Source organism: Saccopteryx leptura, chromosome 1, assembly GCF_036850995.1.
Source record: "Saccopteryx leptura isolate mSacLep1 chromosome 1, mSacLep1_pri_phased_curated, whole genome shotgun sequence".
Lineage (NCBI taxonomy): Eukaryota > Metazoa > Chordata > Mammalia > Chiroptera > Emballonuridae > Saccopteryx > Saccopteryx leptura.
Genome location: NC_089503.1, coordinates 272,236,064 through 272,307,556, shown reverse-complemented (window position 1 = coordinate 272,307,556; position 71,493 = coordinate 272,236,064). Strand labels below are relative to the sequence as shown.

General features: G+C 45.8%; 2 protein-coding genes across 4 annotated transcripts; both read left to right on the top strand.

The window, feature by feature from the left end:
• Window positions 1–21,272: 21,272 nt before the first annotated feature.
• On the top strand, window positions 21,273–23,979 carry ANKRD33 (ankyrin repeat domain 33). The gene is given in 7 exon segments (XM_066360243.1): window positions 21,273–21,413; window positions 21,415–21,513; window positions 21,758–21,776; window positions 21,779–21,886; window positions 22,061–22,171; window positions 23,253–23,651; window positions 23,654–23,979. Coding segments are annotated over 7 exon segments (1,203 nt in total).
• Window positions 23,980–43,071: 19,092 nt separating this feature from the next.
• Window positions 43,072–60,174, top strand: ACVRL1 (activin A receptor like type 1). 3 transcript variants are annotated; one of them, XM_066353779.1, is made up of 10 exons: window positions 43,072–43,456; window positions 48,777–48,880; window positions 49,414–49,665; window positions 49,851–50,059; window positions 50,301–50,400; window positions 50,757–50,903; window positions 51,174–51,449; window positions 52,133–52,330; window positions 55,567–55,697; window positions 57,883–60,174. In XM_066353779.1, exons 2-10 carry the CDS (start codon window positions 48,817–48,819, stop codon window positions 58,015–58,017), a joined length of 1,512 nt encoding a protein of 503 aa, XP_066209876.1. In that variant the 5' UTR covers window positions 43,072–43,456; window positions 48,777–48,816; the 3' UTR covers window positions 58,018–60,174. The 3 variants fall into 3 exon arrangements, with proteins under 3 accessions (XP_066209876.1, XP_066209865.1, XP_066209870.1); XM_066353768.1 differs by having other exon boundaries at window positions 43,314–43,446; window positions 48,813–48,880; XM_066353773.1 differs by having other exon boundaries at window positions 43,326–43,456; window positions 48,813–48,880.
• Window positions 60,175–71,493: the final 11,319 nt, after the last annotated feature.

The window sequence follows — 71,493 nt, the reverse complement described above, 5'->3', positions numbered from 1 at the left end:
ATTTCAGGATTTTAAGAACAAAGCAGATATTCTAAAAAAATTAAAGAGTTACCATTATCTGCTAAAATAGTGAAAGATAAAACAGTTAAAATGTCTTCGAATATAACCAACCAGCAAGTCAAAGATCTTAAATTGGTTTCAGCTTTATCAATAGCAGTTGATGAGTCTTGTGACATAAACGATACAGCGCAAGTTTCACTTTTTGTACGATTTATTTCATCTACAGGTCCTAAAGAAGAACTTTGAGGATTATTGTCACTCAAAGATCAAACATGTGGAGAGGATATAGCAAGTGCTGTAATTGAGTGCATGGAAAAACAACATATTCCACTCGATAAAATTGTCTCAATTTCAACAGACGGGGCAAAAAGTATGACTGGCGTAAGAAACAGGTTTGTTGCTATTTTGAAGAAAAAAAACAATCACGAGATACTTACTTACCATTACATCATTGATCAATAAGTGCTTTGTGCGCAGACATTTCCAGAAGAAATTTGCAAAGTTATGGAATTGGTGATTAAGATTACCAACTCCATTATAGCTAAAGCTCTTAGTCATCACCAATTTAAAGAATTTTTAGTTGAAATGGAGAGTGAGTACGCAGATCTTCTGCTGCCTAACAAGGTAGGTTGGTTATCAAGAGGAAATGTTTTGAAACGTTTCGCTTCCTTATTAACAGAAATTAAAGCATTTCTTCTTGAGAAGGGTGTTTACTATCCAGAACTAATGAATGATCAGTGGATCCAAAAATTTTATTTCATGGTAGATGTTATGTCTCATCTAAATCAGCGTAATCGTAAACTACAAAGGAAAGAAAACACAATATTTTCAATGTTAGAAGAAGTTATTTCATTTGAAAACTGTCTCTTTTTGTTCAAGATTTTGAAAGAGAAACTTTGATTCACTTTCCAAGCCTGTTGAAACATCACCAAAAAAATAATTCTGATATTGACATTTGCTATTTCAAAACAGCACTTTTATTTATTTATTTTTCCCTTTATTATTAATTTTAATGGAGTGACATTGATAATTACGGTGCATAGATTCAGAGAAAACACCTCCAGGTTATTTTGACATTTGATTATGTTGCATACCCATCACCCAAAGTCAAATTGTCTTTTGTCACCTTCTATCTGGTTTTCTTTGTACCCCTTCCCCTTCTTTCTCCTCCCCCCTCCCCTAACCACCACACTCTTGTCTGTGTTTCTGAGTCTCGTTTTTATGTCCCGCCTATGTATGGAATCATATATTTCTTAGTTTTTCCTGATTTATTTATTTCACTCAGTATAATGTTATCAAGGTCCATCCATGTTGTTATAAATGATCTGATGTCATCATTTCTTATGGCTGAGTAGTATTTCATAGTATATATGTACCATATCTTCTTTATCCATTCATCTATTGAAGGGCTTTTTGGTTGTTTCCATGTCTTGGCCACTAAAACAATACTTTTAAATATGAGGGAAGCTTTTCTCAACAGGTTTCAGGAATTCAGAAACAGCAAAGTGATGTTAACCTTTGTTAAAAAACCTTGAGAAGACAAGATGGCGCTGGAGTAGGCGGATGTACCAACTCCCACCTCCCAGAACCAAGTGGATTACAAACTAATTTTAAGAACTATCATCTGGAGCAACCAATTTTGGACTAAACTAAGAGGACTCTTCAACCAAGGAACACTGAAGAAGCCACACTGAGACTGATAGGAAAAGTGGAAACGCGGAGAGGGCTGCCCAGCTCCCCAAAGTGAATGGCAGCCAGGAGAGACTCGTGTGGCAGGAAGTGAGTTTAGCAGAGAGGGGAGGATCCTGAATCCCAGGAACAAAGCCCCAACCTGCAGCCCCAGAGCCCAGAAGAGGCGTATGGACAGTATTTAGCTGGAAACAAGTCAGGATACTGTTTGTGAGAAAAAGACTGATTTCTCAGACCCAGGATTCTTCTTAAAGGGACTGCGTAGAAAACCTATTTCACATCCACTCACCCGGGGCTCCGGGGAACGGGGACAGAGGAGAGGACCGGAGTAGCAGGAAGACAGTAGTGAGTCTTATGGTCTGAGCTGCAGCACCCTCACCCACATGGCTGAGGGCTTCCCGGAGGGCAGGTGGCGGTGGGATGTGGAAGTGCGGTTCTGTCGGCAAGGGCGGAAGCTGGCTGGCCACCACTGGGCCCAGGTGTGAGCTCAGTCTTGCCCGGCTGGGGAGGAGGGGAGCGTACAAAAGTGGTCAAGCCCAGCTGCGGGCCACCTATAACCCAGCCTGCGGGAGAAGGGAGGGATCCCCAGAAGGGGTGGAGACCAGCCCTTGAGCAAGGGCACAAGAGCACAGCCTTGCCCCTCCCAGGGAACTGAGGCTTGTGGCCTGACTTGGGGGCTGGCTCCTCCCACAGGGGTGGAGCCAAAAGCCCAGAACGAGCGGGCTCCCCCTGCAAGGGCAGGGTGAAAGCACAGAAACAGGTGGAGACCTGCAGTTGAGCAAAGGTGCTTGCCACTGTCCTCAGGGCCGAGCATAACGCCACCCATGGGGGCGGGGCAAAGACCAAGGCCACCAAGGCTTGTATACCCAAGCACGTGATCACAGCCATCCCGTGAAGGAAACGCAGAAACCACAGCAACAGCCCCAGTGGGAAGGCACCGGCAATGCCTATACCCAAACGCCCTAGACAACAACAACAACAGAGGGGGTGGCAGGCCTGCAGACATACCACACCTAGGGAACAGAGGCCACACCCAGTGGACTCCAGTGGCCAAGACCTTCTTTTACACAGAGAAGATGAGAAGGCAGAAAAATGCAACACAAATGAGTCAAGAGAAATCCCCAGAAAAGGACCTGCATGAATCAGATACAACCAAATTACCAGATGCAGAGTTTAAAATAACAATTATTAGGATACTCAAAGATATTAGAACAACAATAGATGGGATGGTCATTATGAACACCTAAAAAGATAGCAGATATAAAAACGGACATTGAAATAATAAAAAAGAATCAGTCAGAAATGACAAATACAATATCAGAAATGAAGAACAAAATGGAAGGAATTAAAAGCAGGATGGATGAAGCAGAGAATCGAATCAGCGAGTTAGAGGACACGATAAATAAAGGCACGGAAGCAGAGCAGGAAAAAGAAAAGAGACTCAAAAAGTCTGAGGAAATTCTAAGAGAGCTCTGTGACAACATGAAGAGAAATAACATCTGCATCATAGGGGTTCCTGAAGAAGAAGAGAAAGAACAAGGGATAAAGACTTTGTTCAAACATATCATAGCTGAAAACTTCTCTCAATTAAGGAAGGAAAACATCTTACGTGTTCAAGAAGCACAGAGAACTCCATTAAAGAGAAACCCAAAGAATTCAACACCAAGACACATCATAATTAAAATACCAAAGCTAAGTGATAAAGAGAAAATATTAAAAGCTGCTAGAGATAAAAAGACTATCACCTACAAAGGAGCCCCCATAAGGATGACTTCCTACTTCTCAACAGAAACACTTGAGGCCAGAAGAGAATGGCAAGAAATATTCAAAGTAACGCAGAACAAGAGCCTACAACCAAGACTACTTTATCCAGCAAGGCTATCATTTAAAATTGAAGGAGAAATAAAAAGCTTTCCAGACAAAAAAAACTCAAGGAATTCACTACACCCAAACCAAGGCTGCAAGAAATGCTAAGGGGCCTGTTGTAAACAGATCAAAGGAGAAAAAGAATATAGCAAAAGAGGAATACAATTTTAAAAAATAAAATGGCAATAAACAATTACATATCAATAATAACCTTAAATGCAAATGGATTAAATGATCCAATCAAAAGACATAGGGTAGCTGCGTGGATAAGAAAACAGGACCCATACATATGCTATCTACAACAGACACACCTTAAAAAAAAGATGCACATAGACTGAAGATAAATGGATGGAAAAAAATATTTCAAGCAAATGGAAATGAAAAAAAAGCTGAAAAATACTTATATCAGACAAAATGGACTTTAAAACAAAGACTATAGTAAGAGATAAAGAAGGTCACTACATAATGATAAAGGGAGCAATCCAACAGGAAGATATAACCATTATAAATATCTATGTACCTAATATAGGAGCACCTAAATATATAAAGCAGACTTTGATGGATTTAAAGGGAGAGATCAACAGCAATACTATAATAGTAGGGGATTTCAATACCCCACTAACATCACTAGATAGATCCTCAAGAAAGAAAATTAACAAAGAAACAGCAGACTTAAAGGACATACTAGAACAATTCGATTTAATAGATATCTTTAGAACCTTTCACCTTAAAGCAGCAAAATATACATTCTTTTCAAGTGCTCATGGTACATTCTCTAGAATAGACCACATGTTAGGGCACAAAAGTGGTCTCAACAAATTTAAGAAGATTGAAATCATATCGAGCACTTTCTCTGATCACAATGGCATAAAACTAGAAATCAACCACAACAGAAAAACTGAAAAATACTCAAACACTTGGAAACTAAATAGCACGTTATTAAATAATGAATGGATAAACAATGAGATCAAAGAAGAAATTTTAAAAATTTCTAGAAATGAGCTGTAATGAGCATACATCAACTCAAAATTTATGGGACACAGCAAAAGCAGTCTTGAGAGGGAAGTTCATAGCATTACAAGCATACCTCAAGAAGCTAGAAAAAGCTCAAATAAACAACTTAACCCTGCATCTAAAAGAACTAGAAAAGGAACAGCAAGTAAAGCCCAGAGCTAGTATAAGGAAGGAAATAATAAAGATCAGAGCAGAAATAAATAACATTGAGGCTAAAGAAACAATACAGAGGATCAATGAAACCAGGAGCTGATTCTTTGAAAAGGTAAACAAGATCGATGAACCTTTAACCAGACTCACCAAGAAAAAAAGAGAGAGGACTCAAATAAATAAAATTAGAAACGAGAGTGGAGAAATAACAACTGACACAACAGAAATACAAAATATTGTAAGAAAATACTATGAAGAACTGTACGCCAAAAAACTAGACAACCTAGATGAAATGGACAGATTCCTTGAAATATACAATCTTCCAAAAATCAATCTGGAAGAATCAGAAAACGTAAACAGACCAATTACAACAAATGAGATTGAAACAGTTATCAAAAACCTCCCAGCCCTGGCCAGTTGGCTCAGCGGTAGAGCGTCGGCCTGGCGTGCGGGGGACCCGGGTTCAATTCCTGGCCAGGGCACATAGGAGAAGCGCCCATTTGCTTCTCCACCCCCCTCCTTCCTCTCTGTCTCTCTCTTCCCCTCCCACAGCCAAGGCTCCATTGGAGCAAAGATGGCCCAGGCGCTGGGGATGGCTCCTTGGCCTCTGCCCCAGGCGCTAAATTGGCTCTGGTCACGGCAGAGCGACGCCCCGGAGGGGCAGAGCATCACCCCTTGGTGGGCAGAGCATCGCTCCTGGTGGGCGTGCCGGGTGGATCCCAGTTGGGCGCATGCGGGAGTCTGTCTGACTGTCTCTCCCCGTTTCCAGCTTCAGAAAAATACAAAAAAATAAAAAAAAGAAAAGCTCCCAAAAAAGAAAAGTCCTCGGCCTGATGGCTTCACAAGTGAATTCTACCAAATATTCAAAGAAGAACTAACTCCTATCCTTCTCAAGCTATTTCAAAAAATTCAAGAGGAAGGAAGACTTCCAAGCTCCTTTTATGAGGCGAGCATAATTATGATTCCAAAACCAGGCAAAGACAACACAAAGAAAGAAAATTATAGGCCAATATCCCTGATGAATTTAGATGCTAAAATCCTCAACAAAATATTAACAAACCGGATCCAGCAATATATGAAAAAAAATCATACACCATGACCAAGTGGGATTCATTCTTGGGAGGCAAGGCTGGTACAATATTCGCAAATCAATCAATGTGATTCATCACATAAACAAAAGGAAGGAGAAAAATCACATGATAATTTCAATAGATGCAGAAAAAGCATTTGATAAAATCCAGCACCCATTCATGATCAAAACTCTCAGCAAAGTGGGAATACAGGGAACATACCTCAACATGATAAAAGCCATCTATGACAAACCCACAGCCAACATCATACTCAATGGGCAAAAGTTAAAAGCAATCCTCTTAAGATCAGGAACAAGGGAGGGGTGCCCCCTTTCGCCACTCTTATTCAACATAGTTCTGGAAGTCCTAGCCACAGCAATCAGACAAGAAAAAGAAATAAAAGGCATCCAAATTGGAAAAGAAGAAGTAAAACTATCATTATTTGCAGATATATGATATTGTATATAGAAAACCCTAAAGTTGCAGTAAAAAAACTACTAGACCTGATAAATGAATTCAGCAAGGTGGCAAGATATAAAATTAATCCTTAGAAATCAGAGACATTTTTATACACTAACAATGAACTGTCAGAAAGAGAAATTAAGGAATCAATCCCCTTTACCACTGCAACCAAAAAAATAAAGTACCTAGGAATAAATTTAACCAGGGAGATTAAAGACTTGTACTTGGAAAATTATAAAACATTAAAAAAAGAAATCACGAAAGATACAAACAAGTGGAAGCATATACCGTGCTCATGGTTAGGAAGAATAAACATCATTAAAATGTCTGTATTACCCAAAGCAATTTATAAATTCAATGCAATACCAATTAAAATACCAATGACTTACTTCAAAGATATAGAACACATATTCCAAAAACTTATATGAAACCAAAAGAGAACACAAATAACCTCAGCAATCTTGAAAAGGAAGAATAGAGTGGGACGTATCACACTTCCAGATATCAAGTTATACTATAAGGCCATTGTACTCAAAACAGCCTGGTACTGGCATAAGAACAGGCATTTAGATCAATGGAACAGAACTGAGAACCCAGAAATAAACCCACACCTTTATGGACAACTGATATTTGACAAAGGAGGTAAGAGCATACATTGGAGTAAAGACAGCCTCCTCAACAAATGGTGTTGGGAAAATTGGAAAGCTACCTGCAAAAAATGAAACTAGACCACCACCTTACACCATTCACAAAAATAAACTCAAAATGGATAAAAGACTTAAATGTAAGCCATGAAACCATAAGCATCTTAGAAGAAAACATAGGCAGTAAGCTCTCTGACATTTCTCACAGCAATCTATTTGCCGATTTGTTTCCACAGGCAAGTGAAATAAAAGACAGGATAAACAAATGGGACTATATCAAACTAAAAAGCTTCTGCACAGCTAAAGACAATAAGAACAGAATAAAAAGACAAACTACACAATGGGAGAACATATTTGACAATGCGTCTGATAAGGGGTTAATAACCAAAATTTATAAAGAACTTGTAAAACTTAATACCAGGAAGACAAGCAATCCAATCCAAAAATGGGGGAAAAAAATGAATAGACACTTCTCCAAAGAGGACATAAAGATGGCCAATAGGCATATGAAAAAATGCTCAACATCACTAATCATTAGAGAAATGCAAATTAAAACCACAATGAGATATTACCTCACACCAGTCAGAATGGCGCTCATCAACAAAACAACACAGAATAAGTGCTGGAGAGGATGTGGAGAAAAGGGAACCCTCCTTCACTGCTGGTGGGAATGCAGACTGGTGCAGCCACTGTGGAAAACAGTATGGAGATTCCTCAAGAAATTAAAAATCAAACTGCCTTTTGACCCAGCTATCCCACTGTTAGGAATATACCCCAAGAACACCATAGCATTGTATGAAAGGAAGAAATGCACCCTCATGTTTATGGCAGCATTGTTCACAATAGCGAAGATCTGGAAACAGCCCAAGTGTCCGTCAGAGGACGAGTGGATTAAAAAGCTTTGGTACATATATACTATGGAATACTACTCAGCCATAAGAAATGATGACATCGGATCATTTACAACATGGATGAACCTTGGTAACATTATACTGAGTGAAATAAGTAAATCAGAAAAAACTAAGAACTATATGATTCCATACATAGATGGGACATAAAAATGAGACTCAGAGACATGGACAAGAGTGTGGGGGTTACAGGGTGGGGGGGAGGAGAGGGAGGGAGATGGGGGAGGGGAGGGGCACAAAGAAAACCAGTTAGAAGGTGACGAAAAACAATTAGACTTTGGGTGATGGGAATGTAGCATAATCAAATGTCAAAATAACCTAGAGATGTTTTCTCTGAACATATGTACCCTGATTTATCAATGTCACCCCATTAAAATTAATTTTAAAAAATGTATTAAAAAAATATGTGCTGCAGCTAAAGACAAAACAATAGGCAATGACCATATTAGGGAAAAGTAGTTAGACATTTCATTAATCAGTGCTCAATCTGTATTCCTGTAATTAAAAGGGCAAACAATTTTCAGGTTAAGCAAAACCATTTCCCTTTATTAAAGGTATAAATATTTGAGAATATTAACTAAACTTGAGTCACTGCTATTAAATTCCTGTGAACATTCAAAGTTTTTTAAAAATTATTTTTATTTATTTATTCATTTTAGAGAAGAGAGAGAGAGAGAGAGGGAGAGAGAGAGAGAGAGGGAGGGAGGAGAAACAGGAAGCATCAACTCCCCATATGTGCCTTGACCGGGCAAGCCCAGGGTTTTGAACCGGTGACCTCAGCGTTCCAGGTCAACACTTTATCCACTGCGCCACGACAGACCAGGCTCAAAGTTTTTTTTTTGGTTTTTTTTTTTTAATAATTTTATTTTTAAAGGGGTGACATCAATAAATCAGGATACATATATTCAAAGATAACAAGTCCAGGTTATCTTGTCGTTCACTTATGTTGCATACCCATCACCCAAAGTCAGATTGTCCTCTGTCACCTTCTATCTAGTTTTCTTTGTGCCCCTCCCCCTCCCGCTTTCCCTCTCCCTCTACCCCCTCCCCCCGTAACCACCACACTCTTATCAATGTTTCTTAGTTTCACTTTTATGTCCCACCTACGTATGGAATAATGCAGTTCCTGTTTTTTTCTGATTTACTTATTTCACTTCGTATAATGTTATCAAGATCCCACCATTTTGCTGTAAATGATCTGATGTCATAATTTCTTATGGCTGAGTAGTATTCTATAGTGTATATGTGCCACATCTTCTTTATCCAGTCATCTATTGATGGGCTTTTTGGTTGTTTCCATGTCCTGGCCACTGTGAACAAGGCTGCAATGAACATGGGGCTGCATGTGTCTTTACGTATCAATGTTTCTGAGTTTTGGGGGTATATACCCAGTAGAGGGATTGCTGGGTCATAAGGTAGTTCTATTTTCAGTTTTTTGAGGAACCACCATACTTTCTTCCATAATGGTTGTACTACTTTACATTCCCACCAACAGTGTATGAGGGTTCCTTTTTCTCCACAGCCTCTCCAACATTTGCTATTACCTGTCTTGTTAATAATAGCTAATCTAACAGGTGTGAGGTGGTATCTCATTGCAGTTTTGATTTGCATTTCTCTAATAACTAAAGAAGATGAGCATCTTTTCATATATCTGTTGGCTATTTGTATTTCTTCCTGGGAGAAGTGTCTGTTCACGTCCTCTTCTCATTTTTTTATTGGATTGTTTGTTTGTTGTTGAGTTTTATGAGTTCTTTGTATATTTTGGATATTAGGCCCTTATCTGAGCTGTTGTTTGAAAATATCATTTTCCATTTAGTTGGCTGTCTGTTTATTTTGTTATCAGTTTCTCTTGCTGAGCAAAAACTTCTTAGTCTGATGTAGTCCCATTCATTAATTTTTGCCTTCACTTCTCTTGCCTTTGGAGTCAAATTCATAAAATGCTCTTTAAAACCTAGGTCCATGAGTTTAGTACCTATGTCTTCTTCTATGTACTTAATTGTTTCAGGTCTTATGTTTAGATCTTTGATCCATTTTGAGTTAATTTTAGTACAGGGGGACAAACTGTAGTCCAGTTTCATTCTTTTGCATGTGGCTTTCCAGTTTTCCCAGCACCATTTATTGAAGAGGCTTTCTTTTCTCCATTGTGTGTTGTTGGCCCCTTTATCAAAAATTATTTGACTATATATATGTGGTTTTATTTCTGGGTTTTCTATTCTGTTCCATTGGTCTGAGTGTCTATTTTTCTGCCAATACCATGCTGTTTTGATTGTCATGGCCCTATAATAGAGTTTGAAGTCAGGTATTGTAATGCCCCCAGCTTCATTCTTTTTCTTTAGGATGGCTTTGGCTATTCGGGGGTTTTTATAGTTCCATATAAATCTGATGATTTTTTGCTCCATTTCTTTAAAAAATGTCATTGGCATTTTGATGGGAATTGCATTAAATTTGTATATCGCTTTGGGTAATATGGCCATCTTGATTATATTTATTCTTCCTAACCAAGAACAAGGTATATTCTTCCATCTCATTATATCTTTTTCGATTTCCCTTAACAATGGTTTATAGTTTTCATTATATAAGTCCTTTACATTCTCTGTTATGTTTATTCTTAAGTATTTTATTTATTTTTTGTTGCAATGGTGAAGGGGATTATTCTTTTGAGTTCGTTCTCAAATGTTTCATTGTTGGCATATAGAAAGGCTATTGACTTCTGTATGTTAATTTTGTATCCTGCGACCTTACTGTATTGGCTTATTGTTTCTAGTAGTCTTTTTGTGGATTCTTTGGGGTTTTCGATGTATAGGATCATATCATCTGCAAAAAGTGATACCTTTACTTCTTCTTTTCTGATATGGATACCTTTTATTTCTTTGTCTTGTCTGATTGCTCTGGCTAGAACCTCTAGTACCACATTAAATAAGAGTGGAGAGAGTGGACAACCCTGTCTTGTTCCTGATTTAAGGGGGAAAGCCTTCAGTTTAGTGCCATTTAATATGATGTTAGCTGATGGTTTATCATATATGGCCTTTATCATGTTGAGATATTTTCCTTCTATACCCATTTTGTTGAGAATCTTAAACATAAAATTGTGTTGTATTTTATCGAAAGCCTTTTCTGCGTCTATTGATAAGATCATGTGGTTTTTGTTCTTTGTTTTGTTGATATGGTGTATTACGTTAACCGTTTTATGTATGTTGAACCGTCCTTGAGATTCTGGGATGAATCCCACTTGATCATGATGTATTATTTTTTTAATATGTTGTAGTATTCGATTTGCTAGTATTTTGTTTAGTATTTTAGTATCTGTATTCATTAGAGATATTGGTCTGTAGTTTTCTTTTTTTGTGCCATCCTTGCCTGGTTTTGGTATGAGGGTTATGTTGGCCTCATAAAATGTGTTTGGAAGTATTGCTTCTTCTTCAATTTTTTGGAAGACTTTCAGTAGAATAGGAACCAAGTCTTCTTTGAATGTTTGATAAAATTCGCTGGTATAGCCGTCAGGGCCTGGACTTTTATTTTGGGGGAGGTTTTTAATGGTTTTTTCTATTTCTTCTCTACTAATAGGTCTGTTTAGGCTTTCTGCTTCTTCTTGACTCAGTCTAGGAAGGTTGTATTGTTCTAGGAATTTATCCATTTCTTCTAGGTTGTTGAATTTAGTGGCATAAAGTTTTTCATAGTATTCTACAATAATTCTTTGTATATCTACGGTGTCCATGGTGATTTCTCCTCTTTCATTTTGGATTTTGTTTATGAGTTCTTTCTCTTTTTTCCTTGGTAAGTCTTGCCAAGGGTTTGTCAATTTTGTTGATCTTTTCAAAGAACCAGCTCCTTGTTCTATTAATTTTTTCTATAGTTTTTCTGTTCTCTATTTCATTTATTTCTGCTCTGATTTTTATTATCTCCTTTCTTCGGCTGGTTTTGGGTTGTCTTTGTTCTTCTTTTTCTAGTTCCTTAAGGTGTGAAGTTAAGTGGTTCACTTGGGCTCTCTCTTGTTTGTTCATATATGCCTGAAGTGATATGAACTTCCCTCTTATCACTGCTTTTGCTGCATCCCATAGATTCTGATATGTTGTACTGTCATTTTCATTAGTCTGTATATATCTTTTGATCTCTGCACTTATTTCTTCTTTGACCCATTCATTTTTTAAAAGTATGTTGTTTAGTTTCCACATTTTTGTGGGATTTTTTTCCTCTTTTTTGCAGTTGAATTCTAGTTTCAAGGCTTTATGATCAGAAAATATGCTTGATACAACTTCAATTTTTCTGAATTTGCTGATGTTGTTTTTGTGGCCCAACATATAGTCAATTCTTGAGAATGATCCATGTACACTGGAGAAAAATGTATACTCAGTCACTTTGGGATGTAATGTCCTGTAGATGTCTATCATATCCAGGTGCTCTAGTGTTTTGTTTAAGGCCACTATATCTTTGTTGATTCTCTGTTTGGATGACTGATCTAGAGCCATCAGCGGTGTATTGAGGTCTCCAAGTATGATTGTATTTTTGTCAGTTTTTGTTTTAAGGTCAATAAGTAGCTGTCTTATATATTTTGGTGCTCCTTGGTTTGGTGCATATATATTAAGAATTGTTATGTCTTCTTGATTCAGTGTCCCCTTAGCCATTATGAAATGGCCATTTTTGTCTCTGAGTACTTTTGCTGTCTTGTAGTCAGCATTATCAGATATGTGTATTGCTACGCCTGCTTTTTTTTGGATGTTGTTTGCTTGGCGTATTGTTTTCCAGCCTTTCACTTTGAATTTGTTTTTATCCTTGTTACTTAGATGAGTTTCTTGTAGGCAGCATACAGTTGGATTTTCTTTTTTAATCCATTCTGCTACTCTGTGCCTTTTTATTGGTGAGTTTAATCTGTTTACATTTAGTGTAATTATTGACACTTGTGAGTTCCCTATTGCCATTTTATAGATTGCTTTCTGTTAGTTTTGTGTCTTGTTTGATCCTTCTCTTTCGTTTTTCTATCTTTTGTTTTTATTTGGTTGTATTCTATACATCTTTCCTCTGTTGCTATCTTTTTTATCTCATGTGCTTCTGTGGTGGTTTTTTCAATGGTGGTTACCTTTAAGTAATGAAAAGGGTTCCTACCCTGTTCATTGTAGTGCACTATTTTGTGAGTACTTTTGCACTCCATCATCCTTTGCTACTGTTAATCTCCATCCTCTCCCCCCCTTTCTTTTTGTTGTTGTCACAGTTTAGATTTGGTTTTATTGTGTTCTTGGAGCTTTTACTTGTGGCTTTAGTTTTTTTTTTTTTCTTTGTATCTGATTGGAGAACCCCCTTTAGTAATTCCTGGAGTGGGGGTTTTCTGATGATAAATTTCCTCGTCTTTTCTGTATCTGTGAATGTTTTTATTTCTCCTTCATATTTAAAGGATAGCTTTGATGGGTATAGTATTCGTGGCTGAAAGTTCCTCTCTTTCAGGACTTTAAATATTGGGGTCCACTCTCTTCTAGCTTGTAGAGTTTCTGCTGAGAAATCTGATGATAATCTAATGGGCCTTCCTTTATATGTTGTATTCTTCTTTTCCCTGGCTGCCTTGAGAATTTTTTCTTTGCCGTTGGTTTGTGCCAATTTCATTATGATGTGCCTTGGAGTAGGTTTGTTGGGGTTAAGAAAACTCGGAGTGCCTGACCTGTGATGGCGCAGTGGATAAAGCGTCGACCTGGAAATGCTGAGGTCACCAGTTCGAAACCCTGGGCTTGCCTGGTCAAGGCACATATGGGAGTTGTTGCTTCCAGCTCCTCCCTCCTTCTCTCTCTCTGTCTCTTCTCTCTCTGTCTCTCCCTCTCCTCTGTAAGATGAATAAATAAATAAATAAAAACTAATGATTGATGCTTCTCATCTCTCTCTCTGTTCCTGTCTGTCTGTCCCAATCTATCCCTCTCTCTGACTCTCTGTCTCTGTAAAAGAAAAAAAAAACTGTACTTCTGAAACCTATATAATTATTTAAAGAAAAAAAAAAAAGAAAACTTGGAGTTCTGTTTGCTTCTTGAATTTGAGGCTTTAGTTCTTTCCACAGGCTTGGGAAGTTCTCATCTATTATTTGTTTGAGTATGTTCTCCATTCCATTTTCTCTCTCTTCTCCCTCTGATATACCTATTATTCTTATGTTATTCTTTTTGATGGAGTTAGGTAATTCTTGTAGGGCTATCTCATTTTTTTAAATTTTTGAGTCTCTTTCTTCTTCTCTCTGTTGTGCCTCAAGTTGCTTGTCTTCTATTTCACTAATCCTCTCTTCTATCTGGCCTGTTCTATTAGCTAAGCTTGTTACCTCGTTTTTCAGCTTGTGAATTGAGTTTTTCATCTCTGTTTGATTTGTTTTTATAGTTTCAATTTCCTTGGAAATATATTCTTTGTGTTCATTGAGTTGTTTTCTGAGCTCCCTAAATTGCCTTTCTGTGTTTTCTTGTATATCTCGGAGGATTTTTAGGATTTCTATCTTAAATTCTCTGTCATTTAACTCCAAGGTTTCCAATATATTAAATTTTTTCTCCATAGATTTTTCCTCATCTAGCTGTGTTACCTCTCTTTCTTTTGTATCCATGATATTCTATTTTCTCTTCCTTAATAGCATCTTCGGGTATATTGCGAAACATCTGGAGGCTCCAAGGATAGGTTTTTCTGTTTCTGGTTGAAGATCTTGTTGAGTTTTGGGGGAGATTTATCGATATCACTTCCTACTGCGCCATTACTCTGACGTCATCCCAGGCTCAAAGTTTTAATGAAGGAAAATATGTAAACAATTTTGTTAAATAAACAAATGAGTAACAATGAGCATAAATAAAAACCAAAAACAAAACCTCTTAATGCTACTGTATCAAAATTAAATTTTTCTCCCTTTAATATTGACATTGGCAACTTTGAAATGCAATTGCTGGATTTAAAAAAACAAAGAATTGTGGAGCTCGAAATTTGAACGTTTTGCCTGACCTGTGGTGGCGCAGTGGATCAATCGTCGACCTGGAAATGCTGAGGTCACCGGTTCAAAACCCTGGGCTTGCCCGGTTAAGGCTCATATAGAAGTTGATGCTTCCTGCTCCTCCCCACCTTCTCTCTCTCTCTCTCTCTCTCTCTCTCTCTCTCTCTCTATCTCTCTCTTCTCTAAAATGAATAAATAAATTTAAAAAATTTTAAAAAAAAAAGAAACTTGAACGTCTTTGTGCTGATATAGAAATATTGGAGAAAAATAAATGTGAACTTAGTTCACAGCTCAAGTGGTCTGCTTTGAAAGACCTGGCAAAGGAAGATACATTGATTTTTAACACCTGGAATAGTATTCCTGACTCATATATAATCAGCTGAAAAAGCTAGTGTTTGGTGTTCTTTCCTTATTCGGGTCTACATATTTATGCAAACAATCATTTTCAAGCATGAATCTTATCAAAAGTAAATTGAGAAGTCATCTTATTGATGAGAACCTAGAATCATGCCTAAAATTTAAAACAACAACATCCAAACCTGACATGCCCAAACTTTCCAAGGAGATGCAAGGCCAGTGTTCATATTTGTGTTTATCAGTCATTGTCATGATTTAATTTTATGGATACCTTACAATTTAATTTTATCAATAAATTATATCATTATTAAGTATGATATCAAGTTTTATTCAATGTACTTATAGTTTAACTAAGATTTAAAACTTTAAGTAAAGTTTATTTAGTTAGTTTTAGGGAGCGTTGTGGAGTGAAAGAAGATGTAGTGTCAAGTATTGAGATGGTTTGGACATATAGAGAGGATGAACGAAAGAAGAAAGATGAAACAAGTATGCAAGATGAGTGTGGATGGGAGAGTTGGAAGGGGTCGACCTCAGTGAATGTACCTCAATCAGATTGAGGATGTTTTTAGCAAAGGTCATTTTAGGAGTACCCTAATTAAGGTAGTAACAATGTACCTACCTATATAGTTTAAGTTTAAAAAATTTGGCTCTCAAAAGAAATTTCAATGGTTGTACTGTTGATATTTGGCTCTGTTGACTAATGAGTTTGCCAACCACTATACAACCAACTGAACCATCTGGCAGGGCTGCTTGCATTTCATTGGCCAAAATTGTGTTACATGGTCACACTTAACTAAAAGATGACTAAAGCAAAGGGAGGTTATAGATAGGAATTTTGTATCTAATCAGCAATGACTAACACATAATCTAGTAGATTTATTTTTTCATCTGCTGCACAGAATTCCATAGTGAGCATTTGCCATATTTACTGTGATGTCTAGAGGTACAGCAGCCATTTTGTGACCATGAGGAAAAGTCAAGAGACTCCTAAAGAAGGCCCTGACATCAAGTTATATCAACACTAAAAGCTTCTTATCCATGAACCTTTTATCTTATGTAAAGAATAAATCTTTATTTGTTTAAGTCACTTGTGTCAGTCAGGTTTTAATTGCAGAAAACATTAATAAACCAGGCTAAACATAAAAAAATGGAGAAGCAGGCTCTAGGTCCAGGAGCAACTCCCAATTTTGAAAGGCACATGATCTCTGCCTGTGATCAGGAAGACAACAGTCACACTACAGGAAGCTGATGAATCAGGAAACTACTCACCAGAGTTCCAGTGCATCTGTGGTGATCTGCGACAGCAAAACGGATGTCCCATGCTCTTTGGCTCTGTTCTAAATTTATGTCTCTTGCACAAGAGCAGAACCTAAATCAGATTCCCACCTCAAGGGAATCTGGGAAGTGTCTTAGCTTTCCAGCTCAGCAGTTCAGAAGAAACACTAAAAGGAGTTTAGGATTAATGTGGAGTGGCCAGTCTATGGCAGCAACCACAGCACTGAGGTCAGCTTTACTTATGACCATAGGCACTGGTATACTGCACAGAAAGCAACAAGGATAGGTCCTGAAAACACAACATTGAATGGGGGAAAAAAGAAGTAACAATTCTAAGGAGTTAGTTAAAACACACACACATCAACCCTACCTTTTTCAGTGAAATGTACATTTTCAAGGATATTTAAGTGTCAATAGATAAAGAAAAGTAAGAGGAGAATGAGCTATGGGGACCAGGAATAAAAAAGGTAAACTAAATAAGGTAAAATAAAACAAGAACGAGGGATCAGTCTGATGATGGGAGGGATATAAACAGAGGAATATGATTGGTTCAACTTTCTATACCTGAGGTCCAAGACCAATCCATTAAATTTAATATTAATATCAATTTAAAGAATAACCTAGAAGTAAATTTAACCAAGGAGGTAAGACTTGTACTCGGAAAATTATAAAACATTAAAAAAAGAAATCAAGGAAGATACAAACAAGTGGAAGCATATACTGTGTTCATGGATAGGAGGAATAAACATCATTAAAATATCTATATTACCCAAAGCAAGCGATAAATTCAATGCATTTCCTATTAAAATACCAGTGGCATACTTCAAAGATATAGAACAAATATTCCAAAAATTTATATGGAACTAAAAAAGAACACGAATAGCCTCAGCAATCTTGAAAATGAAGAATAAAGTGGGAAGTATCACACTTCCTGATATCAAGTTATACTACAAGGCCATTAAAATCAAAACAGCTTGGTACTGGCAATAAGAACAGGCATACAGATCAGTGGAACAGAACAGAGAACCCGGAAATAAACCCCTGCTTTTATGCTCAATTAATATTTGACAAAGTAGATAAGAACATACAATGGAGTAAAGACAGTCTCTCTAATAAATAGTGTTGGGAAAATTGGACAAGTACATACAAAAAAATGAAACTAGACCACCAACTTACACCATTCACAAAAATAAACTCAAAATGGATAAAAGACTTAAACGGAAGTCGTGAAACCATAAACATCTTGGAAGAAAACATTGGCAGTAAACTCTCCAATACCTCTCTTAGCAATATTTTTGCTAATTTATCTCCACGGGCAAGTGAAATAAAGGACAGGATGAACAAATGAGACTATATCAAACTAAAAAAGACTTAAATATAAGTCGTGAAACTATAAACATCTTGGAAGAAAACATAGGCAGTAAGCTCTCCGATATCTCTCGCAGTAATATTTTTGCTGATTTATCTCCACAGGCAAGTGAAATAAAGGACAGGATGAACAAATGGGACTATGTCACACTAAAAAGCTTTTTGCACAGCTAATGACATAATTAACAAAATAAAAAGACAACCCACATAATGGGGGAACATATTCACCAATATGTCTGATAAGGGGTTAATAACCAAAATTTATAAAGAACTTCTAAAACTCAACACCAGGAAGGTAAACAATCCAATTAAAAAATGGGCAAAAGAACTGAATAGACACTTTTCCAAAGAGGACATACAGATAGCCAATAGGCATATGAAAAAATGTTTAACGTCACCATTCATCAGAGAAATGCAATATAAAACAACGAGAGCCTGACCAGGCAGTGGCGCAGTGGATAGAGCGTCGGACTCAGATGCAGAGGATCCAGGTTCGAGAACTTGAGGTCGCCAGCTTGAGAGCAGGTTCATCTGGCTTGAGCAAAAAGCTCACCAGCTTGAGCCTGAGGTCACTGGCTCAAGCAAGGGGTTACTCGGTCTGCTGAAGGCCCGCGGTCAAGGCACATATGAGAAAGCAATCAATGAACAACTAAGGTGTCGCAACGAAAAACTAATAATTGATGTTTCTCATCTGTCTCTGTTCCTGTCTGTCTGTCCCTATCTATCCCTCTCTCTGACTCTCTCTCTATCTCTGTAAAAAAACAAACAAAAAAACCCAAATATAAACAAACAAAAAACCCACTGATACCACCTCACACCTGTCAGAATGGTGCTCATTAACAACACAATAAGTGCTGTCGAGGGTGTGGAGAAAAAAGAACCCTTCTGCACTGTGGGTGGGAATGCACACTGGTGCAGCCACTGTGGAGAATTGTATGGAGTTTCTTCAAAAAATGAAAAATGCAGCCTGACCAGGTGGTGGTGCAGTGGATAGAGTGTCGGACTGGGATGCGGAGGACCCAGGTTCGAGACCCTGAGGTTTTCAGCTTGAGCGCGAGCTCATCTGGTTTGAGCAAAAAGCTCACCAGCTTGGACCCAAGGTCGCTGGCTTGAGCAAGGGGTTACTCGGTCTGCTGAAGGCCCACGGTCAAGGCACATATGAGAAAGTAATCAATGAACAACTAAAGTGCCACAACAAAAAACTGATGATTGATGCTTCTCATTTCTCTCCGTTCCTGTCTGTCTGTCCCTATCTATCCCTCCCTCTCACTCTCTTAAAAAAAGAAATGAAAAATGCAACTGCTTTTTGACCCAGCTATTCCACTTTTAGGAATATATCCTAAGAATACCAAATCACTGATTCAAAAGAAGAAATGCACCCCCATGTTTACTGCAGCATTGTTTACAATAGCCAAGATCTGGAAACAGCCAAAGTGTCCATCAATGGACAAGTGGATTAAAAAGCTGTGGTACATATACACAATGGAATACTACACGGCTGTGAGGAAGAAGGAAATCTTACCTTTTGCAACAACATGGATAGACCTGGGATTATTATGCTAAGTGAAGGAAGCCAGGCAGAGAAAGACAAATATCATATAATCTCACTTCTATGTGGAATCTAATGAACAAAGTGAACTGATGAACAGAATAGAGGCAGAGGTGGGGTTACAGGGAGCAGAGGGACAGCAGTCAGAGGGAAGGGGGATGAGGGGATGGAATCAGAGAAGGTGAAGGGATTAGTGAAATTGTATATACATAACACAGAGATATAGATAGCAGGACAGCAAATCCCAGAGGGAAGGGGGGAGGGAGTTAGGGGGGAGGGGGCAAAGGGGTATAAATAGGGACACCGGGTGGAGGGTGAGGACGTTATATTCAGTGGGACACTTGAATCCATGTAAACACACTAAATTAAAATAAATGAAATAATTTAAAAACAAATAATAATTTATTATTAAACTAATAAATAATTATAAATGATTTAATTTGAATAATTAATGTATATTAATACAACTTAAATATTTTCTATTTAATTGACCACACCAAAACTAATCCATTAAACTTAATATATTTTAATTTCTGTACTCCTAATTGGCAATTCTTTAAGTTTTAATTTCCCCTGAACCTCAAAAAATAGGTTCAGGTAACTCCTGGACAGAGGCGGATTAAGGTCGGCCGAACCCGGGTGCAGAAGAAGGTATTGGGCCCCTTTAAAAAAGGCGAGAGACAGGGAAAATAAAAATACATGTTAACCATATTTTTTTTTGTATTTTTCTGAAGCTGAAAACGGGGAGAGACAGACAGACTCCCGCATGCCCACCAGGGGGCGATGCTCTGCCCCTCCGGGGCGTCGCTCTGCCGAGACCAGAGCCACTCTAGTGCCTGGGGCAGAGGCCAAGGAGCCATCCCCAGCGCCCGGGCCATCTTTGCTCCAATGGAGCCTTGGCTGCGGGAGGGGAAGAGAGAGACAGAGAGGAAGGAGGGGGTGGGGGTGGAGAAGCAAATGGGCGCTTCTCCTATGTGCCCTGGCCAGGAATCGAACCCGGGTCCCCCGCACGCCAGGCCGACGCTCTACCGCTGAGCCAACCGGCCAGGGCCTTAACCATATTTTTAAATAAATAAAAACGTACTATGTACTGTACTATTAATGTTAAAATTGCACATATGAAACCAAACTTGTTATTAGAAAAAAGGGTAAAGCTGGGGTTTTGCTGGGCTCTTCAGAAGTGGGGGCCCAGGGCTCCACCCCTGTGTCCACGGTTAAATCCGCCTCTGCTCCTGGAGCTTTACCCCGTTCCCCTGTCCCAGCCGGTAGTAAAATGGCCACCACACTCCCACCCTGTCACACCCCCACGACCTCATCAAGTCACGCACTGCCAAAAGGAAGGACACTTCAGGCGTCCTGAGAGACCCTGACCCTTCTGTCTTGGAAGGATCTGTTTCTGGTGCAGCTAGTCTCCCCAGAAGGTGGAGGATAGCAGGTCTTACTCCAGAGCCCCAGGAGCCTCCAGACCTTGGGCTCCAGCCCGTGGGCCCCGCCCACTCCGGGCGAAGCCTTGGTGCGGTGGGAGGCGGGGGTCTCGAGGAGAGCATCCTCCCCTCCCGGCCCCCCTCCTTACTAACCCGGCTTGATCCAGCTCAGAGCTAAGGTATTTGCAGCAGCTCTTTCCTTAAGTCTAGCCGTCTGTCACCGGCGTTGCTTCCTGGGGAAACTCCACCTCAATCGCTCCAGAGATCTAGTGACTGACTGTGCTCCCAGGAATCTGGGGGGCGGGGTGCTGTGGGCCTCAGCAATGACGGCTTCCCAGGGAGCTTCCGAACCCTAGGCAAGGTCCGGTGGGAGAGAAGACCGGTCCTCTTGAACCTCCCTGGGATCCTCACTTAGAGTGAGCCACTTCTACCCTTTGGGGCTATGGCCTTTCCTTGTCCTCCCCTCAAAGGTGCCCACCCCCACCCCGCAAGCGTTGAGACCCCTCCCTGGGATGCAGGGAGATACTGCTCCCCCTCATTCTGTGTTAGAGATGTCAACTGCATGAAGAGGAGGGACTCACCCTTTCCGCCAGGCTGGAAGAGGCAGAGCTGCTACTGTGGAGGGGAACTGGACATGTCTGAGGCACTCTCCAGCCCTGGCAGTGAGTCCCCTGCCCCAGACTGCAGGCTAGGGGCACTCACGGTACTGGGCCTGTGTCCGCAATGGTTCTGCCCAGCTTCAGGCCATGCTTGATGATGGGGTCTCCCCAGAGGAGGCCACTCAGGTGGACAGCAACTGGACGGTGAGCTACCCTAGTTACTTACCAGGACCGCTGGGGCAGCTTTGGGTCCCCGCCACTTCACACTTATCCTGAAAGAGTGTCAGGGTCAACACCCAATGTCTGGGTCCTCAGGAAGAAGGGAAGGGGTGAGAGTTGGTCATTACAGGGGCTGAGATATCTCTGGGACAATGTGGGTTTAGAGAGCACAGGGACCCCAAGGAGCTCCTGGGAGAAAGCACAGGGGCTGAGCTGCCCTTCCCCCCAGACAGACCTCATGGTCACATGCTACACGGCTTCTGGAGTGTTGTGGCCCTACTCAGCTGCTGTCCTTTCCTGAATGTGAACCAACAGGACAAAGAAGGAGACACAGCTCTCATGCTGGCTGCCCAAGCAGGTGTGAGACCACTGACCCCACCCTCTGCCAGTCCCCAACTCTAGATTAGGCCACAGCTTCACACTCTACATTATGTTCTCCCACCACAGACTCTGCTGTGTTGGGTCAAGGGTGGGTTTGGGGCTTCAACACCCCTTTCCTGGGGATCCAAGATCTACCTTTGGTGCTCTGCAGGCCATGCACCTTGAGTGAGTCCCCTGCACAACTACTCTGCGGGCCTGGACTTGGAGCACGGAGACCCGTGGGGGCTCACAGCGCTGACGAAGGCTGCCACTCAGGACCGCTCTGATTGTGTGGCTGCCCTCCTCATGGCTGGTGCATAGGCTGTATGGACCAGGATCTGTGACCTCTAATCCCTGCCCCAAGCCAGCTGTCATATCCAGTCAGCTGGAGATAGAAGACCAATCTAGGTTGACATCCTGGACAAAGGGAGGGTGCTTGGACTTCTTACTATCAACAAAGTTCAGCTCCGGATAGCTCTGTTTGTGTTATTAATGGAAGTCCCAGAAAAGAAAGCTTGAGATGATAACCTAGACCAACTGGAGAACACCTAAAATAAAAAAGGCTGGTATCTGAAAGCAGACCTTCATGTTCTCATCCTGGCTCTGCCACTAGCCGAGTGACCCTGGGCAGATGGCCTCCCTCTCTGGGCCTCACCAGTCTACTGAGAGTGTTGGCCTTCTCCGGGCTGACTTCCAGCTCTGACAAGCCAGGGCTCCAGAGTCACAGTGATGTGTGGTTGAGATGTGTGGCCGTGTGGAGTTGTTCTGGAGTGAAGGCCACACTATCTGTGGAGTCAAAGGCCCCCATTCCCTGAGGTGGGACTCTCCTCTGTTGATCACTCTGGGGGACCCCAGTTCTCCAGCTTTTCCCTTCTCCATCCATCAGATTGGTTTGGGAATGTGAAGGGGGGGCTTTGCACCTTCACCTTTGACTCAGAGTGACTGCTACACCTCCCAGGATTAGAGGGGTTTGGTGATGAGAAGAAGGACCAGCAGAATCTCCTACCACTTACCCCAGAGGGTGCCGCCTGGGCCTCCCCATTCCCTGGAAGCCTGCATACCACACCTCCAGTCGGTTCCTTGGATCACGGGGTCCCCGTTCTGTTCCAGTTTGGAACCCCCCAATATGATTCTCCGTCTCTGTATTTCAGTGTTCTTTATCAATCTCAAATAAGAGGTTGGGATCTAGGACTGGTCCTGTCCCTGGGCTGCAGCCACTGGGGGATCCCAGACTCCAGATGTGACAAGATGGGTGGGACTCTGGTTTTAAAGTTAACCCAAATCAGTCCTGCAACAAAAGAATTAGACCTTCTGCAAATCACCCATGACTGCCCCAGCCCACATCACCCCTGTGTCCCTCCTGGGTGCTGACCTGACAGCGGTGGATCCCGCTCGGGGCAGGATGGCCCTTGAGTGGGCAGTGCTGTCTGACAGCTTTGACGCTGTGCAAAGGATCCAGCAGTTGCTGTGGCGGCCCCGAGGTAAACAGCTCAGCTAGCACTGCCGACCAGAGTGGCGGGCCTTGCCTAGACTTGTGGCCCAAGCCCAGGTTGCCCCATCTCTCCTAAAGAGGTTACAGGCCACCTTGAGCCTTCCCTTTGCCCAGTTTCCTCAGGAAGGGGGTGTCCTGGACCACCCTGTGACCATCACAACCAGCCTAGCCAGTCCCTTTCTCACCACTGCCTGCCACACTGTGTGCTCTGACCACCCACCTGTGCTGGGAACCCGAAGCAAGTCTGTGCCAGAGCTGCTAGGCACTGCTCCTCCCCTCCCCTAGTACCCCCCATAGGGAGTCCCAGGCTCCTGGACCTCACCCCTTACCGGAGTCCTCAGGGTTTGTTAAGCATGTGCCCTCAGTGGCTACAGCCCAGGGACAGTACCAGTCCCAGGCCCTGAGCCCTCAAGATCCTCCTCTCCAAGGCACCCTCATCTCCCAGCCAATGCAAGCCAGAGCCCAGGCGTGCAGGGCATCACAGGCTGACCCTTCCTCTCTGGCCATACCAGGAGCTCAGGGTGCAGAGGAGGAGTCAGGAGGAGGAGGCTAGGCTGGGCTGGGAACAGGGAATAAGCCCCTTCCCACAGGCTCCTTAGCCCTGTAAAGCCCCTTCTGCCTGTCATTCTACGTACAAAGTTATTCATACAACATTGTTTGCAACAGTGAAAGAGTTGGAAACCACCTAAGTGTTCATAGGGGACTGGTTGAATTAACTATGGGTTTAAATATGATGCATTCTATACAATGATAAAACAAGAGTAAGGAAGCTCTGTATGTTCTGATATGAAATTATCTTCTAGATGTTTGAGTGAAAAATAACCAAAAGGTAGAACAGTGAGTATGGCATACTACTATTTGTCAAAGTAAAATCTGCACAAAGCTAAACTTGACTAATACAAATATAAAATGAGCACCTGAATTTATTTACTTAATGAATGAACCAGCAGGATGGATCAAAGAAAGAAATAAAAACCATTATTGACAGTCAGTGAAAAGAATATTAGAATAAGATTTCAGCTGATACAAAAAGTTAATTCCTCTCAGGTCATAAAATCATAACCGGTTTTTCTTCTCTACCAGACAAAAATAAGTTGTTATTTATCGATCTTTAACTTCTTATACAGAGGCTGGGCCCCAATCAATACTAAATAGTATGTCAAACAAGGTGACTTCCCCTATATGACCCATAGGTGGGGTTATTAGCCAATGGTCTGTCTCTGAAAGGGCACTCAATAATTTTGTTTGGTGCCTTCTTTAGAAGTTTTGGGTATTTTTTCTTAACACGTTTGTTACATAAATATATTTGCTTGTATATTTGTAATAATAAAATCCACCCCTTATAAGGTGCTTATTATATACATTTAACACTCCCAATAATTCTATGAGGAGTTTATCTTTGAGGACACATGGAACAGAGAGGGTAAGGAATTACCCAGGGTCACATAGCTGGAAACTGGCAGGGATCAAGAGTGACAGCCAGTCGTGGAGACCAGTCTCTTAGCACTAACCCTGCTATCTCACTGGACCCTCCCTGGAAAGAACCATGACCATTTGGGGGGGGGGGACTGAACAGCTGACCAGAGATGAAAGAGAGACCTTTTGTTTTCAAAAAATATATATTTTGAGAGAGAGAGAGACAGGAGCAGAGAGACGGAGAAAGGGAGGGAGGGAGAGAGAATGAGAGAGAGAGAGAGAAGCATCAACACACAGTTGCATCACTTTAATTGTGCATTGATTGCTTCTTGTAAGTGCTTTGGGGGTTGGACTGCAATCTCAGGTTCAAGCTGAGCCAGCAACCCTTTGTTCAAGCTGGCGACCTTGGGTCTCAAATCAGCCACCTCAGCATTCTAGATTGATGCTCTATTCACTGCTCCACCACCGGTCAGGCAGGGAGACTTCATTGACTATCAGTTTGAATCTTTTGACATTTAAAAAAAATTAATTTTATATTTTTAGAGCAATTTTAGATTTATTGAAATATTATGAAGAGAGTTCCCACATATCCTATACCCAGTTTTCTCTATTATTAGCATTAGTACATTTGTTACAATTAAGGAACCAATATTAATACATTATGATTAATAAAGTTCATACTATATTTATATTTCCTTAGTTTGTGTTTGTGTGTGTGACAGAGAGAGAAAGGAACAGACAGGGACAGACAGGCAGGAAGGGAGAGATATGAGAAGCATCAATTCTTCATTGCGGCACCTTAGTTGTTCATTGATTGCTTTCTCATGTGTGCCTTGATGCGGGGGGGCTACAGCAAAGCAAGTGACCCCTTGCTCAAATCAGTGACGTTGGCCTCAAGCCAGTGACCTTGGGCTTCAAGCCAGTGACGTTGGGCTTAAGCCAGTGATCATGGGGTCACATCTATTATCCCACACTCAAGCCAGTGACCCCACGCTCAAGGTGGTGAGCCCATGCTCAAGCCGGCAACCTTGAGGCTTCGAACCTGGGTCATCTGCATCCCAGTCCAATGATCTATCCACTATGTCACTGCCTGGTCAGGTTCCTTAGTTTTGGTTTTTTTTGTTTTTTTGGTATTTTTCCAAAGTTAGAAGCAGGGAGACAGTCAGACAGACTCCTGCATGTGCTCTACCAAGATCCACCTGGCATACCCACCAGGGGGCGATGCTCTGCCCATCTGGGGTGTTGCTCCCTTGCGGCCGGAGCCATTCTAGTACCTGAGGTGGAGGCTATGGAGCCATCCTCAGTGCCCGGGCCAACTTTGCTCCTATGGAGCCTTGGCTGCGGGAGGGGAAGAGAGAGACAGAGAGAAAGGAGAGGGGGGAAGGGTGGAGAAGCAGATGGGCACTTCTCCTGTGTGCCCTGACTAGGTATCGAACCCAGGACTTCCACACACAGGGCCGATGCTCTACCACTGAGTCAACCGACCAGCGTCTTTAGTTTTTATTTAGAGTCATTTTTCTGTTCAGAATTTCATCTAGGATACATTACATTTAGTCACCATGGCTCTGTAGATTCCTGTAGGCTGTGACAGTTTCTCAGGCTTTCCTTGCTCCTGATGACCTTGACAGTTTTAAGGAGCACTGGTCAGGTAGTTTGTAGACTGGCCCTCAACTGGGATTTGTGTGATTAGACTGGGGTTATGAGTTTTCCGAGGAAAGACCACAGAGGTGATATGCCATTCTCATTACATCATATCAAGGGCATGTACTATGAACATGACTCATTGTGGTTGAGCCAATCTTGCTCACCTGGTGGAGGTAGTGTTTGTTAGATTTCTCCACTGTAAAGGTATTCGTTTTCCTCACTTTCTATACAGTGATCTTTGGAAGGAAGTCATTGTGTGAAGCCCACACTAAAGGAGGGGGCAGTTAGGCTCCATCTCCTTGGGGGTAGACTATCTACATAAATTATAGATTTATTTGGAATTCGTCAGCACAGAATGTTATGATTTTTAAATCCTGTATTACCAAATTTTGAAAAATTAAAAAATAAATCTGCTTTTTGAATAGGTAAACATACACACATACACTGAGGTAAAAACGACAGATAGTGTGTGGTTTCTCTCGGAGTATTCTGAAGGCAACCATGGAAGACTGGAAATGGGTTCAAGGTTAATGTTGCCATTTCCCGCCTATGTAATCCCTAAGAAGGCACTTGAGTTTCTCTTAACCTCTCATCTGTTTGATGGGGGAGAAACAGGGCTATTGGAATGATCCATTAGCTAATATGGGTAAAGAGGCTCTGTAAAATGTATAGTGCTACCAAAAGTTGAGGTGCTGTGGAGGGGCCTTGGGGAACTGGGTTTGATTAAGCTGCTTCTGGGCCTCCAGGGTGGAGCTAGAGTTCTTCCCTCCCCATTCGCTGCTGAAATCAAAGCACCTGAAACCAACCCTGGTACTGGGCGTAGCAGAGAAAAAAACTATCTCTATAGGTTTGGAACAGCTTGGTGGTTACACACTTTTTTCTAGAAGTTAACTTGTGACCTTGGGCCAGTTACTTACCCTTTCTGAACCTCAAAGGTGATGTATAGAATGGAGGTAACAACAACATATCAGCAGGACTGTTGTGAGAACGAAAGGAAACAATGAAGAACTTTGTACCAGCCTCGCCCGGTTAGCATCGTCATAATTCCACTTCATCCTCACAACTTTTTTGTTCTTCTGTAGTTGGGGAAATTGAGGCTATTAATTTTGAGGTTAAGCGATTTAATTAAGGCCACCAGCTAGTAAGCTAAGTGACGCTTGGATTTCAAGTCTGTGGAACTCTAAAACCAGTGTCCTTTCCACTATAGCACATGGCCTCTGCTCACAGCTTGGGTTCCACTGGTTTGCTAAGCCTCTGGCTCCCCTTCCAACCAGCCTGGGTTTTATAGGAGAACAGAAATGGCCGCAACATCTTTAGGGCCTCTCTGTGTCTCTCTCTTCTGGCTGGCATGGGGTGGACTTTGGCTGGGAGGCTGACCTGGCAGTAACAGCTTGGTCCCAGGTAGGACAACATTTTCCTCTCCATCTTGGAAAAAAACTCACCCCTCGGTCCCCGGATATCTCCGGGGCAGCCAGAGCCCCAGGACTGCAGTTCTGTAATTCCCCCATCTCTCTGTAATCCTCTAACAGCTCTGAACAGCCTTATAGGCTACCAGAGAGGAGAGAGGCCTGCCTGCCTGGGCTGCTCTGCCTGTGCCGCCCAAAGTCAGCCTCTCTACTAACATCCCTGCTTCTTCCTGCCCCCAGTCTAGCTCCTGAGCTTCTCAGCTGAGTTCTTCCTCCACAGAGTCCAGGGAATCCAGGACAGTGCCCCTTGTTGTGCAGAACACACAGGCCACAGTGAAGCCGTCCGGCTATGGGTTTGAATCCTGGTCCTGCCTCTTATCATCTCTGCTCCCAAGGACTTCTTCCAGCCTCAGCCTCCTCATTTATAACATCAAATGGTGATAATATAGAATTCCCAGGGTTTTTGTGTGACCTAAACATTGAGAGGTAAGCAAAGCATTAAGCTCCACCTGGCCCAGTGCCCAGTAAACAGTAGCTTTTGTTACTGTGCTGAGAGGCAGGATGAGGAAATGCCAAGGGGACAGCTTGTGGAGGAGGCTAGCGGATGTGTCCTTGGAACTCCATGGCCTCCCCTGTGATTCTAGGATACTATTTGGTGGCCCTAAAACAGAAACACATACTTACCCCAGACAGTCCTTTCAGGCCAGGTCCTGCACAGCTCTGCCCCTGGCCCAGGCCGGGTCTTGGCTCCCTCCCATCACAGCATCACAGAGAGGATGGCTGCCACCTTGCTCCCTGTGTGTGCCTGTGTCCACCCCCCACCCCCCACCCTGGAGACAGGGGCTCCTGCAGAAGGCACTGCAGGGCTGGTGGTTCTGACGTATACTGAGATGCTGTCCAGGCAGATGGGGACTCCTTGGGAGCTCTCTTTTCACTCTGTATTGGCAGAAACTGCATCTGTCCCCTAACCCCTGGCTCAGGGCCTGGCCCGAATAGACTGTTACTGTATATAGAAAAGAACTGAATTTAGGACCTGCCAAGGTCCAACTTGCTTAGAAGGGCCTTTATTACCTCCTTCCTCCTCTGACATCCTGCCCTGGTTCGAGGAGTGGCCCATTGGCCCAGAAAACACCTACTGGGTCACAGGAAGGCAAGGGAGCATATGTATGTGGGAGGACAGAATGACAGGTGGGGACTCATTGGTTTGTATTCCCTGTTCCCCCAATGGGGGCATCTAGACAGGGTCCCCTCCTCTCCAGTGATCATACATTCCAAATGGTTGAAAACATCAACACATCTTCCACCACACACACCACAGGCCAGAGCAACCCTCCCCCACTTTCCTCAGTCCATCCCTCACCCTGATTTCTCAAGACCTTTCCCCTACCAGAGCTCAGCCAGCTGTGCTGAGAAACTAACTCATCTGGCCAGGGTTCATGCAGAGATTCAGACCTCCTTCCTTCTCTCTTCTCCTTCAGAGGGAGTACAGCTCTTCATGGTAAAGGAAGATACCAAATCTGAAGGGAGGACTTGAGGGTGAGGCTTGGGGTTAGATGGACTGTGAAACTTTGACCAGTCACAGAGGCAATGTCACGTGTAGAGACACGGTCAACCAGGGTCCCACAGGGACCAACAAGCTCACAGACATGGACATACATACAGACCCACTGGCCCATGAACTTCTAGTCACATCCAGAGAGGCCCACACACAAGCATACATAAACCATCACACAGGTACACAAACATATAGACTCACTGACAGAAAAAAAAGAAGACCGCCCCCCTATACACACCCCTGTGGCACCTGACCCAACCTCTCCTCTTATCCCCCTGCTCCCCAACAATTGGAATTCCTATGGCCATCCAGCTTCATACATTGCCTTGTGACTTCAGTTGAAGTGTCAGAGTCTAACTATCTGCAGCAGGAATTGGGAGGGTGGGTTTGAGGGAGGGTCAAGTCTTGCTCTCAAGTTCTCTGTTTAGACCTAGATATGTTTCTTAACTCAAAAGTCATGGTCCCTCTGAGGAAAAGGAGAAGGTGAGCAGGTTGAAGCCTAAATCCTGCTTTGTGGCTATTTACTTCAGACCAGGCTTGGATACCCCCTTGGTCTGTCTCCTACACCTGTGCCAGTGCTTTGCCTTGGGGAAATAATGAGGAAGGGGCCTGCGGACGGAGGTTCCTGAGGATAAGAGCTTGCTGAAGGCCCTCCGTAGCAGGCCCTCTGGTGCTGGGAAGGGCAGAGCCTGGGCACGAATGCTAGAGGGGAAGAATTTATGGCATTTCCCCTCCATCTGGAAACAAAGGCAGATTCCTGTGTCCAGCTCCAGCAATCTGGTCCCACCCTCTCAAGTGGCTGGAGCTGAAGGAAATCCTACTGGCCTCTAGTCTCACCCAGCTACTCTGCCCCTCTGTCAAACAATCTGTCTTCTCATGTCAGGCCAGTAGCCGCGGCCACCAACACAGCCACCTGGCCCATGCAGGTTCGCATTTGATTCGGACAGACGGTAATGGAACAACGGAGTCAAGAACTGGTGGACCATTAGCTTTAATCCTAGCTCGCACCCGGTGGGCAAGAAATACACACGGTGGGAAAACACTTCCCTTTCCATTCAGGGCTCCCAAAGCCACTGACTCATCCGAGTATTCCTAGAATCAAAGGTTTCTACCTCACCAGCCTTATTCACCTCTGTTTCCCATCTCCTTCTCTCTGCACAAACTCTGTGCATACTGGCTTCTCCTCTGCAATGCTAATTTCAGGAACCCAGAATGAGAGCCCCCCGGTCTCCCTTATTTTCTAGTGTAGAAATCAAAGCCTTTAAGCCAATATACAAATAAAGAAATCTCTAATACAAAGTCACTTATCTGAGGCATAAATGGGATTCCTCATAAGAGAGCACCACCCCACATCATGCAGCAGTCAAGGGTGTGGAGAAAAGCTTAATGTTGAGAAGATCTTAGTATTAAAAGGGTGGGCCTGACCAGGCAGTGGCGCAGTGGATGGAACGTCGGACTGGGATGCCGAGGACCCAGGTTTGAGACCCCGAGGTCGCCAGCTTGAGCGCGGGCTCATCTGGTTTGAGCAAAAGCTCACCAGCTTGGACCCAAGGTCGCTGGCTCCAGCAAGGGGTTACTCAGTCTGCTGAAGGCCCGCAGTCAAGGCACATATGAGAAAGCAATCAATGAACAATTAAGGTGTCACAATGTGCAATGAAAAACTAATGATTGATGCTTCTCATCTCTCCGTTCCTGTCTGTCTGTCCCTGTCTATCCCTCTCTCTGACTCTCTCTGTGTCTCTGAAATAAATAAATAAATAAATAAATAAATAAATAAATAAATAAATAAATAAGACTAAAAGAGTGGGGAAGGCTTAGTCTTAAAACTAAGCCTTAGTCTATAATGACCCTGCCTGCTTACAGCCTGTCCTCCACACCCAATGCAAACTATAAGTGAGCAAACCTATACATCATGTTTGCAAACTTATTTGACCCACACCTCACCAAACTCCATCCTTGTCCAAATACCAAGTCCTCTCTATTTGGGATACTTCCCTTAATCCCTCAGACTCTATCCCCAAGCAGCAGTGGTTTCCTCAATATCACCCAAGAGTCTGCCAGAAAAAATATAGAAGTGTCTGCCAGGACCCCACCCCCTTGGCTCACCCTTATCCCAGCAAACTCAGGCCCTGCTTTCCTTTTCTTTTTTTTCTTTCTTTCTTTCTTTCTTTCTTTCTTTCTTTCTTTCTTTCTTTCTTTCTTTCTTTCTTTCTTTCTTTCTTTTTTTGTGTGGCAGAGACAGAGAGAGTTAGAGAGAGGGATAGATAGGGACAGACAGACAGGAAGGGAGAGAGATGAGAAACATCAATTCCTCGTTGCGGTTCCTTAGTTGTTCATTGATTGCTTTCTCATATGTGCCTTGACAGTAGGGCTACAGCAGACTGAGTAACCCCTTGCTCAAGCCAGCAACCTTGGGCTCAAGCTGGTGAGCCTTGCTCAAGCCAGATGATCCCTCACTCAAGCTGGCGACCTTGGGGTCCCGAACCTGGGTCCTTGGCATCCCAGTTCAATGCTCTATCCCAAGGGTCCCCAAACTTTTTACACAGGGGGCCAGTTCACTGTCCCTCAGACCGTTGGAGGGCCGGACTATAAAAAAACTGTGAACAGGTCCTGGCCGGCTGGCTCAGTGGTAGAGCGTCAGCCTGGCGTGCGGAAGTCCCAGGTTCGATTCCCAGCCAGGGCACACAGGAGAAGCGCCCATCTGCTTCTCCACCCCTCCCCCCCTGCTTCCTCTCTGTCTCTCTCTTCCCTTCCCGCAGCCGAGGCTCCATTGGAGCAAAAGATGGCCCGGGCACTGGGGATGGCTCCTTGGCCTCTGCTCCAGGCACTAGAGTGGCTCTGGTCGCAACTGAGCAACGCCCTGGAGGGGCAGAGCATCGCCCCCTGGTGGGCGTGCCGGGTGGATCCCGGTGGATGCGGGAGTCTGTCTGACTGCCTCCCCGTTTCTAGCTTCAGAAAAATACAAAAAACAAAACAAAAAAAACCCCCACTATGAACAAATCCCTATGCACACTGCACATATCTTATTTTAAAGTAAAAAAACAAAACGGGAACAAATACAATATTTAAAATAAAGAACAAGTAAATTTAAAACAACAAACTGACCAGTATTTCAATGGGAACTATGGGTCTGCTTTTGGCTAATGAGATGGTCAATATCCAGTTCCATATTTGTCACTGCTAGCCGTAACAAGTGATATGACGCGCTTCCAGAGCTGTGACGCCTGCGTCCCACGTCACCAGAAGTAGTACTGTACGTGAGTGACGCCGCGCTCTGCGGTGCTGCCACATACAGTACTCCAGGAGCACAGGATGCATCTTGTGCTCCTCTCACTGACCACCAATGAAAGAGGTGCCCCTTCTGGAAGTGTGACGGAGGCTGGATAAATGGCCTCAGGGGGCTGCATGCAGCCCACAGGCCGTAGTTTGGGGACTCCTGCTCTATCCACTGCACCACCGCCTGGTCAGGCCCTGCTTTTCTTTAGAGTGGGCAAAAGTCTTGGTGCCTCTAAGAACTCCTGTGCCATCCAAAATGCTCATCCTGGCCTTTAAGGCATTCCTACCATCTTGCATGGGGATTGTTCACCTAGGCTAATTGACATATCTTCCTTTTTTGCAGCAAAATTGCAGCTCTAGGGAAGGGTGAGGGTGTCACTATTCATAATTAATTAAATATTCTGAAGAGTCAAGAACTAAAAGAACTAAAAGAACAGGAAGAGTCAAGGAATACTGTGTGATACTAAAAGAACAGGAACTGTATTATTTAAATTTACAAAATAACTTCCAGGCAAGATAGCAGTGTAGGTAAACACGGTAATTTCCTTCTTCCACAAACATATCATAATTACAAGTAAACTACAGAACAACCATCATTCAGAACTCCCTGAAATCTAGCTGAATGGAAGTCCTAAACCAAAGGAATTAAAGAAGCCACTTCGAGATTGGTAAGAGGAGTGGAGATACAGAATGGGCTTGTCCCACACCCACTCTTGGGAGGGGTATCTCAGCTACAGAGGTCCCCCTTGAGGAGCCAGGGTTCCCAGCCCCACAGCAGGCCTCACAGCCGAGGGTTCCAGTGCCCATAACTTCTGGCTGAAAAACTAGCAGGGATTGAGACTGAGGGAGACAGAGGGCTGCTGATGTCCCAAGGAGTTTCTCTTACTCAGACTCGCTCCTTCTGAGCTCCAGTGCTGGGGCAGCAGCTTGAAAGGCACCAGAAACATATGGGGAGGAACTGAATTGTCCAGCATCAGAGCAAGAGCTGGGGGGCGAGGGCAGCTTTCTCTCAGACAGAGTGTAGGCAGTGGCCATCGTAACTTTGATGAACCTTCCCTCCACAGAGCTGACAGGCAGACACCATACTGCAGTCTCCATCAACTAGGCTCATATTGTTTGCCCCACCCTGATGATTCCTTGAGGCACTACCTTTCCCAACTTGCAGGCCCACTCAAGCTGTTTCCAGTGGTTTTTCCCTATGAATGGCTTGTCTTGGCTGATGCTTCATATTTTCCTAAAATCTCTCAGACAAGAAGTACCTAGCCTTAGCATGCCCCATACTTCTCCCTAAGTGGCCCCAACTTGGGCATTAGCAGCAGCTACCCTTTATTTGTAGCTTGGACTCGCCTGGTCACCTCTAAGCCCAGCATAAGTAGCAACCATTTGCAGATCACTTTATAGCTCATGCTGGTGGCCCCAGGCAGAACACAGGTGGCAGCTGACCTTGGCCTGCACCGCCTGGGATGCCCCAGCCCCAGAGCCAGCACATTCAGTAGATAGCTTCAGAACACATGGGAGCATCACCAACCAACTATCTTCACCTATCTTCACAACAGACACACTCAAGGGACGGTTTCTGTGGGCACCAGAGCCTCACAGAAATAACTCCTGTTCTGGGGGGGTGATCCTCCATGATGATTGGTAGTCAGTGGTTACAGCCAGACCTTGCAGCTTATCAGCTGGGGGCAGATCCCTCCCATTGATGTACCAACACCAACCAAGGCTCAACTTCAACAGGAGGGTATACATAGTTCACATGGGGGTGTACCTCAGGTGCTTAGCTTGTGTGAGTGTAAAGGCTATGTCACTGGACCCTACAGAACACCTATAACATTAGGTACTCCACCAACCAGCTCTATCTAATAAAAACAAACCCAGGGAAGCTGCCAAAATCAGGAAACAAAATATACATCCCAAATGAAAAAACAGAACAAAACTCCAGAAAAAGAACTAAACAAAATGGAGACAAGCAATCTACTAGATGAAGAATTCAAAATACTGGTTATAAGGATGCTCAATGAAATTAGTGGAATCTCAATAGCATAAAGAAGGACCCATCAGAAATGAAGGATACACTAACTGAAATGAAGAATAACTTACAGCCCTGGCCGGTTGGCTCAGTGGTAGAGCGTCAGCCTGGTGTGCAGGAGTCCCGGGTTCGATTCCCGGCCAGGGCACACAGGAGAAGCACCCATCTGCTTCTCCACCCCTCCCCCTCTCCTTCCTCCCTGTCTCTCTCTTCCTCTCCCGCAGCCAAGGCTCCACTGGAGCAAAGATGGCCCGGGCGCTGAGGATGGCTCTATGGCCTCTGCAAAAGGCACTAGAATGCCTCTGTATGCAACAGAGCAACGCCCCAGATGGGCGGAGCATCGCCCCCTGGTGGGCATGCCGGGTGGATCCCGGTCAGGTGCATGCGGGAGTCTGTCTGACTGCCTCTCCGTTTCCAACTTCAGGAAAAAAAAAAGAAAAAAAAGAATAACTTACAGGAAATCAACAGTAGCGTAGATGAAGCCAAGATTAAAACCAGTGATTTGGTATAAGGAAGCAAAATACACTTAATCAGAATAGCAAAAAGAAAAAAGAATTCAAACAAATAAAAATAGTGTAAGGAACCTCTGGGACAACTTCAAGCATACCAATAGTTGCATTATGGGGGTGCCAGAAGGAGAAGAGAGAGAGCAAGAAATTTAAAACTTATTTGAGGCCCTGGCCGGTTGGCTCAGTGGTAGAGCGTTGGCCTGGCGTGTGGAAGTCCCGGGTTCGATTCCCGGCCAGGGCACACAGGAGAAGTGCCCATTTGCTTCTCCACCCCTCCCCCTCTCCTTCCTCTCTGTCTCTCTCTTCCCCTCCCGCAGCCAAGGCTCCATTGGAGCAAAGATGGCCCTGGCGCTGGGGATGGCTCCTTGGCCTCTGCCCCAGGTGCTAGAGTGGCTCTGGTCGCGGCAGAGCGACGCCCCGGAGGGGCAGAGCAGAGCGTCGCCCCCTGGTAGGCGTGCCGGGTGAATCCCGGTCGGGCGCATGCGGGAGTCTGTCTGACTGTCTCTCCCGGTTTCTAGCTTCAGAAAAATCCAAAAAAAAAAAAAAATTATTTGAAAAAATAATGACAGAGAACATCCCTAACCTGGTAAAGGAAACCCAAAAAGGCCCACACAAGACACATTATAATTAAAATGCAAAAGGTTAAAGACAAAGAGAGAATCTAAAATTAGCAAGAGAAAAGCAGACTGTTACCTACAAGGGAGCTCCCATAAGACTGTCAGCTGATTTCTCAACATAACCTTTGCAGGCCAGAAGGGATTGGCAAGAAATATTCAGAGTGATGAAAAGCAAAGACCTACAACCAAGATTACTCTACCCAGCAAAGCTATCATTAAAACTAAAAAATAGCCTGACCTGTGGTGGCACAGTGGATAAAGTGTCGACCTGGAAATGCTGAGGTCGCCGGTTCGAAACCCTGGGCTTGCCTGGTCAAGGCACATATGGGAGTTGATGCTTCCAGCTCCTCCCCACCTTCTCTCTCTGTCTCTCTCTCTCTCCTCTCTCTCTCTTCCTTTCTTTCTCCTCTCTAAAATGAATAAATAAAATTAAATTAAAAATTAAAAAAAAAACTAAAGAATAAGCAAAGAGCTTCCCAGATATGAAAGTATTAAAGGAGTTTATCACCATCAAACCAGTATTATATGAGATGTTAAAGGGCCTCCTTTAATAGTAAGAAGAAAAAAAAGATTTAAAATATGAACAATAAAATGGCAGTAAATACATATTTATCAACAATTGAATCTAAAAAACAATAAACCAACAAGCAGAACAGAAACAGACTCATAGATATAGAGAACATTTTGAACATTGCCTGGTGGGAGGGGGCTTGGAGGGACAGGTGAAAAAGATGAAGGGATCAAGTACAAATTGATTGTTACTGAATAGTCATATGGGTGGATGTAAAGTACAGCATAGGGAATATAGTCACTAATATTCTAATAACTATGTATGGTGTCAGGTGAGTATGAGATGTATTGGGATTATCATTGCTAAGGAATGTAATGTCTAATCACTGAGGTGTACACTTGAAACTAATATAATAATGTATGTCAACTGTAATTGAAAAATAATGATTTAAAAATGGAAAAAAATAGCCTGACCAGGCAGTGGCTCTGTGGGTAGAGTGTCAGCCTAGGATCTAAGGACCCAGGTTCGAAACCCCCAAATCACCAGCTTGAGCGTGGGGTCACTGGCTTGAACACGGGATCATAGACATGACCCCATGGTTGCTGGCTTGAGCCCAAAGGTTGCTGGCTTAAAGCCCAAGGTCTCTCTGACTTGAGACCAAGGTCACTGGTTTGAGCAAAGGGTCACTGGCTCGGCGGGAGCTCCCCGATCAAGGCACATATGAGAAAGCAATCCATGAACAACTAAGGTGCCACAACAAAGAATTGATGTTTCTCATCTCTCTCCCTTCCTGCCTGTCTGTCCCTGTCTGTCTCCCCCCACACATTAAAAATGGAAAAAATTTAATTTACAAAATAATATAACAATCAATAATTAGGAGGGAAAGAATCTAAATTACCTATATTCTGAAGTTTTAAAATCTATAAATAGCAGAAAAGCAAATACTCCAAGATATCCCTTACATATAGAATCTAAAAAAAACAAACAAAAAACCAAACTCATATGTAAAGCCAGAAGCCAGGGCTATCAGGGCTGCCATCACAGCCGCCCAGCCCATGCAGGTTCGCATTGGATTCGGACAGTCGGTAAAGAAACAGCGGAGCCAAAAGCTGATGGGCCATAGCCTTTAATCCTACCTTGCACCCGGCGGGCAAGTAAAAACATACACTGGGCTCCAAAACCCAGTCACACTCAGTGCTCACAAAGCCACTGACTTATCCGAGTTTCCTAGAATCAAAGGTTTCTAGCTCACCAGACTTATTCTCCTCAGTTCCCCATCTCCTTCCTTCTCCCAGATACAAACTCTACACAAACTGGCATCTCACTCAGCACTCCGCCATCTTGGCTGCTTTTCCTGGCCTACTCCACGTGGCCTCCTTTAGCTGCTGGCTCTACTCTCTCCGCTCTCTCATGCTAACCTCAGGAACCAAGGGCCGAGTCCCGTTCTGCCCCATTTTATAGTGTAGCTTCACAACCTTTAATCCAATATACAAAATAGGGCAGTCTCTAATACAAAGTCACTTCTCTGAGGCATGATTGGATTGTACCGCCCTACAGCAAAAAGGGTGGGAAAGGCTTAATCCCAAAACCAAGCCCCAGGTTACAACGATCTCCAACACACATTAATATCACCTGGGCGATGGCCTCTTTAACAAAGTGAGCATAATACATTTTATCTGCCCAACATCATAGAACTAGAGTTTAAAAATTGGTTGCCAGGAGGAATGGTGGATAAATGGAGGAAATAGGGAGAGTTTGGTAAAAGGCCACTAACTTTAAGCTATAAGACAAATAAAGTCTGAGGATCTAATGTAAAACATGGTGAGTGTCGTTGATAACATTGTACTGTAAAATCAAAATTAGCTTAGACAGTATAACTTAAAAGTTCTCTCACACACACACACACAAAAGATGATAAATGTATTAACTAGATGGAATGTTAGTTATCTTATCATAATGTATATGTATATTAAATCATCACAATGTATAGTTTAAATACATAATTTTATTTATCAATTATACATCAATAAAGCTGAACAAAATCTAGCAATAGCATTGTAAACATATTATTTAGAGTTATCTAAGTAAATTTCAAAGAAACAAATAGCTAAAACTTTGAGAAGGGGGTTGGCTTCATCAGGAGGGTCCAAGGGTGGGTACAATTGCCTCTCATTATAAACTTGTCTGCAGAATTTTATTTATTTTACGCTTTGTTTATTAGGAATATCTTACATTTATTTTTCAGAATGGCTACCTGTTGGGCAAATGAGTTTGTAAAATTTGTGTTATTTGAGTTTGCTCACTTTTATTGTTAAAGATGGTGCTGCCCATGTGAATGGCACTGCCCAGGTGAAACTGCTAATTACCTTCCTGCTCAGAAAGGGGTTTTGTTATGCTAATGTGTGCTGGAGGAGAGGTTTTTGTGGGCCCAAGTAGCTTTTTAGAAGGAGGAAGGAGAAGAAGAAGAAGAAGCCGAGATGAAAGGGAAGAAGAGAGAACCAGTTTTGCAGAGTAAGAAGCCATGTTGGCAGACGGGGAACCAGAGGTGACTGAGCTGGTGGGTGGCCTTTGATTCTAGGAAAACCCAGATGTGTCAGTTGCTTTGTGAGTGCTGAATGCGTGGGTTTTGGAGCCCTGTGTATTTTTACTCGCCTGCCGGGTGCAAGGCTAGAATAAAGGATGGCCCACCATTTTTTGGCTCCACAGTTTCTTTACCGTCTGTCCAAATTCAATGAGAACCTGCATGTGCATGGCCATGATGGCGGCAGCTACAGGCCAAACACTGCCTCATACTTTAAAGTGGTAGCTACACCTTCAGTTGTATAACAACCCCTCAGGCAGCTATGAGTGGAAGAGGCAACATTCAGCACCCATCTTTGAGCAGGTAAGAAAATAGAGGCCCTTTTCACGCAGCCAAGCCTTGGATCTCCGGACTGTCGTTTCATGCTTTTTTCTATCCCGCAGCTGGGTCTCCCTCCCTCAAAACAAACCTGACGTCTATGTGGGTTTTTCAGCTGATAGAGGACTCTCATTGATATTTTGCTTTTATTCTGAGAATTGGCAGAGAAAGTTTTACCAGCCTTTTCTTATAGGTATGGGAACTGCTGTTCACACCTACTGGCTCCAACTCCAAGCTGGGGCTCTTTGCCCTCCCCTGCTCTTCCTCCTGTGGCGGGGCCAGTTTGGTAGAGGAGAACCAGAGCCTTGAGAAGCCTGTGAGGAGGGACATTCCAGAGGTCACTGGACTACTGGGGAGGAGTCAGTCCTGAAACAGCATGTCATCAGAGCCCAGGCTGCATGCAAATCCACTTCCAGGTGTTGTGTGAGCACTGTCTAATCTCGGACTCTTGCCCTGACAAGCCAGCCCTTCCTCAAAGGGGTCTAAAATTGATGAGTCATCATCCTAGGGCTTAGGGGTGGGTCAGGAGCAGATGAACTTATGTAGGGGACATCCTGGAGGAGCTGGAGTGGAAGAGGAAGGTGATTCGGTGGCTCAGACAATCCAGCCCCTGTGTGCCAGCCTCTTCCTAAGGTCTGGGCTGTTGCCACCCTCCCTAAACCTGGCACCAGCCAAATTGCCTTTTTACCTGAGCTGTGGTGACAGGGCTTGAAGACCAGGCAGTTTTCTGAATCTTAGAGTCAAAGATCATATAAGGCTGGGAAGGCTGTATCCAGGCTAAATACCTCAGTGTATAGAGGAGAAAACCAGCGCCCAGAGAGGTGATCCAGGCCTGGAACCCAGGACACTGTGGTACCTTCTGCCCTGAGCTGTGGAAGACCTAAAAAGGTCACTTCTTCCTCCAGGGATCATTTAGCTGCATCGAGCCCATAAATCTAGGATTCTCTTCTCTGTGTTGAATAGATGAAAAATGGAATTCATAGTATCTGCCTCCCTTCTCCCCTAAAGGAGACCCATAGTTCTCTCTCAGCAGGTACTCTGTTCTACTGTTTTCATGTCTCTCACATTTGAAAAATCTCTAGGTTGTCTCATCTGAAGCCTCCACTCTGCAATTTAAGAGAAGTAAAGCCCATCTCATCCTCTGCTAATTTTCCTACCTTGCTTTTTCTTCCTACTCATCCTGGTGCAGGACCAGCTACATAACTTGTGGGGCCCAGTACAAAATGAAAATGCTGAGCCCTTTATTCACACATTAAGAATTTCAAGATGGTAAGAACAGGGCATTAAATCAAATGTGGCACCCTGTTTCTACACAGGTTGAACAACCATGAATTTGGCCCTGCCTGGTGGCGAGAGTGATACTTAAACTCAGTATTCATAGTTGGTCCTGAAACATCAAGTTGTCCATTCCTCTGCCTTCATGCTGGACTCCAGGTCACCTGCCTTCCATAGGTGAGATTCTCCTTCAGGTTTCACCCCCACACCCTTCTCGGGAGCTCCAGGCCTCTGTTTCACACACTGCTGGGAAATCCTTCTGAATATCTAAATTTAAATCTCAATCCTTTGGGCCTGTTTCCTCTTGTTCTGTCCTCGCTGATTATGGGGAACAGCTGGTCCATCTGTGTAATTAATTCTCGTAGACTTGGACACAGTCTGCAATTCCTTTTCCCTTTCCTCACTGGGCTCAGTCTCCATTGCTTTCTGATTCTGTCCCTCTTCTGATGTCTGTCCCAGGCTCTCTTTTGCTGTGGAAGCCATGGATTTCACAACAAGCTCCAGAGAGCTCAATGCCTGGGGGGTGGGAAGGAATGTAGGGGAGACTCCAGCATTGATGAACAGCCCATCCCCCATCAGGCCCTGTCTTCGTCCTCCAAAAGTACTCTACTTTTATCTATTTCTAATTCTCCTCTACCAAACTGGCCCCGCCAGAGGAGGAAGAGCAGGGGAGGGCAAAGAGCCCGAGCTTGGAGTTGGAGCCAGATAAAGTTCCCCACCCCCACTAATACATTGGTGACTCTCAACTCTTGTCCATCTCTATGTTTCTGTTCTCAGTAGTGTCTCAGACTGAATATTCCCGTGGGAAATTCCACACTTCCTTGTGCCAGGACAGAGATCCATGGGCTGGGGCTGGGAGAGATTTATCAGAAGCCATTGCAGGACAGGGGAGAGAACGGGTATGAAAGGTTGACACGCGCCACAATCCAAGTTCTCCAGCTAATAGAGTGCCGAGTGGCACTCTAATCTGAAAAAGCAGACACTGTAATTCCATAGTACTTCCTATTGGCTACGGGACACAGCTCTGTCCTGACATTGAAATTTGGATGTGCCTTGCTTCTGGAATTCAAGTTGTGAAGCAGCTATGGGATGGGGAGTGAGGAGGGTTTCAGCAAAGGAAGTGAGGTCAGTCAACATTAATGCCTGTCTCAGCTTTTAGGCATTGCCTCCCCCAGCCTCTATTCCTGTCAAAGAGCAGGAGTCCCTTAGACCATCTTACAGAATCTCCATATTAGAGCAAGACACCTCAGAGATCTGCTCTTGCTTCTAATACCCATGTTGTTCTTGGCCGAGGCCAGCCAATTTTCAGATTTTTTCTTTATTAATTTTTAAAAAATGTTTACTGCAATGATTGTAGAGAGGGGTGGGGGAGAGAGGGAGAGAGACAGGAACATCAATCTGCTCCTATGTGTGCCCTGACCAGAGATTGAACTGGCAACCTCTGTGCTTCAGGAGGATGCTCTAATGACCAATAGAGCCAGGGCCTTTTTCTTTATTAATTTTATTAAACACTTGAGTTGAAGGCCTACCGTGTGTCAGGCTTAACCAACTGTATGAGGCTGGCACTGCTTATTATGTTCATTTGTGTGTGGGGGGTGGGGGGAGGGACTGAGGCATGGAGAGATGTCAGTTGTCTAAACTTCTGTAACTAGTCTGGATTCCCAGACTTCATAGTTTTGGTGGCTAACCAGAAGGCTAGGAATAAAATGTTAGTCCTGCTTTCAGGGTGTTTAAAGTGAGTGGTTGGAGCAAAGCAAGTTAAGGATATCTGCGCTCTGAGCCCCTGTGAAGGCATCAGGAGGAAGAATTTGTTTCTCCCTGAGGAAGAAACCATTCTGCTTCTGAAAGCCTTGTCCACCGTGTCCCAGCAGTGTCCAGAGGGAGGCTTTGGCCTCCGTCTCTAAAACTCCGTTTGGTGGAGTGAGGGGCCTGCTTCAAAGCGGGCACTACAAAACGTTTCCAGCTTCTCCCTCCATCCAGGCAACCGTAAACGTTCATTGTTACTGGCTTCACTGAGCCGCTGGCTAGACAGACGGACTCTCCTCACCACCCGCCCGAGCCACCCCATCTGGGCCTACCCTGGGCTGAGCAGAGAGAGGCTGCGGAAGACGGGAGGGGACAAGAAGGGGTGAAGGGACTGGAGGGAGGAGACTGAAGGATTTGGATCATGTGGGGAGTCCCCGAGGGCGGGAAGAGAGGGAAGGCAAAAAGTTCGGGATCTTGCCAGCCCCAAGTTTTGCCCTTGCTGCTGTGAGCCTCCTAGGTTGAGGACCCAGGTTGAAGGCAGAGAAGGACAGGTAACTTCTGTCCCCTAACTGCTCCTTGCACGTCCCTCCTGCGGTATCCTTCCCATCCCAGGATGTCAAGTGACCCCTCAGCGGTTCCAAGCGTCAAGGGGCGCCCCACCCTACCCCACCCCACCCCCATCCCGCGTCAGATGGCGCCTCCCATTCAGCTCCAGCCCCTATGGCTCTGGGCCGGATCCCAGGGGACCCCCGCCGCGGGAGTCCAAGGCCCGCCCCTCGGGGAGGCGGATGTGGGAGGCTAGGGCGGGGGCACGGGCCGAGATCCCGGAGCTGGGGGCAGCTGAGGGAGTGGTTGCCCCCAGGGTCTGGGAGCCGCGTAGGGGAGGGTCCTGGTCGTGCAGCCCCAGCGAGGGGCGAACGGGCGCCGCTTGTCAGCGAGCTGGGCAATAGGAAATGGTTTATTAGGAGGGAGTGGTGGAGCCCGGGCCAAGCAGGAAGACGCTGGAATAAGAAACATTTTTGCTCCAGCCCCTTTCCCAGTCCCCCGGAGGCCGGAGGCCGCTGCACCAGCCGCCCGGAGCGAGCCCCTCCCCGGCCCCAGCCCTGTCCCGGTCCATCCAGCGTTCGTGCACCACGGCCGCAGCCACACGCCTGTGCCTGCCGCCCGCCGGGCAGGACCAGAGGTGAGGAGAGGTATGCGGGCAGGGGTGGGTGGTGCGGGTGGGAGGCGGCCTGATCCCACCCCGCGAGTGGGCTCTTCCTTAGGGCAGAACCCGGAGAGCCTCTCAGAGTTCACCGCAGTCAGTCCCAGCTCTTCCAAGAAAATTAGTTATCCTTCGCGCGCCGCGCATCTGCCCATTACCCGACCTGAGACTGCGAGGGGGCTGGACTGTACCCCACGGGGAATCAAAACACTGCCCCTAGGGCCAGGCACTTAACTTCTCTGTTCTGTTCTAATCCATGTAAAATAAGCAGAAGGATTCCTGACTTGCCTCACTCATAGAGAAGAGGGCACGTATCTTTCTAGGCCTTTGGTTTGACCTGGGAGTGGAGGTCCTCCTCAAACGTTTTGAGCCTCCCCTTGAAATTCAGCTGTCCCAGATCAGCCCTTACTTAAGAAAATTTAAGTTCTTGCTTAAGGAATATGACACTAAGTCCACCCCACAAACCTTCTCTAACCCTGAGTAGTTAGGTCATCCCGGTGTCATAGCCTTCCTTCAGGACCCAGGTGAGAGGGATCCCAGTCTCCCTGCAGGAGGGAGCCCCAGGTTTCCAGTCCACCCCGGAGGCCAGGGCTGTTGAGCCCATACCCTCTCTTCAAAGTTGGACATAGTGGACAATTGCTCTCACCCCCCATGTACGATCAGCTCTGGCTGAGTCAAGTCTGTCCTTTCTAATCCTTCACCACCCCATTTACCTTAGTACCTATCCTTCAATCTCATCTGGTGGTTAAAGGTAGCTACCATTGCCCTGGGCAGTTGGCTCAGTGGATAGAGCGTCATCCAGGGGTATGGACATCCCTGGGTTCAATTCCAGATCAAGGCATACAAGAAAAGAAGTGACCATCTGCTTCTCTCTCCCTTCCTCTCCCCCTCCTTTCCTTCCCTCCTGCAGCCAGTGGCTTGATTGGTTCTAGCATTGGCCCTGGCTCACTCTGAGGATAGCTCAGTTGGTCTCAGCGTGTCAGACTCAGGTGCTAAAAATAGCTCCCTTGATTTGAGGATCAGCCCAAGATGGGGGTTGCCCAGTGGATCCTGGTTGGAGTGCATGCCAGAGTCTATCTCACCATCTACCCTCCTCTCAATTAAAAAGAAAAAAAAAAGGTAGCTACCATTTATTGAGTTCTTACTATGTAGACACATATTTTTCTCATGTAATCCTTGCCACAACTTAGGAGAAGAAGGGTTGCTATACCCATCCTATAGAAAAAGAAGTAGATTTAGACTTGAATCACTTGTCCAATGCTCCATAGATGGTGTAAATCAGGGGTCCCCAAACTTTTTACACAGGGGGCCAGTTCACTGTCCCTCAGACCGTTGGAGGGCCGGACTATAAAAAAAACTATGAACAAATTCCTATGCACACTGCACATATCTTATTTTAAAGTAAAAAAACAAAATGGGAACAAATACAATATTTAAAATAAAGAACAAGTAAATTTAAATCAACAAACTGACCAATATTTCAATGGGAACTATGCTCCTCTCACTGACCACCAATGAAAGAGGTACCCTTCCAGAAGTGTGGCGGGGGCCGGATAAATGGCCTCAGGGGGCCGCATGTGGCCCATGGGCCATAGTTTGGGGACCCCTGGTGTAAATGGAGGGTTGGGTTTTTTGCTAACATATTGTTAAGTGCCTACTATGTACCATTTAGTACTCTGCTAAATAATGTTACTACATTATACCTATGAAATGAGCACTTAGTATTTTCATTTTACAGAGGGAAGCCTAAACCCCAGATTTATTCCAAATCTCATAGTTCCAAATCTCATAGTTCTAAGTGGCAGAGGCAGGATTTGAACCCAATCTCTGTGAGCCAGAGCCCATATCCTGACTTCTGTGCTATACTCCAGTGCTTCTGCATTCTGTCTGAGACCCTAAAATGCAGGTGTGGTGCCACATCACACTGCTGGTAAGGGCTAATTAAGTGATGCAGATAAAGTGCTTTGTGTCTGGTAAGGGGCAGTCTGGTAGGAGCAGCTCAGTCTGGCCCTCTGCTATTTGGATCAGACCTGCAGATGGGCAGAATGAGGAGCTTCCAGCGCTGTGACCGCCACTTCTGTGCTGAGCTACTGCTGCTGATGGGAACAGGTTTTATCAATCTTTCAGGTGTGATGGGAAGGAAAGATTGACAACCATCTTCCAAGCACACCCCTACTCTCCCACCTGTGACTCACCCTATGGCTAACAGATAATTTCTGTCTCCCCTTCTAAACAAACCCGCCTCATCCACCTGTTGATGACAATAACAGCAGGCAATCTGTTAATGTCGGCGGGACCCACTCACTCTTTTTCCTCCTTTGTGGGGCTCACCCTACACCAAACAATTAGAGGAATAAAGTGACCAAGGAAGGATTTATGATCAGTAATTTAAGTTGATTAAGACATATATTATGATTATGGGCAAAAATCTTAACATCTGTGAGCCTCAGTTTCCCCTTTGGATTGTCATGAGAATTAAATGAGATCAACTTACCAGTTCAGTACTTAGCACATAAGTCATACTCGGGAAAAGTTAACTTTTATTACTAAGAATTTCACAGTGTAAGTTACTGTTTGATATTAATTTAGCATTTGTGATTTCTGGCCAACAACAGTGATTGCTTCTGTCAGCAAGAGATCTTTCATGAACTTTTGCTTAGAAATGAAAGGATATGGTTAGTCCCCAGGAGGTCATTTATGTTAGAGTCAGGTTGCAGGGCAAATCACACATGGTCAGCTCTGAGTCTGGACTGGTCAGGACTCAGCACTCTCCTGTGCTTAGCCTTACACTGGGCACAGTTAGAAATTGGACAGTCACAATTTTACGCCACCATATTGCCAGGATTAGACCAGTGGTGGGTACTGCAAATGCTGCAGGGGCTCTCCCTGTACTTTCCTGAGCCTGGGTGCTTGAGGTGGATGTCAAGAGCAAAGCCCTTGCCCCACCCTCCCTCCTCAGTGTTTCCAAGACTCTGACTTTTGTGTTTAGCCTTGTGTGTCCCTTCTCCTCCAATAAAGGGGGAGGTCCCTGGGTGGGAGTGAGAATCCCATCCTTATACCCCACTCTCACTCACCCAGCAGGCCCTGTGGAATGAAAGTGTGGAGACCAGTCTCACTGCGTGTAGGACATCATGGTCCCCATTGATCAGAAATACTAGGGAACTTTTTTAAAAATACATGTTTTGCCCTGTCCAGGTAGCTCAGTTAGTTGGAGTGTCATCTGGTGCACCAGGGTTTCGGGTTCGATTCCCAGTTGGTGGAGTGGAAGATCGATGTTTCTCTCTCTCTCTCTCTCTCTCTCTCTCTGAAATCAATGAAAAGGAGAATTAAAAAAAAAAATCACCTGCATAATTCTTGCTGGTCCCAGATTCTGACTAAATCAGAATCTGGAGTGGGGGTGAGACCAAAGAATGTGCATTTCTAGCCAAGCCCTTCAGGTGACTGATGCATAATAAAGTAGTGAGAGGGTGCCCGGGGCGTAGTCAGAGAAGTAGGGCATGGGGAGAGGTAGGAAATGCCAGATTCATCCTCATTGTTTTCCACCTTTTCCTTCCTGCCCCATACCCTTTCCTTAGCTGCTGTCTGGGCAAGCAAAGGCTCTGCCAAGGACGGCTTCCTGCCTGTACCCCAGTGGGCAAATTCAGCTTGTCTGAGGCGCCCTCTCCAGCCTCCAGTCCCACTGCAGAGTGCTTGTTGGCGTCCTCACTGCCTGCCGGGAGGAGCGAGAGGCAGGAGGTCATGCAGAAGCTGGGGATGCAGCTGCAGAAGCCCAGGTCTCCATTTCCTCTGCCAGCTCTGGGCCTCTGGGGCAGAGGAAACCCAAGCAGGAAGGCCAGAACTGCCACCAGCCAGAGAGTCATACAAAGCTCCCTCTGCTCCCAGCCGTCCTGCCTCCAGAGCCTCAGCATCATGGAACAATTCTTGGTCAATGGGCCTTCTGCAGCCTGTGTGGCCATAGGCTCAGCCCTACCAGCTTCACCATGTGATGCCAGAAGATACTTCCCCTCCCTCATGTTATTGTCTCTGTCTGGGGATCTAGTCCTCAGACAAATGCCTGCATATTTGCCACATTTCAGAAAGTCCTTCTTACTATCTGATCTTAGTCCTTCTTGCTGCACACTCAGCCCTCATCTTCTTGTTCTAAACCTTTGAGAAATGAAGAAGGGAGTAGCTTCTGAAGCACTAGTTGGTTTAGGACCAGGTTTGGGGACTGTTATAGATCAGAATTACTCCCCTTAACACTCTCCACCCAACTTCTGGAAACGGTCAACCATAGCCATCCATGAAAGGTTCACATACTCAGTGTCCAAGTGTGTTTCACTTCCCTTCCCACGTCATTGGCCCTGCCCCCACTTGTTCCCAGCACATCAAGAAAAGAGAAGGGAGCCAGAGAACGGCATGGAGAGGGCTTCTTAAACTCGGGTGAGGTCGTAGAGGGGTTCCTTTCCCTAGTGTGAGCCAGCGCTGTGAAAGCTTCCTGTGGCTGCTGCGGCCCTGATGGCTCAGACATGGGCTGCCACCCTGGACTGGGGGACGGAGTAGAAAAAGCACTGGACTGGGAGTCCAGACACTGGGTTGTACTCCTGGTACTGCCCCTGAATCCTTCTGGACTTAGACAAGTCTCCTCCTCTGTCTTCTCTAAAATAAGGAGCTGAGCTTTGTGAGTCATAAGATGTCCCCCTAGGATTCTGTCATGGGGGTATTCCAGGCCTGAGTGGCGCCTCCAGACCCTGTGGTGCCTGCTCTAGCCTGCCCTGAACTCTGCTGTGCGTGACTCCTGCCTGTTCTATCCAGACCTCAATCTAAACAATCTTGATTCCTGTTCCCAGCTTGGCGGGACCCTGAATGGCAGGAAGTGAAGACAGGAGCCTGTTTATGTTTGAGGCAGCCAGAGCTGGGGGGTGGGGGTGGGGGGGGGTCACTGGGAAAGAGGTGGGCAGGGGGGAGGCTGGAAGGGGGTAGGCAAGAGCCAGAGGACAGAATGGGGTGTTGCTAAAGAGATGGTCCTTCCACCCCAGCCCCACACCCTCTGTGCCCTCTACTTGGAGCTCAGCGGCAGGGTTGCCGGGCTGGGAGTCCCCCAAGCTCTCAGTCAGTTAAACATGTCTCCCCACCCTTTACCCCTAACAGGATGGTTTCCATGGGGAAGTGAACCAGGACTTCCCCTGCAGGCTCCACCCCAAAGCCAGATGCACGGAGTAGGGAGGAGGCCTCCCTGCCCCTCCCAAAAACACACTCCCAGTGATTTCCTCTGGGTGGAGGGAACCCATGGTCAGTGACTGAAAACACAGAGGGATCACATTTCACAGATCTTGCTGCACCCCCTGTCCTGCTCCTCTCTCCAGGACCATGACCTTGGACGCCCCCAGGAGAGGCCTTCTGATGCTACTGATGGTCTTGGGCCTGAGCCAAGGTGAGTACTATAGGGAACAGGGGCCTGAATGGAGAATGGGATATCTTGGCTTAGCTCATGCTGGAGCTGAGTTGGGCAAAAGGGACTTTGGAGCTTGGTTGGAGGCAGGAGACTGGCTCAATTAGACTAGCTACCCCAACCCTCCTTTGCTGTTCTCTTGATCAAACCTTCACACCGGTGTTCTGCCAGACTCCAGGGTGGGAACTTCTATGGGGTGTGTGTGTGTGCAGAAAGTGGAGATGTGGCAGGGAGAGCCTAGAAGAGCCCTCAGGGTTGGGGCTGGGGGGCCAGGGCTGGGCTTGAACTGGGAAGGGAGGTCCTAGGATCAGTGAAGAGACAAAGGCCTGGTTCTCATAGTCTAGTTTCCCCTTGGTGGGGCAGACGGCTCTGGAGGGAGCCATAGCCCTTAAGGCCCTAAGGGACCAGGGCCTTAAGGGTTTGTCTGAAAGATCAGAAGGGAAAGGGCAGTGGGTGTTGGGCTCAGTCCAGGGAGTTCAGCCCAAAGTGACTTGAGTTTCTGCTGTGCCTCCCAGGTGACCCTGTAAAGCCTTCTCAGGGCCCACTGGTGACCTGCACGTGTGAGAACCCACATTGCAGGGGGCCCACCTGCCAGGGGGCCTGGTGCACGGTAGTGCTGGTGCGGGAGGCGGGTAGGCACCCCCAGGAGCATCGGGGCTGTGGGAACCTGCACCAGGAGCTCTGCCTGGGACGCCCCACTGAGTTCGTCAACCACTACTGCTGCTACAGCTCCCTCTGCAACCACAACGTGTCCCTGGTGCTGGAGGGTATGTCCAGCTGCCTCCGCAGCCCCTCCCCATCTTCCCAGACCCTGCCCTCTCACCCTGCTTTCCTCTCATGCTCTACCCAGGGGCTGAGGGAGGCAGGGCGCTGGGATCTAATGGCAGAGTGGCAAAGTGTTTGGGGGAATCTGGCCTGATGGAAGCTGGTCTCAATGTCTCCCCTCTGGCAGCTACCCCAACCCCAGAGCAGCCACAAGTAGATGGCCAGCTGCCTCTGATCCTGGGCCCTGTGCTGGCCTTCCTGGTCCTGGTGGTCCTGGGTGCTCTGGGCCTGTGGCATGTCCGGCGAAGGCAGGAGAAACATCTTGGCCTACACAGCGAGCTTGGCGAATCCAGACTCATCCTGAAGGCATCCGAGCAGAGGGACAGCATGTTGGGAGTATGAACATGGGGAACTTAGGACACAGGGGTGGGGGAGGTATAGACAGAAGCCACAGAATCAGGGGATGCAGAGTGGCAGGTAGGCGAGAAAGGCACAATTACAAACACTCAGATTCCAGTGGGGGGGGGGGGGGTTGGGTAAGTGAGGAGCACTCAGAGACACAGTAGCAGGGGCCGAGTTGAGGAGGGAAAAGGACTGGGTGAGGGACAGCCTCTCAGTGGCCTCTTGGTACCTCCAGGACCTCCTGGACAGTGATTGCACAACGGGCAGTGGCTCGGGGCTCCCTTTTCTGGTGCAGAGGACAGTGGCACGGCAGGTCGCCCTGGTAGAGTGTGTGGGTGAGCAGTGGGTGAGCCTGGGGGGTGGGACCAAGGGCTCCAATGAGCTAGGAGGGGTGAGAGAGCCCATGGCCTCTAGAGTCACCGGCGGGGCCACGCCTGGCTCAGAATAGAAGTTCTGCTGGGCAAGGAGTAGGTTGGAGATGAGTCAGAGCTAGATCTTTCTGCAGGAGCCAGTGTAGAACAAGAAGCTGTTGGGTGTGTCCTTCCAGCTGGGTTTGGGTCTAGATTAAGTTAAACGTGTGTCAGAGGTCCTGCAGATGGGTCAGTGCAGCATATAATGATGGGCTCTTCTGGGGACAGCTGTACCCAGGGGCTTGTGTAACCTTCTTCCTCCCTTCTGGCCATTGGATCAGGAAAGGGCCGTTATGGCGAGGTGTGGCGAGGACTATGGCATGGTGAGAGTGTGGCAGTCAAGATCTTCTCCTCGAGGGATGAACAGTCCTGGTTCCGGGAGACTGAGATATACAACACAATATTGCTCAGACACGACAACATCTTAGGCAAGCTGGGGGTAGGGTGGGGGTGGGATGGGGTTTCATCCCCTTGCACTCAGTGCTGGAATCTCCAGTCTCCGGACACTGACCAAACCTTGAAGGATCCCCAGCCCAGCCTCAGCCCAACCTCTGACTCTGGCTTCCTCTCTGACCTAAAACAGAGCAGTCCGCACGCCCGCCCCAGGTGTGTCCTGACCCAGTCCACCCCGTGCCGTCAGGCTCAGCCCTGACCTTGACTAGTCCAGCCTCCCTCATCCCAAGACCCTCTGCCCACAGGCTTTATTGCCTCCGACATGACTTCCCGCAACTCGAGTACACAGCTGTGGCTTATCACTCACTACCACGAGCATGGCTCGCTCTACGACTTTCTGCAGAGGCACACGTTGGGGCCCCAGCTGGCCCTCGGGCTGGCTGTGTCCGCAGCCTGCGGCCTGGCGCATCTGCACGTGGAGATTTTTGGCACTCAGGGCAAACCTGCCATCGCCCACCGGGACCTCAAGAGCCGCAACGTGCTGGTCAAGAGCAACCTGCAGTGTTGCATCGCGGACCTGGGTGAGCCTGGTGGGGTTGGGGCGGGCCCTTCCGAGGGGCGGGGTTCGGAACTTGAGCGGGCCCTTCCGAGGGGCGGGGTTCGGAACTTGAGCGGGCCCTTCCGAGGGGCGGGGTTCGGAACTTGAGCGGGCCCTTCCGAGGGGCGGGGTTCGGAACTTGAGCGTGCTCTCCCTCTTCGTTTGGTTCCACCTCTGCCTGGGCATGTGTCAATTCTGACGATTCTGAATGGCACTTCCAAACTTAAAAGCGATGTTTGCTATCTCATTTCACTTCCACAAGAATCCAACAAGTTGCCTAACACTTTTTAAGCTTAAACTCCTTCCACCACACCACCCCAGGTCCAGGAGTTGGGAGAAAGAAGCAGGGAGCCAGGAACCTAGGTTCTCATCTTGGCTTCACTGACTTCATTGCTCCTCACCAGACCTTGATGTTCTGCTCTGTGAAATGGGCACGATAATGCCTTGCCCATTGACATCTTACTGCATTCTTGGGCATCTAGAGAGCACTACTCAAGTGAAGCAAACCGGGGCCCATTCTCCCAGCCCACCTCAGGGCAGGTCTCCATTTACCTGCCCTCTCTATCCCATTGCCAAAACCACCTTGCCCCCTAGACCCCGGCCTCTGGGACCATCCTGTCTGTGGGCTCGGGTAAGCGGCAGAAGTGACAGCCCCCGTACCCACAGGCCTGGCTGTGATGCACTCTCAGGGTAGTGATTATCTGGACATCGGCAACAACCCACGAGTGGGTACCAAACGGTACATGGCACCCGAGGTGCTGGACGAGCAGATCCGCACTGACTGCTTCGAGTCCTACAAGTGGACGGACATCTGGGCCTTTGGCCTGGTGCTGTGGGAGATCACCCGCCGGACCATCGTCAACGGTGAGGGCCCACCCTGCCCACGGTGAGGAAGGGGGGATGGGGCAAGTAGACAGACAGACAGGCAATGTGGGACATCCTATCATGGCTGGTGCCTGTGGCCTGTGGGGCTTGGGCCCAGACTGCCTGTATCCTGTTCATTGCTACTCACCAGCTGGTTCAGCTGAGCAACCCTGTAAGGTTCATTTAAGTCTGCAAGTCTGTGATTTCTGGCTGTGAAATCTTGGGCAACAGAAATATTAATAGCAACTAACATTTATTGAGCTTAAATATGTGCCAGATGCCATGTGATATACATATATTGTCCTATTTCATCATCTCGTGGCGGCAGAAAGCTGGTATCAGTGAAGAGCATGGGCTGAGAATCAGACTGCTGAGGTTCAGTTCCTGAGTTTGCCACTGACCTCAGACAGGCAGGTTACTTCACCTCTCTGTGCTTCTGTTTCCTCATTTGTAAAATGAGAATAAAAATAGTTCCTAGTTGTTGAGATAATCCAAATAAAGTGTTTAGGACAGTATCTGGAGCTGTTCTGGAGCTCAGTAAATATTAGGGGCAATTACTGTTGTCATGATGAATCCCCAACACAGTATCATGCCCATTCTACAGAGGAAGGGGCTGAAGCACAGAATCACAGCTGGCTAGCTGCAGCTCCAGGGTCTGAAACCAGTCAGTCTGACTCTTGGGCCAGGTGCTATTATCACTGAGCTACTTAAAGCACTCTGGTCTTTGGTTTCCTTGACCACAAAAGGCAGGATATGATAGTGCCTCCACTGCCTGCTATTGCTTCCTCATTGTTACCATAGGTGCCACAGGGGACTCAGATTTGGAGTGGGTAGGAGCAGGTGGAGGAACCTTATTCCTGCTGGCCCCATACAGTGGGCAGCCCTATGGCCAGTGCCTTTCCAGCCCTGGGGTGGACGGATGATGGGTGGTGTCTGGCTGGGTGAGGGCTCCTCTCTGTGGAGGCTGACCATCAGGTGGGGCTGCGAGGAGTCCTGACAGCTTGGAGACAACCTTCAGGATATGACTGGAGCTCTGTCCCTTGGGGAAGGAGACATTCTCATTTTCTGAGCACCTATGAGGACCCAGCTCTGTGTCGGGCTTCAGTTGCTGTCAGTGGTCATCAATGGGTAGAGGCTGAAGTGTAGCCAGTCCCTCTGGGAGACTCACTAGGCTTAGGTTCCTGCCCCTTTAGACATGAATCTGAGTCAGCTCTAGAGGCTGGGGTCAGGGAAGGGGGCACCTTGAAGGAGCCCAGGCCCTTTGGCCAGGCTGTAGTCAGGGAAGTAAGGCTAGACCAGCCCGGGCTAAGAGGGAGGCCGACTGCAGGCTCCTGGGGCGGAGGGAAGCTCTGTCAGCCCCACACAGATTCATGGTGCATTATAAACACTGTAATCTGGTGTCAGCCCGGAACTGATTAAAGGCCCATTAGACATGCTTAGGCCTCTGTGCAGCACTGATTAGGGCACGAGCGGCACAGGGGCTGGCCTGGAAGTCCGCCATGGGGAGAACAGCTGGCGCAGGCTCTCCCAGGGTTGTGGCTGTGTGGCCCTGGTCCCCAGCCTCAGCCTTTTCCCAAGTCTGACCTTTCTTGCCCCAGCTGTCTGTAGTTCCACAGGTGTCATTTTTTTTTTTTTTTTTTTTTTTTACACAGAGACAGAAAGAGAGAGAAAGGGATAGATAGGGACAGACAGAAACAAAGAGAGATGAGAAGCATCAATCATCAGTTTTTCATTGCGACACCTTAGTTGCTCATTGATTACTTTCTCATATGTGCCTTGACTGCGGGCCTTCAGCAGACCGAGTAACCCCTTGCTCAAGCCAGTGACCTTGGGTCCAAGCTGGTGAGCTTTGCTCAAACCAGATGAGCCCACCCTCAAGCTGGCGACCTTGGGGTCTCGAACCTGGGGCCTCCGCATCTCAGTCCGACGCTCTATCCACTGTGCCACCGCCTGGTCAGGCCCACAGGGTGTCATTTTCAGAAAGCTCCTGCTAAGGAAGGACTGCACACTTGGTATAATGGGAGGGGTGCTGCAGGCTGGAGGGGTCAGGGGAGGCCTGTGCCATCCCTAAGAGGGGGTGGGTGTTATTTGGACATGAGCAAAAGTCCCTTTCTTTTTCTTTTTTTTTAGCAAGCGAGAGAGAGAGAGAGAGAGACAGAGAGACAGAGAGGGACAGATGGGAAGGGAGAGAGATGAGAAGCATCAATTCTTCATTGTGGCACCTTAGTTGTTCATTGATTGCTTTCTCATCTGTGCCTTGAATGAGGGACTACAGCTGAGCCAGTGACCCCTTGCTCAAAACAGCGACCTTGGGCTCAAGCCAGTGACCATTGGGTCATGTCTATGATCCCCCACTCAAGCCAGCGACTCTATGCTCAAGCTGGTGAGCCCGTGCTCAAGCCGACAACCTCAGGGTTTCGAACCTGGGTCCTCAGCATCCCAGGCCGATGCAATATCCACTGCACCGCAGCCTGGTCAGGCAAAACCCCTTTCTTTTAAGAGAAGTATTTTCCTCTGTCTCCTGGTTCCACATCCTCACCCAGCAGCCAACCAGCTATCCTCCCTTAAGTGTAGCTTGGAGCTCAAGAGCATGTCCTTGGTTAGATTTTCTGGGCTTAAATCCTAGCTGTCACTTATTACCTGTGCTTTTAGATATGCTTCTTAACCTCTCTGGCCTGAATTTCATTGCTTATAGAGCAGAGCTCATAATATTGCTTACTTCATACCATTATTGTGAGGATTGAATGCAATGCAGATAGGACAGTGCCTGGCGCATAAGTGCTGGCATTATTGGACATCCGTGATAGTTAGGACCTGGGAGCAATACCTGGGCCCTGGGTGGGAAGCAGCTATGGAAAGACTAGAACAAGATCTGGCCTAAAAATCCAACAAGATGAGTTTAAGTCTTGGCCTCAACTTCTCTGAGCATTAGATTATTCATCTATAAAATGCGGGTATTAATAGTACTCACCTCATAATGTTATTATAAAGACAGGATAATGTATATAAAGCATTATAGAACAATGCCTGGCACATGGTTAAGTGCAAAATAAATGGTAGTAGTAACTATTATTTATAAATATATTTATAATATTATAGTGTCCCTCTCAAGGGTAGGCTAGTCAGGCAACTGGTTTCTTGGCCCCTGGGACAGAGGGTGGGCAAGGCTGTCCTCTAGGTAGTATTGGGCCTTTTGGGGGTCCTGAGTGACTATTCTGTCCACCCTCCATTCCCAGGCATTGTGGAAGACTACAGACCACCCTTCTATGACATGGTGCCCAATGATCCCAGCTTTGAAGACATGAAGAAGGTGGTGTGTGTTGACCAGCAGACCCCCACCATCCCCAACAGGCTGGCTGCAGACCCGGTAAGGCCTCTGCAGGGACTGGGGTGGCATGGGGAGGTGACTTACAGCTAGGGTTTCTGGGCCTAGGACCTTGTATCTGAGGCTGCTCCTTTACCTGGATAGATTCTGGGGGTCAGACTCCAGGGCACACCCCTGGCTATACGCTCCCTACACCTGGGCTGTGGGCTCCCAGGGACCCTCTAGTTATTCTGGGGTTTTCAGAACCCTTCATCTGGCCAGAAAAATCAGAGGTTCTTGGCTGCATTTTTTGCTATGAAGTTTTTGTTGTTTGTTTGTTTTTATCTTTTCTCAAAACACTCCACCTTTTTTTTTTTTTTTTTTTACAGAGATAGAATCAGAGAGAGGGATAGATAGGGACAGACAGACAGGAACAGAGAGAGATGAGAAGCATCAATTATTAGTTTTTCATTGCGACATCTTAGTTGTTCACTGATTGCTTTCTCATATGTGCCTTGACCATGGGGCTATAGCAGACCGAGTGACCCCTTGCTTGAGCCAGCGACCTTGGGTCCAAGCTGGTGAGCTTTGCTCAAACCAGATGAGCCCGCGCTCAAGCTGGCGACCTCAGGGTCTCGAAACTGGATCCTCCACATCCCAGTCCAATGCTCTATCTACTGCGCCACCGCCGGGTCAGGCTCCACATTCTTTTAAAAACCCATACTCGCATGTATATTAACACATATAGACATACACATGCTTCTACTTAAATATATACTCATAGATACAGACAGATGTTGTATATGTCAGACTGCTGACCCTATGAAGACTGCGTGTCTCCTTTTCAACCCCTATATCCCTATTACCTATGATACACAATAGGTACTCAATGAATGTTTATTAAAAGAATGAGTAAATATATATATATATGTATGTATATATGTATACACAGGCATGTGTACATTTTTAGATTTTTGTGTGTATGTGTGACAGAGAGAGAGACACACAGACAGGAAGGGAGAGATGAGAAGCATCAATTCTTTTTATTTTTTTAATTATTTTATTTTATTTTATTTATTTATTTTTAGAGAGGAGAGAGAGAGACAGGGGGGGGGGGAGGAGCTGGAAGCATCAACTCCCATATGTGCCTTGACCAGGCAAGCCCAGGGTTTCGAACCAGCGACCTCAGCATTTCCAGGTCGATGCTTTATCCACTGCGCCACCACAGGTCAGGCCAGAGAAGCACCAATTCTTCATTGTGGCTCTTTGTTGAGGCTCCTTAGTTGTTCATTGATTGCTTTCTCATATGTGCCTTGACAGGGGAAGGGGGGGGCTACAGTAGAGTGAGTAACCCCTTGCTCAAGCCAATGACCTTGGGCTCACGCTAGCGACCTTGGGCTTCAAGCCAGAGACCTTTGGGCTCAAGCCAGCGACCCCCACACTCAAGCTGGTGACCAAGAGTTTTCGAACCTGGGTCCTCTGTGTCCCAGTCCGACTCTCTATCCACTGCGCCGCCGTCTGGTCAGGTACATGTACATTCTTAGTATATATGCTGCCTAAGCGAGCACACATGTACATTCTTATACACTGTACATATCCACAAAACGCTACACATGCATTCATATGCACACACACACATACAACCCCTCTCAAGAGCCAGCTTGAGGTGGGGCTGGCTCACTCTGGGGCCACTGAGCTTCCTGGGATGGGTTCCTCCCTGGACACGTGCATTTTGAGGGCAGTGCTGCAACCCATTCTTCCAGTGTTCCCTGGGCCCAGCCAGGGTTGGTGAAGGGCTGGAAGACACTCTCCTGAGGTCTGGTTGCTGATGGGGATGTGGGAGCCCCAAGGCTGGCATATGTCCGATTCTTGGATCTTAGTGAAGGTAGGGGATGCATACGGCGTTTCTCAGACACTGCTCACTAAGAGGGACCTGCGTGCTCCTGAAGGTCTGAACTCTACATCTCCTTTTCTGTCCTGCCTGCCTTTCTCCACACCCTTCTCACTTTGCTGTCTTCCTCTTCACTTTTTATTTTACTGTTTTCATCCTTGCCTGGATCCCTTTATTCCCCCCTTACCACTTCTGTCCTTCCTCTTCCCTCCTTCTCAACACTCTCATCTCCCTCTTTTCATCCTTTTTGTCCTGCTTTTGTCCTGCCACCACTGGGCCATTCTCCTTGCCTCCTCCTTTCCATCTTCCCTGACTCGTCCTCTGCTGCTCTCCTCACCTTTCTCTCCCTCCCCCTAGGTCCTCTCAGGCCTGGCTCAGATGATCCGGGAGTGCTGGTACCCCAACCCCTCGGCCCGCCTCACTGCACTGCGGATCAAGAAGACACTGCAGAAACTCAGCAACAGTCTTGAGAAGCCCAAAGTGATTCTCTAGCCTGGAGCCTGACACCTGACTGCCCTCAGCGTGGGGTGGCGTTCAATGATGGCCTCTCTGGGTGGAGGTAGTCTGTGTGCACCGGAGAGGGAGGGGTGCCCCTCTAGGGGCAGCTGTGCCTGCCTAGCTTGGCCCCCAGCCCATCCAGCCAAAAATACAGCTGGGCTGAAACCCGATCTCCCCACTGTCTGGCCTACTCAGAGCAGCCGGCTCCCAGACGCCTGGCTCTGTCCTCACCACCATGCCCTGGACATACCCCCTACTACCCTGGGACAGGATGCAAAGGAGGCCCCAGAGCCAGGATGGCCATGTCAGGGAATCCCAGTCTCTTGGGCTGAGAGCCTGGGCCTGCACTTTACCCCTCACCCCCGCCCTTGATTAACCCTAACGCCCTTTCAAAGCTGCCGCAGTGGCACAGGGCCCTGTACAACCTTCAGTAGACACCCTGCCCTGCCAGGCCTTAGCCTAAGGCCCAAACCACAGACACCCAGGGCCCGTGAGTGTCTCCATGGGTTTGTATCTCAGCTCCATGATACCTTGGACCTCTGTCACCTAGACAAGACCCCTGCTAGCTGACTGCCAGCTGCCTGAGAAAGTTAGGTCCTGATCCCAGGCCCCTCCTCTACCCCCGTCCTAACCAAGGAGTCCTGCAGGTGTGGCAGGGTGGTAGGCCATGGAAGACGTGGCAGGTCAGGTGAGGAGGCCTAGGGCTTTCCGAATAACTCGGAAGACATTGAGGCCAAGCGTGGCCGGGGAAGGGCTCAGCTGGGAGCCAGAGACCCGGGTTCTGGTCCTGGTTGTTTGCCACATGACAAGAACGAGGCCTTCACTGTTCCGGGACCTGTTTCCTCATCTGCATATTGAAAGGGCTGGTCCTGATGTCCTCTGAGGTTTTTTTCAGTTCTAATTTTCTTTGAAGTGTCAGCGTGTTCAGAACTGAATTCATCAGTGCCTTCTACTCCTTATGCCCCAGCCTCTGGCAATTTTCCCCAAGATGGAGATTTAAAGGCCAGGTTTATCTGAAGCCTGGAGTATCTGAGGTGCTCCTGGTCTAATTCTAAAGGCTGCAGTTCCGGCTTGTAGCCATCCTTGACTTCAGATAGTCTTGGCCTTTTGACCTCTGTGGCTTTGCCTTCTCTACCCAGGATTGAGAGTGGCTGAGTCTGGCTTCCTTCAGGGCCTCCAAGACTCAGAAGAAATTTGGCTCTAGCCAATCAGCCTCTAGCACCCAGGTTCTTGCTCCCCATTGCCCCCTGGCCCAGGCCCACACCCTTGGCCAGGCCCGAGAGAAACACACAGAAAGTTCTGCACTGAGAAGTCAAAGGTGTGTGTCCATGCACTGAGGAAGTTACCCTGAATCCTGGGCAGGTGGATAGACTGGGTGGGGGTGGCAGTGGTTTGGAGGCAGAGCCCTTGTGGGAGTAGGGCTCATCCTAGAGACAAGGACGATCAGCCACAAGCTTGGCAAGACCTGGCCTCCCAGCCCTCAGGCCTTGGGGCAAGGTAGAGAAGAACCCTCACTTCTTCACAGGAGAAAACACAGCCTCCTCCACTCCTGTTGTAAACGCCCCAGCACGACCTCTGCAGGCCAGCTTCTTGTGTGTCACTCCCCCCCACGGCAGCCAGGGCACTTTCCCGTCCTGGCTCCTAGCATTGTGCAAGGTCCCAGAAGAACCAGGAAGTGAAACTGGGTGAAAACAGAAAGCGAGATGAACCTGCTGGGTTCCCTGATCCTCACGGGGTAGCTTGCTTCTTGTCTTCTGGTCACTGGAACCTACCCAGCCCAGGAATCAGTCCTTTCCTGAGTTTCTCTCTCTTTGGATTTGGGGGCTAAAAGGTTTCCTTCTGAGACTTCACAGCCAGAAACTGAAGGCAGCAGCTCCCCAAAGCCTAGAAAATCCCCAAAAGGAGAGGTCTGAGGAAGGAGGTGGAGTGACAGGGGGAGGTTTGAGAAAAGGGGGCCAGTGTTGGGAGAACAGCCCATCGCTAAGGAGTGAAGGGGACACTGGTGAGAGCAGTCTGCATAATCCTTCTGCCTCCATGCAGAAAGGTGTTCCAGGGTCAAAATTACAGTTTCTTACCTGGAGACACTGTTTCTAAGAGCACTTAGCTCGTGCTTAGCACATAGTAGGTCCTCAATAAAACCATTGAACCCATGCTATTTGTGTCTTCCTAGGCTGGTTCCTCTTCAGTGGCCCATCACAGAGGGAACCTGAGAGGACAGGGCAGGAGAAGACCCCAGAGTATCATGACTGGGCTTTGCCCTTAATTGACAGCCCATAATTCCCTCAGGCCTCTCTCTGGCTTAGACCGCCCGCAGCACCACAAATTTCTGTTCAGATCCTGATTTGGGAGCAGGCTGCTCCCGGTGCCTGCCACATTGCCCTCTGCTGGCCAGAGGGCTGCCCAGCAGCCGCCGCCCTCCCTCCCCTGCACAGAGCCCCGCGGATTTTCCCTGGAGGTGGGGGATCTCCTCACCCCACCCTGAGTGAGAGCATGGGTGAGCTACCCAGTGCTTCTGTTTTGCAGGTACTGTCCCCTGAAAACCACACCTCAAAAGGAGCTTTTCTCTTCCACACAGGCGGCTTGGACCTGCTTTCTCCACTGCCCTGTTCTCAATTCCCTCCTCAAATGGGGTCCCCACCTTGCCTAGAGTACACAGAAAGGGTACCCCAATCCCTCCAGTCCTTAAGTCGGCCTCATGCCTGGGTCACGTGTTCCTGGAGACCAAACAACAGACCGAGTGCTGTCCTCCCAGAGAGCCCCAGACAGTTCTGGGGATGAGGACCTTCCTCACACCCTACAAAGGCAGCCTTCCTCCTCCCCTGTGCCTGCCAGACTCTGGTCCTTATATCCCCACCCTGATGCCCATGCTACGGTTGGAGAGGGAGCAGAAAGGCAGTAGGAAAATTGCAGAAAATGAGTTACATAAAGTCTGACTGGGATCTGGGAAGGAATTGGCTCATTGCCCTCCAGGGTTAGAAGAGTCCTCGGGAGGTCATGATATCCAAGCCCCTGTCTCCATGTGGAAATTCAATGATCCTGCCTTCCTTTGAAAGAAGAAAACCCATTGATTTCTTTGCAGCTTTGCCTTGCTTTCCTGGGATTCCCCGATTCCAATTTTCTTACTTCTACAAAGAGGGAGAGGATCATTTGTGTGGACCCTCCATAAGGGATGATAAGTGTCTATAACATGCCCAAGTAGGGGTGAATATGGTCTCTGGAGCATGAGCTTTGATGTTGAAGAATACCCCTCCCCCCTCACAATACCCAGGCCCTCAAGGACAATTGTACCCTCCTAGTCACCATTCTTCCTCAGTCCTGCCTCACATCAGCCTTCAGCGAAGATATTCTGCTTCCTCCATACCTTGCATCAAGATTAACAGACCAAGCCTGACTAGGCAGTGGCGCAGTGGATAGAGCACATACTGGGACGCGGAGGACCTGGGTTCAAGACCCCGAGGTCGCCAGCTTGAGCGCAGGCTCATCTGGTTTGAGCAAGGCTCACCAGCTTGAGCCCAAGGTCGCTGGCTTGAGCAAGGGGTCACTCATTCTGCTGTAGCCCCAGGTCAAGGCACATATGAGAAATCAATCAATGGACAAATAAGGAACCAGAACGAAGAATTGATGTTTCTCATCTCTCTCCCTTCCTGTCTGTCTGTCTCTATCTGTCTGTGTGTGTGTGTGTGTCTCTGCCACAAAAAAAAAAAAAAGAAAAGAAAAGAAAAAGAAAAGATTAACAGACCAAGAGATGGCAAAGTCCTCATGCCTAAAAGACTCAGCCCTCAGAGTAGAGTGGGGGTGTGCACTTTGTCCTGAGTCCCGTCTCCCAGGGCAGGGACTGATGCTAGCTGTGCATTGTCACTCTGGGCTGGCGACTCGGAACAAGCTGCTTCCATCAGGACCACATTCAGTTTGTTAGAAATAGAGACAGGGCTTCTTGACTTTGCATATGATTTGCATAATGTCATAGACATAGTCTATTTTCAGGCAGTTTTCAGGTTAAAGTGTTGTCACAGCTGCCCTACGAGGTGTCACGTCTGGATGAGTCTCTTTTCTGTTCTTCTCACCCACCCACTCTTACTGACCTAGTTCCCTAGCTGCAGGAACAAGTGATGAGGTGGTGGGAAGGAGTGGGGTTGTCCAGGGAGACACAGGGACCGAGCAAGAGGCACATTGAAATTTCCTGTATTACTGCCACCATCAAAAGCAGATGTGGCTGCTCAAGGGCAACTGATAGGCAGAAGGCGAGGACCCAACACAAAGGTGTACAGAATATCTATCTGTTCTATACAAACCTCTCCCACCTCTCCTATTAGGAGAACAGCCAGTTCCCAGACAAGACGTCTAGATAAACCTGTTCTTCTCAGCCACCCATAAGGCTTTGCTCAGCCCAGACATTCCTTGTGGACATTTATTTTCAGCACTAAGTGATTTTTAGTCTCTTGGGAAATCTGACCCCCAGTCTGTCTCTCTCCAGGGAGCCCCATCTGAAAGGCCAGTATCCTAATCTCAAGATCAATATTTTTAAAGCACCTGGCACACAGTAGGAGGTCAACCAGTGCTGTAGTCCCTCTTCTCTCCATTCAGAAGTCTGTCAAAGCACCTAACTGTCTCCAGCCTGGATGCCCAGCACAGGCATCATCCTCTGAGGACTTGAGGCAAACGCACTAGAAGGGCCAGTTGGGATGACTATCACTAAATCATCTGTGAACTTGTCATAGCACTTGGCCTCTCAACTAGAAAGAGAGTTTTGGTGGATTTTACAGGCAAGGGCAAATCTCATTTTATAGATTGAGCTATTTGGTGACCTGTCCTTGGTCATAGAGGGCTAGGCCAGGAGCCCCACTCGGAGCTCCCTCCAGACCCTTCGGCCTCGGGGCCTGTCTGGTGTGCTGTCTTCCTACGGATTCACCAGATGCCAAGGCAAAAAGCCTGGAAGACTGCCTGACTGGGTGGTGGCACAAAGGATAGAGCATTGGACTGGGACAAGGAAGACCCAGGTTCGAAACCCTGAGGTAGCCGGCTTGAGCACAGGCTCATCTGGCTTGAACAAGGCTCACCATCTTGAGCCCAAGGTCAATGAGCAAGGGGTCACTCCGTCTGTTGTAGCCCCCCGCCCCAGGTCAAAGCACATACGAGAAAGCAATCAATGAACAACTAAGGTGTTGCAACAAAGAATTGATGCTTCTCATCTCTCCCTTCCTGTCTGTCTGTCCCTATATCTGTCCCTCTCTCTGATTCTCTCTCTCTCTGTCTCTGTCAAAAAAAAAAAAAAAAAAAAAAAAAAGCCTGAAAGACTGCCTCCTGGGAATCAGGAGGCCACTTGGTCAGGCTGGACAGCAGCAACGCATTACCCAGAATTCCCAGTCCCTGGCCTCTGGGCCCCCTGAACCTGCCTCATCCCCTTAAGCAGGCGTTTCCTGTTGATAAGAAGCTCAGTCACAAACACTGATAAAGAGATGAAAAAAGGAAATTGACGGGCTTGGGTATAATGGGCACTTGGTCTGCCTTTTCTACCCTCTTCCTTCTCCCAGCACCGCTCCCCTACTGCTTCCCAGAACCAAGGAGACAACATGCCCCCACCTTCACTTGAGCCCTATTTTGTAGTTTCCAGGAATTTAGCCTTACATAGCCCTGAGAAGTAGGGCCTAGCTAGACTGGGGGGAAGGGAGGGCAGTTAGGAGCTCAGAGGCAGAAAGTACCAGGTGCTATGAGGCCACCAAGCCCAGGGGAAAGGGCAGTGGCAAGACGACAGAAGAATGGTTGGGCACAGGCTTCATCTACAACCCTCTTCCCTTCCCTTCCTTTCCTCACAAGCCAGGATCCAAGTGCTGGTTAGGTGGCTGCATCGTCTATAATCAGTGGATTTTTCCATAATTTTAGTCTCAGGTTCATTACTGCAAAAGCTCATTCATTTTGACTCTACTAATTTGGATTCTATGATTCTTCAGAACAAGAAACTAGAGTGATGTTTAGAAAAACAAAGCAAACAAGTTTGCAAAGCGTGTCTGACTGAGCTTCTTGGGTTTGGATTTGTCAACTCCTCTCCACAGAAGCAGCTTTGCTCAAGCGCTCAGCCTGCAGTTAAGACAATCTGCCACCAGGTGGGTGATGAGGCTTTGCCGACACTTGTGCTTCAGGTTCAATGGTCAATTAATGGTTCTGAATGGCCCTTGTTTAAGAGAAAACCAATAGCCATATACAACTTTCTCGTATATTCTTAACTGTTTCCAGCCCTGGTTACCACCTGCCCAGGGCCTTCTCCTGGCTTCAGGCCCTCATATCTGTCATTGCTGCTGACACTCGAAGGGAGGAGCAGAACAGTGAAAAGCAAAAGGTTTCATGTGAGTCAAGGTTCCAGTTGGATTGTTTTTTAGTAATCCAACAGATTTATTCTAAATTTTATGTGAAAGAATATAAATTCATGAATGGTTAAGTCCATTTTTCCTTATTTTAGATTACTTTTTGAATAGGTTATGCATTCATATGATTCAAAAATAAATTATGCAAAGATAGACAGTGAAAGGTCTCCCTCCCATCCTTGTCTGCTCTCTGTCCAAGTTCTCTGACCCCCAAAGAAACCACTCTTCTTAGTTTCTTATGTTTCTGCCCCTACAATCTTTCTTTATGGGTATATAAGTGAATTTAAATATGGATCCTTGTCCCTCCCACCTTTTATATAAAAGCCTATTCTATACTGTTCTACACCTTACATTTTCACTTACTAATATATCCTGGAGATATTTCCATACCAGCAGACAGAAAGATATTTCTTTTTTTCTTTTTAACTACAGCATAGTATTTACTATCTGAATGTACTATAATTAAACTAGTCTTTTGAAATTTCTAATTTTTGCCTATTATGAATAATGCTGCGATGACTAAACTTATATGTACATAATTTTGCTTAATTCAAGTGTATCTGTGGGATAAATTCTAAAAAGTGGAATTCTGGGGTCAAAGGTTATATGAATTTGGCCAAGTCAATTTTGACTTGCTCTAGCAGATAATAAGACAAGGGATAATAATAGAAGTAGAGTAATACCAGACAAATGGACAAGTGAAACATAATGAAGAACTCAGAAACAGATCTGTGTACACTTGAAAACTGAAAGGGTGATAAAGGTGGCATCAAACGTTAGCGAAGAGCCTGACCTGTGGTGGTGCAGTGGATAAAGTACAGACCTGGAATGCTGAGATTTAGGTTCGAAACCCTGGGCTTGCCTGGTCAAGGAACATATGGGGGTTGATACTTCCTGCTCCTCTCTCTCTCTCTCCTCTCTAAAATGAATAAATAAATAAAAAAAATTTAAAGTTAGTGAACACTGTAATCTACGTACACCCAATTAAATTAAAATAAAATAAAATTAAAAAGTTAGTGAAGATATGGCTAAAGGGTACAGTAGGGGTTTTTGGGGGGGAGGTGTAATGAAAATGTTCTAAACTAATTGTGAAAACAGTTGCACAACTCTGAATATACTAAAAGCCACTTTAAATGGGTGAATTATATGGTATATAAATTCTATCTCAATAAAGCTGTTTACATTTTGTGTGTGTGTGTGTGACAGTGACACAGAGAGAGAGTCAGAGAGAGGGACAGATAGGGACAGACAGACAGGAAGGAAGAGAGACGAAAAGCATCAATTCTTTCTTGTGGCTCCTTAGTTGTTCATTGATTGCTTTTTCATATGTGCCTTGACTGGGGGACTACAGCAGAGCAAGTGACCCCTTTCTCAAGCGATCGACTTTGGGCTCAAGCCAGTGACCTTGGGCTTCAAGCCAGTGACCTTTGGGCGATGATGGGATCATGTCTATGATCCTACGCTCAGGACAGCAACGCTCAAGCCAGCAACCTCAGGGTTTCAAACCTGGGTCCTCTGCGTCCCAGTTCATCACTCTCACTGCGCCACTACTAGGTCAGGCTAAATACTGGTTGTTGTTGTTTTTTGGGTTTTTTTTTATTGTATTTATTTATTTATTTTTTACAGAGACAGTGAGTCAGAGAGAGGGATAGACAGGGACAGGCAGACAGGAACAGAGAGAGATGAGAAGCATCAATCATCTGTTTTTCCTTGTGCGTTGCAACACCTTAGTTGTTCATTGATTGCTTTCTCATATGTGCTTTGACCGCGGGCCTTCAGCAGACCAAGTAACCACTTGCTGGAACCAGTGACCTTGGGTTCAAGCTGGTGAGCTCTTGCTCAAACCAGATGAGCCCATGCCCAAGCTGGCGACCTTGGGGTCTCGAACCTGGGTCCTCGGCATCCCAGTCCAACGCTTTATCCACTGCGCCACCGCCTGGTCAGCCTGGTTGTTTTTTTTTATTTTTTTATTTTTATTTATTTATTATTTTTTTCCTGTATTTTCCTGAAGCCGGAAACGGGGAGAGACAGTCAGACAGACTCCCGCATGCGCCCGACCGGGATCCACCCGGCACACCCACCAGGGGGCGACGCTCTGCCCCTCTGGGGCGTCGCTCTGTTTGCGACCAGAGCCACTCTAGCACCTGGGGCAGAGGCCGAGGAGCCATCCCCAGTGCCCGGGCCATCTTTGCTCCAATGGAGCCTTGGCTGCAGGAGGGGAAGAGAGAGACAGAGAGGAAGGAGAGGGGGAGGAGTGGAGAAGCAGATGGGCGCTTCTCCTGTGTGCCCTGGCTGGGAATTGAACCCGGGACTTCTGCACGCCAGGCCCACGCTCTACCACTGAGCCAACCGGCCAGGGTCTGGTTGTTTTTTTTTTAATACTAGGTTGTTTAGATTGTGTTGAGTACACTGGATCACTGTTTCAAGGGAAAATGCAGTTGGGTTTCTACCTTACATCATATATAAGGATGGACCCCAAATGGATTAAGAAACAAAATGTAAAAGGCAAAACTATAAGGCTAATAAAAGAAAATATAAGAGGATATTCTTGTGACCTAGGGGTGAGAAAAGACTTAAATGAGACCCTTAAAACAAACTGAAAACAAAAACATGTTAAGATATAATATCAGTTTACTCTTTAACTATATATCATAAATAAATTTTATATTAATGAATAAAATTAATAAATCGATGGCAGATCAAAAGGAGATATCTGCAATCCCTAAAACTGTTAAGGCACCAATATCTACAATATATGAGAAACTTATAAATTAACAAGACTCAATTAAAAAATCAGCAAAAGACAGGAACAGTCAACTCACAAAAAAAGGAAGCCCAAATGACTACCAAGTATAGAAAAGAATGCTCAAACTCAGTAGCGATTAGGGAAATGCACACTTAAATAACATCACAACTTACATCCATTAACATGGAAAAATTATAAAAGTGAGCAACTCAAGTGTTGTCAAGGTGTGGGGAAATTAGAACTTTTGTGCAATCTTTTTAGAAGTATACACTGATATAGCTTTTTAAGCATGATTTAGTGAAAGTGGAAAGCATATGCCATTTGACCTCATGATACCTTTTCTGGGTCCATATCTCAGAGAAATTCTCGTTCAAGTTCACAAGGAAACAAGCATGAGGAAGTTAAACACAGGGCTGCTTGTGATAGAAGGAAACTGGAGCCAACCTTGGTGCCCATCCCTGGGAGAATGGATAAGTAAAACATTGTGGACAAATATTTCAGAATGCAGTGTTATCCAGAAGCAATGAATACAGCTATATATACAGCAACATGGATAAATCTTTAAAAATACAATTAATTGATAGGCAAAAGAGAATGAGGCTTACACTACAATCCATTTTCTATAAATTTAGAATGCAGAGTAGAACTACTATATGACCCAGCAATCCCACTGCTGGGTATCTATCCAAAGGCAGTGAAATCAGAATCTCACAAAAATATCTGCACTATCATGTTCATTGCAGCATAATTCACAAAAGCCAAGATATGGAAGCAAACTAAATGTCCATCAACAGAGAGAATATGTAGTGTAGACATACAATGGACTATTATTTAGCCATTAATAAATTTTAATATTTATATTTAAAGAGGAGGAAATTTCCAACAACATAGATGAACCTGGAGGTTCATGCAAAGTGAAATAAGCCAAATACAGAAAGATAATTCTACATGATATCACTTACATGAGGAATCTAAAATAGTCCAACTCATAGAAGCAGAGAATAGTAGTTGCCAGGGCTGGCAGGCAAAGGAAATGAGGTGGTATTAGTCAAAGAGCACAAAGTTTCAGTTCTACGACATGAATAATTCCTGGAGATCTACTGTACAGCATAGAGCCCATAATTAAAATACTGTATTGTATACTGCAAAATATGCTGAAGGCAGGCCTTATGTCAAATGTTCTTACCACACACATATAAACTAATAATAGAATGTACACATATTCAAAACAATACTACATTCTTAATGAGGATATGCATGTGTTTAAGGACACGAGCAAACTAGAGTGCCTGTGGGGTGAGCGGGGCAAGGTGAATGAAGATTGAAAAGTGGATTAGAGTCTGACCAGGTTGTGGCGCAGTGGATAGAGCGTCAGACTGGGATGTGGAGGACCCAGGTTCGAGAGCCCAGGGTCGCCAGCTTGAGTGTGGGCTTATCTGGTTTGAGCAAGGCTTACCAGCTTGAGCCCAAGGTCACTGGCTTGAGCAAGGGGTCACTTGGTCTGCTGTAGCCCCCCCCCCCATCAAGGCACATATCATATGAGAAAGCAATCAATGAACAACTAAGGTGCCGCAACAAAGAATTGATACTTCTCATCTCTCTCCCTTCCTGTCTGTCTGTCCCTATCCGTCCCTCTCTCTGTCTCTGTCTCTGTCAGAAAAAAAAAAAAAAGTGAAAAAAAAGAAAAGAAAAGTGGATTGGGGAAAGAGGTAGAAAATAATCTGATGCCCTGGCCTGGTAGCTTAGTTGGTTAAAGCAGTGGTCCCCAACCTTTTTTGGGCCACGGACCGGTTTAATATCAGAAAATATTTTTACGGACCAGCTTTTAGGGTGGAACAGATGAATGCACAAAATAAAATTATGTGACTGGCGTAAAAACTGTGGTATTTTTAAATATAATTGTCGAACTTATGATATTTATTGGGCTAAGTTAAAGGAGGAACGAGCATGTCCTCATTATTCAGGCTGTATTTAAATTTGTTATTCTGACAACATTTCATGTCTGACATCAATATGTAATATGATAGGTTCAGGCTCGCTACCAATCATAAACCTACGGCAATAAAAATAAATATGAATCCACTGTGTACTCGTATGCAACTTTATTAGAAGCGTCCTCTTAACATCGCACCAACAACATAACATGAGTAACATCCTCTCTGCCTCCAAACGCTTTCCAGTCGCTATGGTAATGTTTAAACATGCCTTAAAAATAAGATACAACACAAAAACAAATATAAAGTGCATGAAAAATACAACTCACCATTGTTAGGAATATTGTAAGTTAAGGGTTATTTATTATAATGTTTATATAGAATGAGAGATAGTAGCCTATCTCTCAACAACCATAACGCTAAATCAGTGGGAGTCCTGAGCTTGTTTCTCTGCAAGGAGACGGTCCCATCTAGGAGTAGTGGGAGACAATGACACCCGAAGTGTGTTGCTTATGTCCAGCCTATTCTGTAATTTTGTTTTGGTTGCTGTCACTGCAGAAAATCCCGCTTCACACAAATAGGATGTTGGAAATGGCAACAGGGTTTTTAGTGCTTTTGTGGCGATCTCGGGGTATTCTGCCATGACTTTAATCCAGAACACCGGCAGAGTTGTAGTCTCGAACATATTTTTAAGGCCGCTGTCATTTGCGATCTCCAGTAGTTGATCCCGTTCTTGCATAGACACGCTGGATTCACCTGGTTTGTTGATAAATGGATCGCGGATCCATTCCTTGGCAATTTGTGGGTCTTTTGTGGTTGGGAAGTAGTGTTCAAACTCTTTTAAAAGCAAATACAGGTGATTGTGCACCAGCTGGGACAATGAAGGCTTGGGCTCAGTCTCTTCCAAAATTCCCGCGAATGTTTGAAACGACAAATATACCCCTGTTCACGCGTCAATCCCACAAATCCAATTTGGCTTTAAATGTAGCTACTTTATCTGCCAACTTGAAGACAGTTGTCATTTTCCCCTGAAGTGACTGATTGAGTTCATTGAGGAGGTTAAATATGTCGCACAAGTAAGCGAGTTTTGTGACCCATTCCTTGTCACTGAAATGTGCTGCTAGCGGTGACTTTTTTTCTGAGAGAAATCTCTGCAGCGGCTCTCGTAATTCAAACACTCTGGCCAGGGACCTCCCTTGGGATAACCATCTTATTTCTGTGTATAAGAGAAGGTGTCTGTGCTCCGCGTTCATTTCTTCACAAAGCTGCTTGAACAGGCGCGAGTAAAGGGCATGTGCTTTGATGTGGTTAATAACTTTAACGACATCATTCAATAAGCTGTTAAATCCCGGTGGTATATTTCGGCTAGTCAGCATTTCCCTGTGAATGACACAGTGCGTATCGTAGACTTGCATTCAGGTGCAACCTCCTTAATCCGAGTAGTTAAACCAGACATCCTTCCGGTCATGGCAGCAGCTCCATCTGTGCATATGCCGACACAAAAAGACCATTTCAGTTTTCCTGATATATAGTCATCCAACGATTTAAATAGTTCTGCGGCTGTGGTTTTGGTTGGCAGTGATAGTGCACATAACATATCCTCATGCACATCCTCTTGATAAAGATAACGCACGTAAACAAGTAGTATTGCCTTGTTGTCAATATCTGTAGATTCGTCAACCTGGAGAGTGTACCATGGTGATTTATTAATTCTTTCCAACAATTGTGATTCAATGTCCTCTGCTATTTCCTCAATGTGCCGTGTGATGGTGGTAGCCGAAAGAGGCCTCTGTGCTATCTTTTTAACCGCAGCCTCTCCTAGAAGTTCACGACAAATGTCCTTAGTGCCTGGAAGGATCAATTCTTCACCAATGGTGAATGGCTTCTTAGCCTTAGCAATACGATTAGCCACCAAGTATGATGCTCTCAGTGCACTCGCATTTATTGATGTAGTGGCCACCAGTAATTATTTCTGTCCTTCTTGTTCATGCTTTTTTCTTTCGAAATACTCAGAAGGCTTGTCTTTTAAAGTAGGATGCTTGAGGCCCAAGTGGCTTCATTGCCTCATTACTTAGCCGGTCGCCACATACTATGCAGAGCGGCCTTGGTGTGTGAGAATCACCAGTTGCGATAAATCCATACTTCAAATAGGACTCCTGGTATTGTTTGTTAAATGAAGCCTTCTTTTTCTTCGAGGTTGTAGATTCTTCTTCTGTCTCCTCACTGGCCCTTTTCCACTTCGCAAAAAAGCTTTCGATGGAATTTTGTTTTTCACTCATTTTGCTAGTTTATGGGTTTAATTTTAGCGGTAACGTATCACATGACTGAGACAAACGTCAGGAGTGAGTCTTAGATGTAACAAAGAGGATCTGGTCATTTTTAAAAAATAAAACATCGTTCAGACTTAAATATAAATAAAACGGAAATAATG

Coding starts and splice junctions, on each gene's coding strand:
- ACVRL1 (XM_066353779.1), top strand. CDS start 48,817: ATGACCTTGGACGCCCCCAGGAGAGGCCTTCTGATGCTACTGATGGTC. Junction 51,450..52,132: donor GTGTTGCATCGCGGACCTGG/GTGAGCCTGGTG, acceptor CCGTACCCACAG/GCCTGGCTGTGATGCACTCT. Junction 52,331..55,566: donor CCGCCGGACCATCGTCAACG/GTGAGGGCCCAC, acceptor CTCCATTCCCAG/GCATTGTGGAAGACTACAGA.